Genomic DNA, 72089 nt, shown 5'->3' with positions numbered 1-72089 from the left:
AACATCACTTTGTGGCCCTGAATTAAATGGGAGAAAAGTGCTCTGCCTTCTTTCTCCTGTCTCTGTGTTCTGAGGGAGAAAAGCACACATTTCACACAGTTGCCTTTGTGAGTAATATATTGTATCATGGCCTTCCCACTGAGCGTATTTCCTATAGATAATGACACGAGCTAGCTAGGCTATGTGAAAAACCATGAGCGCAAACGTGTGAGCTAATTAAGATTATAGACGGAGAGCCGTCAGGGTACAGTACCGCTCGGCACGGCGCCGATGCCTCCATTGTCAGGGAAAAAGGGACCCATTTAAACAACAGGGTCCAAATTACCTGGAGAGCAATTTATACCAATTACACCATATCATAAAATAACCCAATTTAATAGTCAAGGAATCAACATGGGGTATTTGCCATGTGTTTGAGACAACAGCTAAAGGATTAATTTCTAGTCAATGAGCTGTCATTTTGTCTGGCTGATAAGGGGCCTCTCTCTGTCAGGGCTCACACTGTCAGATATGTGTGAGGCTCTGTCTAATTTAGCTGAACCGCTCCAAGATGCACATACAAGAATACAGCTAGTATGGCTGTATTATATGAGTTATTATGAGTTAGGTATATAGTGCCTAAGGAAGAAAGCAAATAGAGAAACATGGGATAGGAATACATGCTTGTTTTGTATACCTCGTGGTCCCCCTCCCCTTATACACACATACTACTTCATAACCATCCTCTAAAGGCGAGTGGTAGGCTGTACTCTCTGTAGGTGTGAGGCATGGATATAGTCTGTGTCACGTAAACACACTTTCTCACAACATAATTAGATAATGCAATACTATTTAGATAGGGTATACATATTATACTACATGCCCAAACAAAACCTGAAGTACATAATACGTTATGAATTAGTCTTCAATATAGTGTCACACAAGCATTAGATTGCGAAATCTAGCATCGTGTCCATGAGAGTATGGGCATTTCAATACGGCTGGAGAAAAAAAAAAGTAAAATCATTCTATCTGAGATTTCAAATAAAACTGGTCTATTGTGGATGCTATAATCCACTCTTAATCTGGATAAGGGATCCCAATGTGTTTTAGTCGCCGCTCATTTTTTCCCTTTGTGTTGGGCCGGCCTCCTTAACGTTTTAGCAAGGCCTTGACTGGCTGAACTTTGATCTGATGTCTTCATTGAGGGGAGCTCCGGGTTGCCCATTTCAGATGCAAATCCTCTGCAGGGCCTATTGGCACTTTGTAAAGAAGGAAAAGCAGGAAGAAATAGGGAAAGGAGGGGTCCCGGAGGGGCTCTGAGGGAATCCTGAGGGGTGGGCAGCGCCCCCCTCCCTCTAATCCACATAGCAATATGGATTAAGGTAGGGGATAACCTTTCTTAAAGCAGAAGAAAGACTATAGCTGGGACAAGCTGGGGTGGGTGGCTGGGATTCCCTCATAATACAACAGTGTGCAGTAAAAGCATGCTCTGTGTCAGGGGACTGTGAATGGGCCTCAATGCAGCCCATTCCCAGGCCTGGTGGGGAAGCTTGCAAAAGCCTACCTAGAGCCAACTAAGCGTGAGTAATCTGCCCGCGCTCAATGGTCGGGGTGAAGCCCATTCAGCGCTCAGGAGTTTTAAGAGTTGATAAATTTATTATCAATGGCGATTAGGCTGCGCGCCTGTCACCTTCTTAGAGGGACGGTCGAGGGGAGAAGAAAGGGGGAATGAAAGTGTCAGCAGTAGCGATGGCTCTCTCAGAGAGACCAGACTCCGATAGCCCAGGCCTCTAATTGCGATACTAATGTGCTAGAGACCTACGGTTTGAAATGAACCAAGGCAGAAAATTGATTTCATGCTGTGACAGTTTAAATATTGCCTCAAGTAGACAAATGACTTATTGAAAGGACAACGGCACCTTTTAATTTTATTTAGAAAGCCTTAACCGCCTGGTTACATAGGTGGGTAATTCATTTATGGAACCGGTCCTGCAATAATGGTACTTTATCATTCTGCTGATGTTGTCAGGCCCCTATGTCATCGAATAGACTCAGGTATTGACTTTTGACACAAGAGCCACATCCATTGTTCTTTGAACAAGCCGTAATGGCAACTAAGTGAACAGATTGTGCAGTGAAATAAATGCAACGAGTTAAATAAGCTTTGTGTCTGACCATCACACGCACTAGAACAACCACAAAGGGTGCAGTGGTTTGGGACAAATCACAAGTGCTCGCCACACACTCTCCAACACATGGATAAACAATTTTATTAGCTCCATTCAGAAGTTTTTTTTTTTTTTTTGCATTCAGAAACCGAGAAACAGAAAAAGGCGTGTCATGCAACAATGCGTTATGGTGCTTGCTCATATGCCTGTCCAATTGTGGTCAGCGAAGTGAGATTAAGTAGCAAAACAGAGCCAGGACCTTCAAGCATACGTAATTGTTTTTATAAAGTGGGCCATTACTGGTGCCTGCCATGCTGTCAGTCCTCAGTGCGGTGGACCTTTCCCCCTCTGTGCTCCTCACTACAAGTCACTATACCCCCCCCCCCCCCCCCCCCCCCCCCCCCCCCCCATTACACACAATTATACCACACTACACCTTCACCAACTGCAAACATTTCACACAAAAATATGACTCCTAGAGGATTTGAGCACAAGAAAGGGATTGCTCAGGGCTCCAGTGTTGTCAATTGCCTGCACCGCTTTGTGTCTGGGTCATAATGTGTAATTCAGCACGTGGATGAATGTGTGTACAGAGCTTTCAATCATCTTTATGAGGGGCTCTGTGTTTGACTGGGAGCGGCTGCTGAGGCAACACTCCATTTATCTTAATGGGAAATAAACACGCTAACAACTTTAGCCGCGTCCTCATTCAAACATCATTTCAAATCAATCATCTGGTATCAGCCCGGCTGATCTACGATGGCAAGCGTTCAACTGCTGCCACAGTAAAACAAACAGAATTCTGAGGGAACCACTGCAGTCAAGGACACCATAGCACAGAGAACTGCTGATTTGCTGCTTTGCATGAGTTCAGGAAATAGCCAGGAAAGTTAATTTTTTGGGGGGGCTCTTGATTAAAACAACACACAAGATATAAATAACACAAGAGTGTGAGAGAAATGTGAGACATTTTGACACTCAGTAAACATGAATTAGGGGGAAAAAACAGGACACGCGGGCAGCACATAGGCCTATTGTGTGGCCTAAAGTCATCAACGATCTCACAGATATAGAGAAAAAGACGAGGAACCAGAGAGAGAGAGAGAGAGAGAGAGAGAGAGAGAGAGAGAGAGAGAGAGAGAGAGAGAGAGAGAGAGAGAGAGAGAGAGAGAGAGAGAGAGGGAGAGAGAGAGAGAGAGAGAGAGAGAGAGAGAGAGAGAGAGAGAGAGAGAGAGAGAGAGAGAGGTGAGATGCTTCAAAGTCCCTTGGAGCGTCACCTTTCTAATGCAATAACAATAACAAAAACAAGCTATTGTCTCGCAAATAACACCTTAAATTAGTGCAGCCACATTGCCTGACACCAGCTCCCCCTCATTAGTCCAGCTAGGAGCCAGGACCAATCAGCAGCCAAGGCCACCAGTGCCCTGTCGCCTGTCATTAAGGTAATTCCTGTTTAAATGCTCATCTAACTCCCAGGGCTGGTCATTGTTTCGGTTTGTGGCCTCTGAGTGTGTGTGTGTGTGTGTGTGTGTGTGTGTGTGTGTGTGTGTGTGTGTGTGTGTGTGTGTGTGTGTGTGTGTGTGTGTGTGTGTGTGTGTGTGTGTGTGTGTGTGTGTGTGTGTGTGTGTGTGTACGCATGTGTGTGGGTGTGTGTGTGTGTACGCATGTGTGTGGATGTGTGTATAGGGGGGCTTACCTGTTGCTTCCCACCCCCCTGCCCTCACCCCCAATGCTGTCCTGCAGCCCTGAGATAAAGGCTCCCCTAGGAGATCACACTCTTCACAGTGGTCAGGTTTAATGTGACAAAAAGGGGGGGAGGGGGGGGGGGGGGTCCCAGGTGAGACCAACAAGCTCTCACAGTCTCACTGCAGAATTAGACGTTTATCTGACTGTTTTTGAAGTTGCTCCAAATGTCCAATTCAGACGGTTAAGAAGGGTTAAGGTTTAGGATAGGGTTAAAAACAAAAATAATACCAGTCCACCACTGGTATCGAACACACAACAACACAAAGGACGCATGCACTCACACAACTGCACACTCTTCAGAGTCTATCATATGAAACAAAATATAACATACGTATTTAAAAATGCGTATCAGGGAAAGAAACATACACATCTATACCACATCACCTCTCCCACACAAACAGTGCCAGACTTGCCCTACCCCATCTTTAACATAGGAACCAGGAGGTTAAGCTTTGACCCCACACCCACTATCAATCAAACCATCCACAATGACCCTCCATCTGTCTGCTGATGTGCACCAGCTTCCACCACCCTGTTCCTGCGTCCTGGCAAACACAGACACAATGTAACCCCCTCACTCCACTCCATACTCCGGGGTGTCATTAAAAGGAAGCCATAACACAGAGCACGATTAACGAGCTTTAGAACCCTCAGATCAGCCTGACTGATCCAGAGTGTTTACGTAAAGACCGTTTACGGGTCTAACTAGGTTATTTCCCTGGATAAGTGGTGGAGTATAACTATAGCTAGTTAAAGTTGGAATTAGACGAATAGCTATAACAAGCAGGTATGTTTCTATGCTTCGCCACGGTCACAAGTGCCGTACCAATTAGGTATCTGAGAACAGATAGGTCAACATGTCTGGAGCAAGGGGTTGGATAACTAACATCAATGTTGTGATCCATGCTAATATTTACCCTATTCCATAATGGAAGACAAATGGTGGTAGTAACACACTAATAAAAGAGAGAAAATGTTTTCAATAATGTCCTAACGTCCAAATGCCAAATATAATGTCCAAATATTTGCAATATGCCATACAGTCTTAAAACAGAATATCTAAGTATTCTATACTTTCTTTGGAGCCTTAACGAACAAACTAATTGTTACAAGATCTGTCAGTCATATACAGTACCAGTCAAAAGTTTGGACACACCTACTCATGGTTGATAGAATGCCAAGAGTGTGCAAAGCTGTCATCAAGGCAAAGGGTGTTTACTTAGAAGAATCTCAAATATAAAATATATTTGGATTTGTTTAACACTTTTTTTGGTTACTATGTGATTCCATATGTGTTATTTCATAGTTTTAATGTCTACAATATTATTCTACAGTGTAGGAAATAGTACAAATAAAGAAATACCCTTGAATGAGTAGGTGTGTCCAAACTTTGACTGGTAGTGTCACGCCCTGACCTTAGAGAGCCTTTTTTATTCTCTATTTGGTTAGGTCAGGGTGTGACTTGGGTGGGCAAATCTATGTTTCTATTTCTTTGTTGGCCTAGTATGGTTCCCAATCAGAGGCAGCTGTGTATCGTTGTCTCTGATTGAGGATCATACTTAGGCAGCCCTTTTTCCCACCTTAGATTGTGGGATCTTGATTTTGTATAGTTACTGTGTAGCCTGCAGAACATAACGTTTGTTTATATATATATTTTTTTGGTGTCCATCTAATAAAGTAAGATGTACCACACTGCACCTTGGTCTCCTCATTCCATCCATAAACGTGACAGGTAGTGCAGGTGAAGATCAACTCTCCCCTGCGTATTTTTTTGGACAGTGGAGCAAAAAACTATTTTAGGCTCTAAACTCTGGCATTGTGGATTTGAGATCAAATATTTTATATGAGGCGACAGTACAGAGGGTATTTTCATACATATGCCGCCTTTTGAGAGTATTTTCATACATATCTGTTTTACTGCTTAGAAATGAATGCTTTTAATGTATCTAATCCCTCCATTTGAAGGTACTTGGAGTGAGAAAAGAAAGTTACAAATGCATTTCGATCATGCTGTGGAAACATGCTAACCTCTCACCATTAACAATAAGGTTAGCATTTTTTTGGGGGGGGGTATGATATTTATGCCTCTGTAACTTTCTTACTCATCATTATTCACAATTAATTCATGCTTATCCGTCATCATGGTAGCATCAACATTAACTTGGACGTGTTTAGAAACATATTTAATTCTTATTTACAATAAAAGTGACTCCAAAATGACACAATCCATTATTTAGCATTCATGTTTATTGGGCACAACATAATCTGAAACACAACCGAAACAAACTGTAAATGCATCCAACAAGTTTGTGGAGTCACACGCTTGATGTATCCATTGTATGCTAGGAATATGGGACCCAATACTAAACTTTGGACTAACTGAAACACACTATAAGTGAATTTGTGCAAATAGTTATGACAAATGGCAGGACTAGATACATGAAGTACATTCATTTCTAAATGGTAAAACAGGTGTGTATGAAAATACCCTCAAATAAATGGCGACATTCTGTACTGTCCCCTGATATAAAACATTTGATCTCAAATCCAAAATACTGGAGTATCAAGCCAAATGGAACGTTATTTTCACTGTCCAAATAAATACAGAGGGGAGTGTATGTGCCACCAACAGGAATGCTCTCTTCCATCACTTTGAACATATTTGTCTTTCTCCCAAAACAGTGTAATTTCTGAAGATTGAAATCCCACCGTCTGCGTTCCGTCATCTCGTCTCCGACAACAATAGAGACCCTGAATGCTTTTAGCCATGATGGATAAATTGGTGGGTAGTAAAATATGATATCTAAGGTAGGTGATGGGGATGGGGCTCGTCTCCATCAGTCTCATAGCAGAGGGGTAATTACAGTCCGTTAGATTGTCTCTCTCACCACATGGGAGAAGCAACGTTGTTTGCCATAGGGCACATACAGGGCTCATCCAACAGGGGAAAACAGGGGGAGAGGGACAGTAATGGTCCAAAAATTAACATCTGTTACCGGCTCGCATTGTCACAGACATGACGGGTGATCACCGATGACCTTTACTGATTACTGACCAAAAAAAAGATAAAAGGTCATTAAGAGCCCTGATTGAACCATAAATTACAATGTATGTTCAAAAGACACATACAACTGCCTTAAATATTGCAGTTCATCTCTGCTGTTCATTTTCCTGCATTTTGGGAATTAGGGAAATACCTCGGGAGCCTTTTATTTGATTGTCAATCACTGATCCTGCCTTGTCTCCCTCCAGGGGTCAACACCACATCATACAACGATGGGACATCTTATAGACAGTTATGAACTGGGTGGTTCGAGCACTGAAGGCTCATTGGCTGACGGCTATGCTATATCAGACTCTATACCAGGAGTATGACAAAACATGTATTGTTACTGCTCTAATTACGTTGGTAACCAGTCTATAATAGCACTAAGGCGCCTCGGGGTTTGTGGTATATGGTCAATATACCACGGCTAAGGTCTGTATCCAGGCACTCCGTGTTGCGTCGTGCATGGATACAGCCCTTAGCCGTGGTATATTGGCCCTATAACCCACCCCCTCGGGCATTATTGCTTAATTCCACACTGAGATGACACTGTCTTCTAATGACTAAGATGCACATTTAGTTTGATATACAGTATGGATGGTAAATGATACAGCACTTACCTGTGTACCCATGTTTCTTTAATTGGTCTAAAAGTAGACAAAACGGTGGAACCGGTTTGTTTGTCACATGGTTTCATAACAAGGGTTCAGTTTGACCTGTACAACAAGTTTCGATGTCGACACTCTCAGAAACAAAAGTGCTCTCTAGAACCTAAAAGGGTTATTCTGCTGTCCCCATAGAACCCTTTTCAGTTCCATGTAGAACCCATGTAGAAAGAGTGTACAACAAGGGCACATTTGAAAAGGCGTTATGAAACAATCCATTCAGGGCCACTAAAAAAGCATCCCGTGCCCGCGGGCTTTGAGTTTGAGACCCCTGTCCTACAGTTTGTGTTGATGGCATACAGGTTTATGCGTGAGGGACTTGCTGCATGTAACCGGGAGCCCAGAGAGATAAAGGTGAGGACGAACGTGAACATGTTTCAGCACCATACTGCATGAGTCCCAGAGGTGCATCAGAGGTGAGAGAATGTGGTCTCAAACAGGGCATTCACGACAATCTTGTGACAGAACAGGGGTGTCAGTTAGGTCATCTGGCCTTCATTTCCTGGGGAACTAAACACGGTGACATAGCATCTCATCACATCCTTTTCAGTGGAAGTGGGGTCACACATATCAAATGGGCATGCCACTGACTATCAATCAGTGACAGTACATACAATGATATTCCACGCTGGATTGAGAGGTTTGAGTGATGGGTGGGACCCTCAAGCCCTCTCAGAATGTCTGTGTCACCCACACAACCGAGGAGAGCTAAAGGCAGAAAGACAAGAGATTCCCCTGCTCTTCAATTTGTCTTCGGAGGGATTGTCTTTTATTGATGGGCTTCTAGGTCAGCGACCCTTTGTGCTGTTCAAAGGATCTAAAAGGCCCCCAGATGGGCCTTCTCAAGATGGAGCCTATTGTGGTGAGCTTTCTATGGCGTCTAACAAATGAAATCTGCAGGAGCCATTAGTCGGCCCAGGATTGTTTTAGGGGTGGCCACTCCTCTCATGGAGGAGGGGGGGGGGGGTGGGGTAAAGATGACATTTTCCACCACAGATCAGTCATCTCAACCGTTGTGGCCTGGCTCCTTTCTCAAGAAAAAGGCTTTGCTCGTTTTGCTCTCAGATGCTTTGCATTGGTGAATAAACTCTTGGTTGGGCTTTACAAAAGAGTCCCAGAGGCCAGAGACTTTAGTGATTGAGACCTGTTTAGGTCAGCGTCTTCAGTCTCGACACCCACAGGTTTGGATTCCACAGCATCAATGGGAAATGATTGGCCCAACATTCTCTTTAAACCACCTGTCAGTTCTGTACCCTGGCAACCAATGACAGATATCTCATCATCATACATTACGCTTTCGAATGACAAAACAACTTTCTAAGTTACTGCAACGTTAAAACAACGATTTATTTGACTAAGTTCCTGTCCACATTTACAATACTAAGTATCAATCGAAGAACAGCTAAGAACAACAAGTCCTTTCTTAAACCTCTCAGATCCAGAGGGGAAAAGGGTTAGTGTGAAGTGCGAACACTTCAGGTGAACTGTGCAGTGTGCACTTCACTGAGGGGACTTGAGTCAGGTGTCTGCTTCCCTCCCCTGACAGCCTTCCATACACGAAGTAGTGTGAACACCACTGGAAGACTCACCTTAAACCCACATCATGATTAGACCAACCTGCCTACAGTCTGGGTACATCTCATCTCAGCCTCGACACACACAGAGCTGTGGCCAAGGGGGAGTAACACCTTGTACTACCCCCAGGAGGAGATAACACAGGAATTCACAAATCACAGGAATTCACAAAGCACATGAGATAGGCAAATTAGCTACAATCTGCTTAGTTAATCAGTCAGTCCATTAATTCGTCGTTCAAAGTCAAGAATTTTCTAAACTATTTGGCCCAAGATAATGTCTCACACAAATGAGGTATGGACCAACCAAGATAATATGTCTCACACAAATTATTTATGGTGAACAGTTCTGAATATGTCCAACATAATGTGTAACGGTTTTCCTCCTCCTCTTCATCAGAAGAGGAGGAGCAGGGATTGAACCAATATGCAGCGGAGTTTGAAGACATAATTTATTAAAGAATAACACGAAACGAAATACACTTGGATAAACTAACAAAATAACAAACGGTGTAGACAGACCTGGACGACGGACTCACATAACACGAAAACGCACGAACAGGGAATATAGCCTACACATAAAAATGACGATGAACAAAACAAACCGAACAGTCCCGTATGGTGCGACAAACACAGACACAGGAGACAACCACCCACAACGAACACTGTGAGACAACCTACCTAAATATGACTCTTAATTAGAGGAACGCCAAACACCTGCCTCTAATTAAGAGCCATACCAGGCAACCCATAAACCAACATAGAAACAGAAAACATAGAATGCCCACCCAAACTCACGTCCTGACCAACTAACACATAACACATACAACAAACTAACAGAAATAGGTCAGGAACGTGACATAACCCCCCCCCATAAGGTGCGAACTCCGGGCGCACCAGCACAAAGTCTAGGGGAGGGTCTGGGTGGGCATCTGACCACGGTGGTGGCTCAGGCGCCGGGCAAGGTCCCCACCCCACCATAGTCAATCCCAGCTTCCATTTTTCCCTATGAATGCCCACCCTCATCTTACCCCCACTAAATCCTCTTGGTAACATCGACACCAGGGGCAGCACCGGGACAGAGGGATAGCTCAGGACAGAGGGATAGCTCAGGACAGAGGGATAGATCAGGATAGTAAGGTAACTCAGGATAGAGAGGTAGCTCAGGATAGAGGGGCAACTCCGGACTGAAAGGCAGCTTCGGACAGAGAGACAGCTCTGGACTGAGGGGCAGTTCTGAATAAATAGCCGCGCTGGGCTAAGGGACAGCTCATGACTGGCTGACGGCTCTGGACGCTCATGGCTGGCTGACGGCTCTGGACGCTCATGGCTGGCTGACGGCTCTGGACGCTCATGGCTGGCTGACGGCTCTGGACGCTCATGGCTGGCTGACGGCCCTGGACGCTCATGGCTGGCTGACGACTCTGGACGCTCATGGCTCACTGACGGCTCTGGCAGATCCTGTCTGGTTGGCGGCTCTGGCAGATCCTGTCTGGTTGGCGGCTCTGGCAGATCCTGTCTGGTTGGCGGCTCTGGCAGATCCTGACTGACGACTGGCTCTAGCGGCTCCTGACTGACTATCGGCTCTGACGGCTCGGGACAGACGGGCGGCTCTAATGGCTCGGGACAGACGGATGGCTCAGACGGCGCTGGGGAGACGGATGGCTCAGACGGTGCTGGGGAGACGGATGGCTGAGACGGCGCTGGGGAGACGGATGGCTCAGATGGCGCTGCGGAGACGGATGGCTCAGCCTGCTCCTGTCTGGCGGAAGGCTCTGGCTGCTCCTGTCTGGCGGAAGGCTCTGTAGGCTCATGGCAGACAGGCAGCTTTGCAGGCTCATTGCAGACAGGCAGTTCATGCGCCGTTGGGCAGACGGCAGACTCTGGCCGGCTGAGACGCACTGTAGGCTTAGTGCGTAGTGCCGGAACTGGAGGCACCTGACTGGGGACACGCACTTCAAGCCTAGTGCGGGGAGCAGGGACAGGGCACACTGACCTCTCGAAGCGCACTATATGCCTGGTGCGTGGTACCGGACTGAGGGCACGCACCTCAGGACGAGTGCGGGGAGAAACAACAGTGTGCACAGGACTTAGGAAACGCACATGTGGCTTAGTGCGCGGTGCCGGAACTGGAGGCACTGGGCTGGAGACACGCACCATAGGGAGAGTGCGTGGAGGAGGAACAGGGCTCTGAAAACGCACTGGCAGCCTGGTGCATAATGTAGGCACTGGTGGTACTGGGCTGGGGCGGGGAGGTAGTGCCGGAAATACCGGACCGTGCAGGCGTACTGGCTCCCTTGAGCACCGAGCCTGCCCAACCTTACCTGGTTGAATGCTCCCCGTCGCCCGACCAGTGCGGGGAGGTGGAATAACCCGCACCGGGCTATGTAGGCGAACCGGGGACACCATGCGTAAGGCTGGTGCCATGTAAGCCGGCCCGAGGAGACGCACTGGAGACCAGACGCGTTGAGCCGGCCTCATGACACCTGGCTCAATGCCCAATCTAGCCCTACCAGTGCGGGGAGGTGGAATAACCCGCACTGGGCTATGCACTCGTACAGGAGACACCGTGCGCTCTACTGCGTAACACAACGCCTGCCCGTACTCCCGCTCTCCACGGTAAGCCTGGGAAGTGGGCGCAGGTCTCCTACCTGCCCTCGGCCCACTACCTCTTGGCCCACTACCTCTTAGCCCCCCCCCCCAATACGTTTTTGGGGTCTCCTCTCGGGCTTCCAGCCACGTCTCCTTGCTGCCTCCTCATATCTCCGCCTCTCTGCTTTCGCTGCCTCCAGCTCAGCTTTGGGGCGGCGATATTCCCCTGGTTGAGCCCAAGGACCTTCTCCATCCAGCTCGTCCTCCCAAGTCCAGTAGTCCTGTGTGTAATCCTGCTCGAACCTCCGCTGCTTGGTTCTGGAGATTTGGTGGGTGGTTCTGTATCGGTTTTCCTCTTCCTCTTCATTAGAAGAGGAGGAGCAGGGATTGAACCAAAATGCAGCGGAGTTTGAAGACATAATTTATTAAAGAATAACACGAAAACACGAACTTGACTAATAAACTAACAAAACAACAAACGGTGTAGACAGACCTGGATGACGGACTCACATAACACGAAAACGCACGAACAGGGAATATAGCCTACACATAAAAATGACGATGAACAAAACAAACCGAACAGTCCCGTATGGTGCGACAAACACAGACACAGGAGACAACCACCCACAACGAACACTGTGAGACAACCTACCTAAATATGACTCTTAATTAGAGGAACGCCAAACACCTGCCTCTAATTAAGAGCCATACCAGGCAACCCATAAACCAACATAGAAACAGAAAACATAGAATGCCCACCCAAACTCACGTCCTGACCAACTAACACATACAACAAACTAACAGAAATAGGTCAGGAACGTGACATAATGTCAGTCCTCACAGCAGCCACATAGGGTTTGTACAAGATTGTCTAAACAAAACTAATAAACAACAAATGGTCTCAACACCACGTCAATACTCAACGTAATTTACGCCAGACGTTCCTCCTGTAGCTAACCAAGTTCTTCCTGTCTCTTCCTGTCTCCAGACTCCCATCTACGATCCCTCTGCTCTGCTTCATTATCATATTTAATATGCGAAATGGGTCCGGGGCTTCCTGTAATCCGCTTTGCCTCCTCTCAGCTGCTTAGCCCGGACCCTCTCCTCTCATGTTTGACTAATTTAGAACTGTAATGGGAGCATGTCTCCCTTGCTTTTAGCAGGCAGCCTGCCTGCACCACTCTCGCTGGCCCTGGCCCTCTCCCTCTCTAGCACGTCAGTCAGCTCCTTCCATCTGGCTTTTGTGGGTCTAACAGCCTGATTACCACTGATCACTATCTATCACCGCCTCGGGCATCAGGGGAACACGGGCGATCCTACAGAGAGGTTGAAGACGGCCATCTCTACTCTGATTTCCATAAGTTCCTGTGATTCTGCTAGGAGATAGTCAGGTGACATGTATTTCGTGATCGTAGGCAGTGACACTCATTTGTAATGGTGCTATTTAAACAGCGATAAAGATCAGCACATGGTCAACTTAAGGATTTAGCGTTCTAGTCTAGTTCTTTCAATCTCAGCCTGGGGAACATCAAACACATGGGCTGATTATTCTTGACACACAAAGACGTAAATATAATCAAGATAGGACCCTGTTAACACCGCAGTTAGAATGCTAACTAAGTCTATCTGTTCAGTAAATGAGGAGCAAAGTCAACTATTTTACCCACTATATTATGTGTCACGTTTTGTTTCAAATTGTTCCATTTGCACCCCTTGTCTGAGAGTGTTTACCTTGTCCTGTGTGTCCACCAGTTGTAGAATATCCTGGGCTGCAGGCCAACGCTCACTCCCTGCTGGTCATTTGGGGGGACGGCGGGTCGATATTGTGTCCGCTCAGCGAGGGGATGGACGGGCCCGTTTCCCACAATCTGGGGTCACCCTGTGGTGGAGCAAGAAGCACGGTCACACAACTTTCTGTGAGGGAGAAAGGATCCGGTACACAGAGGAGAAAGGTTCGGCTCATAGTGGGTTTACTTGTGGTAGTGGTACTTACTGATTTATTCAATAAAGCATTAATTTTGTACGTATGTATATAGAACACAACAGTAGCAAATACACCGGATGTCACATTCTAAAGACATTGAGAAACAAAAAAAGTAATCAATTGTTTAATCACCTCTACTTCGCTTTATTCAGGCCTTCTTTAAAGTGTTTATTGGTAAACCAAATTCAAGTGGGTTATAAGTGAAGCTGACTTGACATCGACCTGTGGTTGTGGGGAGAAACCTACATATGAGTAACTGGACTGTAAATGTAAGCCAACCTAACCCCCACACATGCAGCTGTGGTGGATGGAGTCTGAACCTGTGAGTATGGGACACCAGTGGCTGGGAATGGCCAGCTAATTCAGAACACAATCCCATTTGATTTCCAGCAGCTCCTCAGCTGCCCCCCTCTGTGACACGTATCCCTCAGCCTACAGCAGGCGACAGTGAGCCAGCCGGCCACATATGGATCCTCCCTTGATATCATCCAGTCAGCGTCTAATCTTATTATGCAAAATTCTAATCCTCACCTGTGTCTAATGCCCCAAGGGTCACAATATTGCCATATCAAGGTTTTGGGAGGTCATGTTTCGTGATCGCTGATCTATTCTTCTAAGGAGACGTGGGACTTAAGGACTGTCCCCAGAGGCCAAGCAGCAATACACTGAAAGAGAGAGAGAGAGAGAGAAGGGGGAACCTGCAGCATGGGTTTGGAAGACGAGATTGACATGAGGTCCCTTGCTAGGATTATAGACTTGATTTGTAGCAGTGGGATTTTTCCAGCAGACAAGTTATTGGACGGGGGAATAAGGGGCCACCAGCGTGCTGAAATTGGATCAAGATTGGCATTCGCAGCGAGTCGGTCGCGCCGGCTAAAACAGCAGCTGCCTGTAGATTTTGACTCCTTTCAGGTGAAGCCACCTCCAGTCACTCGGAAAGAGAATGGATGGAAAGTGAGCAGGAGGGGGGAGGTTGCGCGGGAGGGGCAGGAGGACAGGGAGAGAGAGAGAGAGAGGGTGGGTGATCATTTTGATGTCTGTGAGATTTAGCAGCGACGTAATGGGATTAAGTGTAACACCTTTGCTGGAGGAAAAAAGCCACCTGGCGCTGTGACTGGATGAGAGTGAGGCCTAATCCGTTCCCATCTGTAGGATGCCATTCATAAAGCTCCCGGTGGTTTCCGCTCTGCTTGCTTTAGTTAATGCCATCAACAGGAGCAATGTGGAGAAAAGTCCAGAACTCAATACCCTGCCAAAAAAACAAGCTGATGCGGCGTCATCCTCCTACATATACTGGGGGGAGAGGTTACAGTGTATTATGGGAATGGGTTGTAATATAGCCTACATATTGGGATGGAATGCTCTATGTCAGAGGCTACTTTCTATGTCAGTAGATCTCCCAGTATGAGGATTCTCAGGATTCTCAGGATTCCCCTGACAAGGTGAGGTAAGTCATTTTGTGTGTGCCTCCTGGGCTACCTGATTTTAGGGTGGTACTAGTAACAGGGAGGTGAAAGGTTAGTTAGCGTATAATGAGCATTTCTGAACAGACTAGTGATCAGCTAGGGATGCCAGGGTGGGGGCTCCTGTGTCACTAACAAGCTGCAGTTATGTTCATGTGCAAGTCCTGACATGTTGCAGGCAAAACCCAAGGGCTAGTTGGCTTCTCTAACCAATATGGCTGTCGCTCACTCTGCCTCAGAGTACATAGGGGAGTTCAACCAAGTAATCCTACCCTCACCAGTACTCCCACAATGGTTGAGTAAATTTCTTTTATTAAAACCTCTGATCTTGTTGTTCAGTCCATATTATAATTTCATAATAATACAATATTAGTCTCTGCTCACAGCGGCTGTGGGTAGAGAATAATACAATATGAAAAAAATGCATCAGACTACCTACACCAGAAAGCAACCAACAGTGCAAGAAGTCCTTTATAAATGTTATTTTGGAAATGTCTTATTCAACGAGACACCAGTAACCCTATTCTCATTAGTCTATCCCTTTCACTTTCTCTTTCAAAACACACACAGACACACAAACACGTCTGCAATTGCAGTATTAGTTCCAGCTGAGTAGACAGGCTGATGGGATGGGCAGTAAACCTCTGGCTCTGAAACAGGCTCAGCAAAAAGCAAAGAGTCCGTCTCAAACTACTATACTGTAGCTGTCACAATACTGACTGGCCTTACTGACAAACCACAATACTACCCCGGTAATTAAAAAGGAATATCTTAACACCCCAAACACCAGCGTCGCCGTAGCGATTCTGATTAGCCATTAATTAAAATGTAATTCTGAAAGAAATAGTGCATTATTATTGTTCCTCTAACCTGAAGAAAACCCAATGGTTCCAACGGTGGGTTTTATACATCTCTGTATTGGCTTTGTCCTGCATTCAGCAGTAGTAGTCAAACAGAGTAGACTTTTCAATGTTCTATCCAGCCTTCTCTGTCTGTCCCCTCCTGGCAGCTAGGATAAAGCATGGGGCCAATGTCACATTGTGGAACGCCTCTGTTTACCGTTTGGTTTAAGAGGGGCTCTGTGTAAAGAGGGATGCCCACTGATCTCTATGGCAAACATGGGGGCGAGCATGGTGGGTTGAGGTACTGACAGCCCGTCACTCTCACAGTCTCTGTGTTGACACGTTGCTCCAGACAAACTCCAAATAACAAGCAGAGCGTTTACTAGAGTTGTTCTCTCTGAGGCACTGTTGTTTGCAAAGGTCTTGGTACCCTTGTCTGCATTATGCCATGATGAGGAGGTATTAGAAAGCACAACACAAGACTTTCGCTTCCAACTGAAAGGAGGGAGTAAACATATTGACAAACAATTTACTTGTCATTCAGATGATCTGCTAGATATGACTACTTCTCTAACACTGGTCTAACAACCATGGTACATAAGAAATGACAAAGGTTATTCATAAAGTATTTGTGCTAGAGGATAAGCGGTTTCTAATATCAATCTTACATACTGCATGTGATTTTCAAACAAAGTAACACCTGCAGTTTACTATGAAGCCCACCTGTTGTCCAGTCTCTGGGAGAGGCAATTCCATTTGTGGGCCAAGCCCAAACAGGGAAGCACTACTTCTACAGATCTGTGTGTTGGGATTTGATTTGATTTGATTTGATATGAATTAGATGGGGGGGGGGGGGGGTCCTTCCTTTGTTTGTCTGAGATTAAGTCGGAGTTCCAGAGGAAAAATGAGAGAAGAAAATCCACAGAGGTTGATTAGGAGAGAGTGGCTTTCTCTCCCTCCCCTTTGAGTTTGAGCCTCTCTTTCAGGCGCTCTTTTCAAAGATACCTGTGAACTTGGAAGGAGATCTGTGAAACTCTCTCCTCCGCTCAGTTCACACTTGACAGGGGGTTCAGGTTACGGCTGCCATTCACACCGAAAGCCACAGAGCTACAGGACTCCTTCACCTCCAGTATCGTGATAACAACTGTCTGCGAGAGTTGGAGAAGACTCGTCCTTTCTTTTGTCCAGACTTTCTCTTAGAAGCTTCGAAGGAAAAACATCTTGTAATATTATATTGGCCCACTTTTACGTTAGAGGGTTTGTTTACTAAAGTACAAATTTAATAGAAGTACCATTAGGTTTTGATCCGTACAAGCAACATTTCTTAGACTCTTTGGAATCTATTACATTTCAAAATCACAACAAAACAAAGCTCAAAATGCCATCATATCGATTGTTCACTCCAACTACTATTGAAAGTAATTGAATCAATACTCAACATACTGAACATATTTTCCAAATAATCAAGTGAATCTCCAAACTGAGATCTGTGTTTACACCAGGTTAAAAGTGACGTCCACACAAATCGCCCCGGGGATTCTAATGTCCATCACGGTACCATAATGTATTGTTGATCTTGTCTGCGCTATGTAGGGGGGACAGATAGAACTTCATTAGAGCTTTGACAAGCCCACTCTCTAAAAGTGATGAGATTATTCCTAATTGATGCCACAGTCGATTAGGGTTCGGTCTGTTGCTGGCCCACTGGCAGGTCTAGCCCTGGTTCAGACCACAGGACGTTGATGAAAAGCGTGGTTCGCCCAGCTCAAGCTGTTTCTGCTAAAAGAGGACAGATTTTAGGGAACAGCCTAATGACTCTGTTTGAAGTATAATGAACCCATGACCCCATCCCGTTGCTGTAACCTCTCCTATCTGCCAACTTGGGGGATGAGGGACAATAAGACAAAAAAGGTTGTCATTCACTAGAGGGGTCTTCTGCGGTGAAGTGTGGAGGCCCTTTGTAACTGCATTGTGAGTTGAGAAAAAAAAACTCATTTATTTACATGCAAAGTTAACAAGAGCGAAGAGGTTACCGAGCCATTTGTTTTTCACAATGGACGGGGGTGGGGTGCAAACAAACAGCAGATTCCTCTACTCAATAGAACTTCAGGGTCTACTATAGACAAATGAAAATGGTGCATGTGCGACTCACATAGCCATTATCATAAGACAGTTCATTAAATTGGTTGCTAGTTGAATTTGACACCAATGATTTTATCACATGGTATTGAAAGAACAGGGGAGCGTGTATGTTACAGAGCAAAATCAACTTCCCACTCATTGTCCACTAGAAAAGCCCTGCAGGGGTGTCCATTTAAATACACGGTTAAAATGTGGACACGTGTTCAGTGGATGTAGACGAAGAGAAAAGGGTGAAACGTCCTTGACGTCAACCAGTTCTTCAGGATTCAAAGAGAAACAACGGGACAAATCAGTCAATTTGTCCTCTTGACTTCTTATGCTGAGTGAACAGGTGTCACGGCACACAATGGCCTTTTCATCCGCTGCCTCTCTTCCAATGGAGAATTCCCCTCCACAGCGACAGCCACAGGCATACACCTCGTTATCTTAGAAGAGAACACAGACACTGTCAAACAGGTAAGAGCAGAGGGCTACACGGGATGAGACAGGTGGAGTATGACTTGATGAATGCATCCACTATGACTCCAATGGCAGGGGAGGGGAGAGCACGATTAAATAAGCAACACAAAGGAAGATGACCATGCCTTGACTCACTCACCGTCATCGGAAGTCATGTCGTCCAGACTGACACGGGCATCGACTGGCCAACTTTGATTCAGTTCACCGGCTGCATTGAGACGCAGAAGAAACATGAAAATGTCACGGAGGAAAATACGCATGGAAAAGCCATGAAGCCTTAAATGTCAACTGGAAATGCTGTAAGATCATTGGCTAGCCCAGTAGTTTGATGAGCAGCTTGTTTTAGCCAAACTGGCAAGTTACTCGATTATGGGAAGATTAAGTTCTCCTCCTTAACAGCACAGAGCTGGATGGAGAGATGCCAGGCAACCACGAGAGGGCGGTCAGGTTTGATGGGCCCCTTGCCGCCTTTGTCTGCCTCGGTCAAGCAACGCTTGCCTCTCTTCCCAGACTTGTTGATGAAGTGATCCGGTCCTACATGGACTTTCGAGACCGGGCTAGCTACACTAGCGCTGCATAGCGTGCTAGCCACATTGGCTAACTCGCCAAGGCATGCAGCTATTGCTAGCTACAGTTGAAGTCGGATGTTTACATACACCTTAGCTAAATACATTTAAACTCAGTTTTCACAATTCCTGACATTTAATCCTAGTAAAATTCACTGTTTTAGGTCAGTTAGGATCACCACTTTATTTTAAGAATGTGAAATGTCAGAATAATAGTAGAGAGAATGATTAATTTCATCTTTTATTTTTTTCATCACATTCCCAGTGGGTCAGATGTTTACATACACTCAATTAGTATTTGGTAGCATTGCCTTTAAATTGTTAAACTTGGGTCAAACGTTTTGGGTAGCCTTCCACAAGCTTCCCAAAATAAGTTGGGTGAATTTTGGCCCATTTCTCCTGACAGAGTTGGTGTAACCGAGTCAGGTTTGTAGGCCTACTTGCTCACACACGCTTTTTCAGTTCTACCCACAATTTCTTTTATGGGATTGAGGTCAGGACTTTGTGATGGCCTCTCCAAGACCTTGACTTTGTTGTCCTTAAGCCATTTTGCCACAACTTTGGAAGTATGCTTTGGGTCATTGTCCATTTGGAAGACCCATTTTCGACAAATCTTGAACTTTGGCTTGCAAGCCTCCCCCTTTTTCCTCCAAACATAGCGGTATGACGGCTGTGTGGTCCCATGGTGTTTATACTTGCGTACTATTGTTTGTACAGATGAACGTGGTACCTTCAGGCATTTGGAAATTGCTCCCAAGGATGAACCAGACTTGTGGAGGTCTACAATTTTTTTCTGAGGTCTTGGCTGATTTCTTTGGATTTTCCCATGATGTCAAGCAAAGAGGCACTGAGTTTGAAGGTAGGCTTTGAAATATATCCACAGGTACATCTCCAATTGACTCAAATGATGTCAATTAGCCTATCAGAGCTTCTAAAGCCATGACATAATTTTCTGGAATTCTCCAAGCTGTTTAAAGGCACAGTCAACTTAGTGTATGTAAAGTCCTGACCCACTGGAATTGTGATACAGTGAATTGTAAGTGAAATAATCTGTCTGTAAACAATTGTTGCATTAATTACTCGAGTCACGCACAAAGTAGATGTCCTAACCGACTTGCCAAAACTATAGTTTGTTAACAAGAAATTTGTGGAGTGGTTGAAATACTAGTTTTAATGACTCCAACCTAAGTGTATGTAAACTTCCGACTTCAACTGTATCTCTGCCTCCTCATGGTGGAATTGCTGCAGTAGCTCTCTTGTTTAGTATACGTAGCGTTAAGTTGCTTGGTTATTCTAAACGGTCCGTGCTGCGGTCAAAGAAGCTAGCTAGCCTAGCTTATGCTAAAATGCCTCCTGGCTAACATCAGCTAGCATGCATAACTTCCGGCGAGTGAAACTTAACAGATTTCCCTCGGTGTTATGGCATCCCCATTCCTATAAGGAAACCGTGTTTGCGTGAACCTACAATGAAGAAGCAGCCCTGATTACTTGGCTGGGGTAGCCCCCAGAGCGAGGGGCCTTGGCACGGGTCTGAGTGACCAGTGCGCCCCTCCGCCAAAACGTTACTGTGACAACAGTGCCCCCAGATTTAGCTAAACGGGGTACTACGTAAGCCATTTCCAGAGCTGCAGATGCTGCCTCCTCTGTTTACCCGTGTTCAAATCAAATGTATGTATCACATGCACCGAATACCACAGGTGTAGACCTTACCGTGAAATGCATACTTACAAGCTATTAACCAACAATGCAGTTCAAGAAATAGAGTTAATATTTACTAAATAAAATAAAGTAAAAAATCAAATAAAAAGTACAAATAAAGAGGCTATATACAGGGTCAATGTGCGGGGGTACAGGTTAGTCGATGTAATTTGTACATGTAGGTAGGGGTAAAGTGACTATGCAGAGATAATAAACAGTGAGTAGCAGCAGTGTAAAAAAAAAGGCGGTCGGGAGCTTGCACAGAGAGTAACCACAAGTCGCAAAGAAAACAGGAGCTGCCTCCACTATTCCAGCACCATTTCAACTTCAACACTTCAACATCATTAAATCACTTCTGCTTAGTCTAATACAGTGATAACTAAAAGATACCCCAAATAATTTAGTCCAATCAACGTAAGCTGAATATGATGGTTCTGATTTCTGTGTGTGTGCGTGCGCGTTCGTGCAAGTAGAGAAACATGTTGACTCACCCTAATTGTAGAGAAATGTCAATGCCATACTCTCTTTCACGTAGACGAAACAGTCTATCACTCTGTCATAGAATACACGTTTAAATTTTTTGTTGTCCTAGGCTACCTGGCTAAAATACTTGCTCGCAAGCCTAACTTTCATTCATGGGCAACGTTAGCTAGTTAACATGAGCTTTCTACATCTAGCTACATATTGAACCTCCATCCTCTCAGGCCAGGGGCACAACAATGTTTGAATTAATGGTTGGATCAGAATCGGCGTTATGATCATTGGCCAATACGGAGAATAAAGTAAAACCACAAATCCAAATCCTATCTCCATCCATGGCTAATTTAGGAAAGGCACTATTTTAGCTAGCTGGCTAGCTAGCCACCAGAGGACAACAACACAACGAGATGCACCAATTAAAGTTTTTCTGTCAAGGACGTATGCTATCAATGGGATCCAAGCTGGCTTCCTTTAACACTTTTTTTTGGTGCGCCAGGACCATTCACAGTTGTGATCCGTTTCAGGAAACTAGGTGTATGTCACTACTTCACACGAGAGCCATTTTAACTTTTTATCAAAATGCGTTTTTTGGCAGAAATGCTTTTGGAACATGTGAACTTTCATGTGCCTTAACAACAAATGTGTATTGAATCTGTAAATACGAGTATAATTGTTAAATTATGAGCCTAGTTGGTTTAGCCACAGAAAAAGTCAGCAACCTTCCCGCTAGCCATGATTGGCTAAGATAATCAGTGGGCTGAACATACCAAGAGATGAGTACGAATTAGTCTGCCATGTAGCACTCTTCTGTCTATTTGAGCTGGTTAGTATGTTTAGGTAATCCTGTCTAACGTGGCTTTAAAAAATATATATTGCTTAGTAGAACTGTATGTGTTGCTCTCCACTTTCTGAAGTTTTGAAATCAGTGGAATTAGATTATGATAGCTAAGGCGATGGAGAAAACACCTGTCGCCGGATTACATCTTCAAACTAAGGGCAACCATGGCATCCGTTTCAGGGAGAAGCGTCCAACCATGACGTACTGTATATGGGGAAGTCTAGCTAGTTACAGTTTCAGATATTATACGTTTCTAATTTTGACAAAGTTGTTTTCATTTCAAGTTAAAGTGTACTGTTAGCTAGCTAGCTAACGTTAGCTGGCTGGCTCGCAAGATAACGTTATGTGTATGATCTTATTATTAGTATCTCAGAGCCATTTGCTTGGCTAGTTATAGCCTAATGTTAGCTAGCTAACATTGAACCTGGTTTGTTAGCTACCTACAGATTCATGCAGGGTAGTAATGTCAAGAGTTGGGATTATGGTCCATTGTTTACCTAGCTAGCTAGCTACATGTCTCAACAAAAGATTCCACGATGCAAGTAACCATTTCGGGTGCATTTGTAAATTCAGTCTGGCCATCTACACCAATTTCAGAGCACTCTCGTCTGAGTGTGCCAGAGCACAGAATAACTGATGAATTTATGAACGCTCAACACTCATTGAATATGTCCGGTGTCAGTAAACGTCTGCAAAAAAAGCATAATTAAAGTGTTGACAGCAGCACAGTTACAGTCACTAATGCTCTGGATAACATGAAAACAGTTTAACCAGCTCTGCTCGGGCGAGTAAAATGGTCAGAGTGGGGTGTTCTCTCATTTGTGTCTGTTAGCCAGTTAACTTGAGTGCTTGTCTGCTGTTGTGAGGTCAGAACGCTCGGATCAACCCTACTCATCGGCCAGAGCGTCCAGCTTGCGCTCTGAACGCTCCGAAAGCGAAACGCTCTGAATTTACGAACGGACGGCACAGTTGCAGTCACCAACGCTTTGGTTAATATAAAAACAGCCTAACCAGCTCTGCTAGAGCGAGTAATGTTCAGTGAGCTGTTCTCTCATTTGTGTCTGGAAGTAGTTAGCAAGTTAGCCAGTTAGCTTAAGTTCTTGACTGCTGTTGTTAGTACAGAACCCTCAGATCAACCCTTAAAGAGATGGGTCGGGCTAAAGCTTAAGAGGATGTGAACGATGCTGAATGGGTGTGGACAAGGAAGAGCTCTCCAGTTGGTACCAAAACATTCAAAGGACATTTTCTCAAAAGTGAGGTTACAAATTTATCATTTTACAAAGCAGAATTCCTTTCCCCATTGTTCCTCAAATGCAGTGTATGGTATACCATTTTGTAGCTCTGGGTCTCTGCTTTTATCCAATGTTAAAAACTTAATTTCAAATTCTGCTAGATAAGACTGAATCAAGGAGTTCGGACACAGCTGACCTCGCTCAGTTTAGCTCAATGCTGATTGGCAAATTTGTTATACTTTTTTTGTCAAGGGAGGCCAGATGCTACGGGTGGAAACAATGTCATACTTGTTTGGACCAGACAGCATCGGATAGATGGCCTACACGTAGAGAGACTGAGGGGCGCTGTTTCGCTCGCTCAGATGCTTTCTCCTGTGAGATACATTCAGCTCCTTTGTGAACTGAAGGAAAATGATGAAACACAGAGAAACAAAAGATAAATTATTATATATATATATATATTGTTTATACATTTTGAGGGGAAGCCTGGCTTCCCTTGGCATCCATGAATGCACGCCACTGAAGGGCGCGCCCCTCCCACATAGGTGGCTCATTACTGAGATTCATTGCTGATTCCTGCCTGTAGCTCACTAGTCCCTATGAGGTGTCTGGTGATACAGGTTATGGGCTCTATAGGCAATTAGGTGTTGATAGCGGAGTCGAGAAAACGAGCACGGTTGGACACGACCAGGCTATTATCCCACACACAGTCTCTATGATTCATATTACCCCCGAAATGAGCTGTTTGTCTCCAGCTCAATGCTTTTCATTCCTGGGAGCTAGATTCAATGAAGAATTGCCCCTGCCGGTCACCACAGAATGGGTCCATTTTTCAGAGCCGTCTGTCCATTCCCAGCTGGGTAACAAGGCACTTTGTCGCCAGCACCTATGACTGCTCGGTAGGGTAACCTCCATGAAAATGCTATTTTCCCTGGTTCTATTTGTTGTGTGTGTTGTCCAGCACTGGGTGCCAGCCGGTTACCAGATTGCTTCTTACCGCCTCAACCAAGTGAGGCTCGTTGTGACAACAGTGCCCCCAGGTCGCAATGCCAATTGGGGTACTTCACTGATTGCCGGAGCCCGGGTACACAGAGTGGGCCAGGCTTTAGGCAACTCTTATCACAGCGTTCATGGGTGTCAAAAGTGTTGTGTCTCCTGCAAGTGAGTTTGATGAAAAGTGTCTTTTGTCCACATTCAGACACACGGTTATCAAGAGAAGTGAACATGGAAAAATAACCAATCTCTCCCAGTCCACAAGGTGACGCCCGCACCTTCAGATGGCACTTCATGGGCGTCTCACTGTCTGCTCCGACAAGCACAGTGTCGGTCTGGATCATGCGAACAGTGATGTCAGGGTACAGGCTACAATTTGTTCTGTGTCCCCCAAGCTTCGGCAGCGTCATCACATCAACTGTTCCCGAGGCCTCAGCGCCCATTTTGAGGGAGGAAATATCCTCCTGTCTTCAGAAGCAAGACATCAGAGTAGTTCCTATTGTGAAGATCTGGAACGGCAGACGAGATGCCGTCTATTACAGCCGGATTTCTGGTGGCGGCTGAGTCGAGGGGGAAAGCAATGTTACTCACATCGATGCTACTGTCTCGTATTCAGTCTCTAGGCTTCATAAGAAACCAGAAAAAGAGCTGTCTGACCATCTCAGAGCATTCCGTTTCTGGGTCTCGAGTTATCCCCATGAGGGTGTCCGGTTCTCGGCTCTATTTAGCCAAATTTCATCTGGGTCACAGCGCGTTTTCACCAGGTAGCCTTGGTTCGTGGAGATCGTTTGCCTTTAAGGCGGGGACCTGTGGCAATTTGGTTACTATGGGCTTAGCCCCTGAGAGGGACGTTCTGATTGCTAGAGGTTTACCTCTGAATGTTATTGCTAAATTCAGTCCGCAAGTGTGCCTTCCACGGGAGGTCTTTATGCGTATAAGTGGCAAGCGTTGGAGCTCTGGTGCCAAGATAAAGGACTGGTTCCTTTTCAATGCTCTGTGAGGGACCTCATTATGTTCATACAGGACCATTTCAAGCATTCTCCATGTTTGTACATAATTCTCACTAATTTTGTACATAATGTTGCTGCTACCGTCTCTTATGACAGAAAAGAGCTTCTGGACATCAGAACAGCAATTACTCACCTCAAACTTTTTCTTTAATTTAGTCCGACACGAAGGACATACTGCTTTGTCAAGACAAGGCCCAAATCCCCGTCATCAGCGTGAAGAAAAGACGGAGGAAAAGCGGCAAGAGGGAGGGGTGCCTTGTAAGAATTTCCCGACAAGTAGGTAAATCACTACTTCCCTCTGTATTATTGGCCAATATGCAATCATTGGAAAACAAACAGGACGATCTACGATCAAGACTATCCTACCAACGTGATAAGATGTAGACCACACTATCTACCAAGAGAGTTCACACCAAACATTTTCGTAGCTGTCTATTTACCACCACAAACCGATGCTGGCACTAAGACAGCACTCAACCAGCTGTATAAGGCCATAAGCAAACAAGAAAATGGTCATCCAGAAGCAGCGCTCCTAGTGGCCAGGGACTTTAATCCAGGCAAATTTAAATCCGTTTTACCTCATTTCCACCAGCATGTCACATGTGCAACCAGAGGAGAAAAAAACTCTAGACCACTTTTACTCCACACACAGAGAAGCATACAAAGCTCTCCCTCGCCCTCCATTTGGAAAATCTGACCATATGTACATTTCCCAACTAGAAGCCATGGATTACAGGCAACCTCCGCATCAAGCTAAAGGCTAGAGCTGCCGCTTTCAAGGAGCGGGACACTAATCCGGACGCTTATAATAAATCCTGCTATGCCGTCAGACAAACCATCACACAGGCAAAACATCAATACAGGGCTAAGATTGAATATTACTACACCGGCTCTGACGCTCGTCGGATGTGGCAGGGCTCAAAAACTATTACAGACTACCAAGGGTAACCCAGCCGCGAGCTGCCCAGGGACGCAAGCCTACCAGACAAGCTAAATGCATTTTATGCTTGCTTCGAGGCAAGCAACACTGAAGCACGCATGAGAGCACCAGCTGTTCCGGATGACTGTGTGATCACGCTCTCCGTAGCCGATGTGAGCAAGACCTTTAAACAGGTCAACATTCACAAAGCTGCGGGGCCAGATGGATTACCAGGACGTGTACTCAAAGCATGCAACTGGCAAGTGTCTTCACTGACATTTTCAACCTTCCCCTGCCAGAGTCTGTAATACCTACGTTTCAAACAGACCACCATAGTCCCTGTGCCCAAGAAAACAAAGGTAACCTGCCTAAATGATTCCCGCACCATAGGACTAACGTTGGTAGCCATGAAGTGCTTTGAAAGGCTGGTCATGGCTCACATCAACACCATCATGCCAGAAACCCTAGACCCACTACAATTCGCCCCAACAGATCCACAGATGACGTAATCTCAATCGCACTCCACACTGCCTTTTCACACCTGGACAAAAGGAACACCTATGTGAGAATGCTATTCATTGACTACAGCTCAAAGTTCAACACCACAGTGCCCACAAAGCTCATCAACAACACATCTAATCCTCAACACTGCGGCCTCTCAGGGGTGCATGCTTAGTCCCCTCCTGTACTCCCGACTGCATGGCCAAGCACGACTCCAACACCATCATTAAGTTTGCTGACGACACAGTGGTAGGCCTGATTACTGACAACGATGAGACAGTTTATAAGGAGGAGGTCAGAGACCAACGACCTCTCTCTCAAGGTGAGCAAGACAAAGGAGCTGATCGTGGACTATAGGAAAAGGAGGGCCGAACAGGCCCCCATTAACATCGATGGGACTGAAGTGGAGCGGGTCGAAAGTTTCTAGTTCCTTGGTGTCCACATCACCAACAAACAATCATGGTTCAAACACACCAAGACCGTTGTGAAGAGGGTACGACAACACCTTTCCCCAGAGACTGAAAAGATCGGTCCCCAGATCCTCAAAAAGTTCTACAGCTGCACCATTGAGAGCATTCTGACCGGTTGCATCACCGCCTGGTATGGCAACTGCACGGCATCTGACCATAAGGCACAACAGAGGGTAGTGCGTATGGCCCAGTACATCACTGTGGCCAAGCTTCCTGACATCCAGGACATACATACCTAGGCGGTGTCAGAGGAAGGCCCAAAACATTGTCAGAGATTCCAGTCACCCAAGTCATAGACTTTTCTCTCTGCTACCGCACGGCAAGCGGTACCGGAGCGCGAAGTCTAGGACCAAAAGGTTCCTCAATAGCTTCTACCCCCAAGCCATACGACTGCTGAACAACTAATCAAATGGCCACCCAAACTACTTACATTAAAAATAATGGGGGTGGTCAAACAAATACCTTCGACTAACCTGTACCCCCCCCCCCCCCCCCCCACATTGACTAGTTATTGTTATGTACATTTATTGTGTTACTTTGACAGTATTTTAAAAAAAAAAGTTTATTTAGTAAATATTTGATTAACTCTATTTCTTTTTTTCTTTTTTTTCTTTTCTTTTTTTAAATTGTTATCCCATTTTCTCCCCAATTTTTCGTGGTATCCAATCGCTAGTAATTACTACCTTGTCTCATCGCTACAACTCCCGTACGGGCTCGGGAGAGACGAAGGTCGAAAGCCATGCGTCCTCCGAAGCACAACCCAACCAGCCGTACTGCTTCTTAACACAGCGCGCCTCCAACCCGGAAGCCAGCCGCACCAATGTGTCGGAGGAAACACCGTGTACCTGGCCCCCTTGGTTGGCGCGCACTGCGCCCGGCCCGCCACAGGAGTCGCTGGAGCGCGATGAGACAAGGATATCCCTACCGGCCAAACCCTCCCTACCCCGGACGACGCTATGCCAATTGTGCGTCGCCCCACGCACCTCCCGGTCGCGGCCGGCTGCGACAGAGCCTGGGCGCGAACCCAGAGACTCTGGTGGCGCAGTTAGCACTGCGATGCAGTGCCCTAGACCACTGCGTCACCCGGGAGGCCTGATTAACTCTATTTCTTGAACTGCATTGTTAGTTAAGTAAGGGCTTGTAAGTAAGCATTTCATGGTAAGGTCTACACCTGTGATAAATAACATTTGATATAACAGCTAGGGTACCTAGTGGTGTATGCGCCCGCTCCACTAGGGGTCTAGCAGCGTTTTGGGGGTTGTTTAGACTGTTGGCTATAAGGAGATATTTGCGCTGCAGCAAGTTGGGCATCACCACACACACACCACACACAGGTTTTATCCCTGGGATGTCACTGCTCCCAGTGTAGCCCACAGCATGCTTACGGCTGGGTCAGTGGAAAGTCACTAGGCAGCTCGCCGTGCGCCCAATACCCAGACTGCAGCTTCTGGCGGGGTCAGGTCTGGGTGGTCTGCCACGAATCGTTTCATTTAGTATCCGTTGGGGTCCCACTGTGGCGTGATTATATTTCCCCATAGTATGTGGTACTGACATTGACTGACTGAAAGGGAATGTATCATTATGACTATAACTACTGTTCCCTGAAGGAGGGAAACGAGGTACAACACCTGTTTGGCCTCGCACTGCCTGTTCCTGGGCTCTGGAAGGAGCGGTATTAAATTGAAGGAATGAATCCGAGCCTCATGCTTATCACCTGTGGATGGCGGGACTTCCAGCGAGGCACGGATTTCATTGGCCTTGTCAGGCGAGATTGTATATCCTTCAACCGCAGTTGCGAGAGTGCGACTCCCCATAGTTATCATGACACTAGGCGAGACCCAAATGCAGACACAGGAGAGAGATGGTTGGAGTTTAAGATGTTTAATAAATCCAAAGGGATTAGGCAAGAGAATGGTCGTGGACAGGCAAAAGGAACATAACCAGATCAGAGTCCAGGAGGTACAGAGTGGCAGGCGGGCTCGAGGCCAGGGCAGGCAGAATGGACAGGCAGGCGGGTAATGAGTCCAGAACAGGCAAGGGTCAAAACAGGGACGACTAGAAAAAGGAGAAAAGTTAAAGCAGGAAAACCGGGAAAAAACACTGGTAGGCTTGGAACATACAAGACGAACTGGCACAGAGAGACAAGAAACACAGGGATAAATACACTGGGGAAAACAAGTGACACCTGGAGGTGGTGGAGACAATAACGAGGACAGGTGAAACAGATCAGGGTGTGACAGTAGTATGTTGTACCTCGTTTCCCCTCCTTCAGGGAACAGTCATAATAGTCATAACGTTACATTTAGATATGTACACTTAGATATATGTTGGCTACTCATCTGTATGTAGGCCATTCTTCCATCTGCCAGTGACATTCATTGGTCAAGAGAGTGGTACAGGAGAGATACAAGAGTGTCACAGAAACAGCACACAAATTAAAGGTATATGGGGGCGAGTTAAGAGGATGTGAGATCTTTGACTCTGATCACATACAATGGTAGTTTCTTGGGGGAGACAATTTATTTTTTGAATGAATATCTGTCTATGTAATAAGGTATCTGAAAGCATTAGGCTTCACTGGTCTTATCTGGTTAAGAGCTTCTATTTTCAGTCTTTCACTCATAGATTTGGACAGTTTCGTCACAGCCTACAGTCACTATGACATAGAGGGGACACTGCTGCATACTGTATATGAAATCTGTTAAGGCAACACTCAATAATTCAGGAGAAGGACAGACAGTAGCAGAACCACTTAAGTGAAATTAAAAGTGTAAATCATTTGGTGGGTGCTTATATACAGATGAAGTCAGAAGTTTACATACACTTAGGTTGGAGTCATTAAAACTTGTTTTTCAACCACTCCACAAATTTCTTGTTAACAAACTATAGTTTTGGCAAGTCGGTTAGGAACTCTATTTTGTGCATGACACAAGTAATTTTTGCAACAATTGTTTACAGACAGATTATTTCACTGTATCACAATTCCAGTGGGTCAGAAGTTTACATACACTAAGTTGACTGTGCCTTTAAACAGCTTGGAAAATTCCAGAAAATGATGTAATGACTTTAGAAGCTTCTGATAGACTAATTGACATAATTTGAGTCAATTGGAGGTGTACCTGTGGATGTATTCCAAGGCCTACCTTCAAACTCAATGCCTCTTTGCTTGACATCATGGGAAAATCCAAAGAAATCAGCCAAGACCTCAGAAAAAAAATTGTAGACCTCCACAAGTCTGGTTCATCCTTGGGAGCAATTTCCAAATGCCTGAAGGTACCACGTTCATCTGTACAAACAATAGTACGCAAGTTTAAACACCATGGGACCACGCAGCCGTCATACCGCTCAGGAAGGAAACGTGTTCTGTCTCCTAGAGATTAATGTACTTTGGTGTGAAAAGTGCAAATCAATCCCAGAACAGCAGCAAAGGACCTTGTGAAGATGCTGGAGGAAACAGGTACAAAAGTATCTATATCCACAGTATAACGAGTCCTATATCGACATAACCTGAAAGGCCGCTCAGCAAGGAAGAAGCCACTGCTCAAAAACCGCCATAAAAAAAACAGACAATGGTTTGCAACTGCACATGGAGACAAAGATATTACTTTTTGGAGAAATGTCCTCTGGTCTGATGAAACAAAAATAGAACTGTTTGGCCATAACGACCATTGTTATGTTTGGAGGAAAAAGGGGGAGGCTTGCAAGCCAAAGAACACCATCCCAACCGTGACGCACGGGAGTGGCAGCATCATGTTGTGGGGGTGCTTTGCTTTAGGAGGGACTGATGCACTTCACAAAATAGATGGCATCATGCGAAAGGAAAATGATGTGGATATATTGAAGCAACATCTCAAGACATCAGTCAGGAAGTTAAAGCTTGGTCGCAAATGGGTCTTCCAAATGGACAATGACAAAAAAGCATACTTCCAAAGTTGTGGCAAAATGGCTTAAGGACAACAAAGTCAAGGTATTGGAGTGGCCATCACAAAGTCCTGACCTCAATCCCATAAAAAAATTGTGGGTAGAACTGAAAATGTGTGTGTGAGCATTAGGCCTACAAACCTGACTCAGTTACACCAGCTCTGTCAGGGAGGAATGGGCCAAAATTCACCCACCTTACTGTGGGAAACTTGTGGAAGGCTACCCAAAACGTTTGACCCAAGTTAAACAATTTAAAGGCAATGCTACCAAATACTAATTGAGTGCATGTAAACTTCTGACCCACTGGGAATGTGATGAAATAAATAAAAGCTGAAATAAATAATTATCTCTACTATTATTCTGTCATTTCACATTCTTAAAATAAAGTGGTGATCCTAACTGACCTAAAACAGGGAATTTTTACTTGGATTAAATGTCAAGAATTGTGAAAAACTGAGTTTAAATGTATTTGACTAAGGTGTATATAAATTCCGACTTCAACTATAAGTGTGTATTATTACACATGTCAATTGGAATATAGGTTTTGCACATCCCGATTCTCCCTGACACACTCTCGGAGAGTGGGGTCACGGCTAGGGTCTGGCATTATCAACGGCGACCCTGGAACAATTAAGGTTAAGTGCCTTGCTCAAGGTCACATCACCAGATTTTTCACCTTGTCGGCTCGGGGATTCTGGCTCTAACCGCTAGGCTACCTCCTGCCCTGTTTGCAGAGTAGTGACTAGTGAGGCATTCTCAGGTGACACTCAGAACTTCCCTGACATGTTCTTAGGTAACATTAGGCCTTATTGCTGAAACATAATGATGCAAATATGTCTGTCTCAGTATGGATTGAAATGAGGGGAACATACAGTAAAATGAGTAAAAATGCTTTAAGATATGAACTTAAAAGGTATCCACTGACTAGAGGATATAGTGGATATTGTCTATGTATTGTACATCGAACTGAGTCAGACATTTGGCAGTAACATAGGCCTATTGTCAGTATAAGAACAAAGGAGAAAGACAACAAAAGTAATAGATATTAACACTTCCTTCCTTCTCTAGCAGTACAGTACCCCTTCACCAGTCTTTGTGAGGAAACGGTAATTAGCACATTTTGATGCCACTCTTTAAAGTTGGTCTTTAATTAGTCTGGAGACTAGCCTAGGTGGCCAAGCTCACAGCTATGTAGGGATATCATTTGATAGGTTTGGTGTAAAAAAATTCACCTGCTCTTCCCATGGGGGTTTTAAGAAGTTGTACAGTAAGACTGAGGAAAGGTGTCAGTCAATTCTCAGTTAAAGGTGTCTGTTAATTCATACTCTGATACACTGTACCATTTCACGGATGAGGCTCAAATTACAGATACACCCATTAAAATGTGGATTTTGTTCACGCCTGTCGTAGGTATTGCAATCTTGTGAGACCATAGTTTCTCAATGTGCTAGTGGTCAGGTGCAAATTATAGGCTTTACATTCGCTTGGGAACCAAAGTCACAGTGCTTCACAGTTAAGCTAACATTATTGGGCTAATAGATTTTCAAGTCCGAACTGAGCCTTCTAAATGTTTTGCAAATAAATCAAAAGCAGATCAACTACTCTGAATACTGTAGTTTTGTCAGAACACTGTAGTCTTGTAGGAGTTGAGGGAGTCAGTGGGACCATGGCCCAATGATAGGGTGACTGAGCCAGTTGATGCACCCTGCCCAGAAGGCCCAGACGACAGCCAGTCACTATTGAGAGAGCTCAAGGAGGCTCTGCCAGGTCACATGAACAATATTATTAAAGCGCTATTAGTTGTTTGGCTCAAGATGCTGGGCCATGGAGGTTTATGGACTGTGTTGGGGGGGGGGGTGGATTTGAAGAGAGAAACAAGCTTCTCACAGGCCTCTCCAATGGGCTGCTGCTGCAACGTGCCCTGAAACAGCCCGGGAAGACGGCCACGGTGTCTTTGGCGATGAGGCGGTGGAGGTGGAGGTGGTGCACATTAAGGATGAGATGATTTAGTGTTAGTCAGGGCCGGCTGCACAGCGCTCCCAGACAACCCAACAGTGTGTCAGAGACCCAGAGCAGTACGCGTCCACCCTGCTCACACACACACACACACACACACACACACACACACACACACACACACACACACACACACACACACACACACACACACACACACACACACACACACACACACACACACACACACACACACACACACACACACACACACACACACACACACACACACACAGACGTCTCCCTCCGCCACACAACACAATTACCTTCCCCAGTAATTACCATACATGTCTGCCTAAACACAGGGGAAATGCAACCCTGGTCTCAGCACGGAGCTGATTTGCCCACGCCAGTTGTTTATGATATAGACTATTTAACAGCAAACAAGGGACTTTTAACCAACGGGTTTTAACCATGACATTTTATTTTTCACACTAGTATCTAATAATCCGTGACTTTCATGGGGTATATACAATACCAGTCAAACGTTTGAACAAACCTAATCGTTCAAGGGTTTTTCTTTATTTTTACTATTTTCTACATTGTATAATAATAGTGAAGACATCAAAACTATGAAATAACACATATGGAATCATGTTGTAACCAAAAAAGTGTTAAACAAATCAAAATATATTTTATATTTGAGATTATTCAAAGTAGCCACCTTTTGCCTTGATGACAGCTTTGCACACTCTTGGCATTGTCTCAACCAGCTTCATGAAGTAGTCACCTGAAATGCATTTCAATGAACAAACATGCCCTTTTAAAAGTTAATTTGTGTAATTTCTTTCTTTCTTAATGTGTTTGAGCCAATCAGTTGTTGTGACAAGGTAGGGGGCTATACAGAAGATAGCCCAATTTGGTAAAAGACCAAGTCCATAATATGGGAAGAACAGCTCAAATAAGCAAAGAGAGACGACAGTCCAACATTACTTTAAGACATGAAGGTCAGTCAATACGGAACATTTCAAGAACATTTGAAAATTGCACTCCAAAAAGCATCAAGCACTATGATGGAACTGGCTCTCATGAGGACCGCCACAGGAAAGAGAGACTCAGAGTTACCTCTGCTGCAGAGTTCATTAGAGTTACCAGCCTCAGAAATTGCAGCCCAAATAAATGCTTCACAGACACATCAACAGCAACTGTTCAGAGGAGACTGTGTGAATCAGGCCTTCATGGTCGAATTGCTGCAAAGAAACCACTACTGGAGGACATCAATAAGAAGAAGAGACTTGCTTGGGCCAAGAAACACGAGCACTGGACATTAGACCAGTGGAAATGTGTCCTTTGGTCTGATGAGTCCAAATTTTAGATTTCTGGTTCTAACCACCGTGTCTTTGTGAGACGCAGAGTAGGTGAACGGATGATCTTCGCATGTGTAGTTCCCACCGTGTAGCAGGAAGGAGGTGGTGTGATGCTGTGGGAGAGCTTTGCTGGTGACACTGTCTGTGATTTATTTAGAATTCAAGGCACACTTAACCAGCATGGCTACCACAGCATCCTGCAGCAATATGCCATCCCATCTGGTTTGCGCTTAGTGGGACTATCATTTGTTTTTCAACAGGGCACTGACCCAACACACCTCCAGGCTGTGTAAGGGCCATTTGACCAAGAAGGAGAGTGATGGAGTGCTGCATCAGATGACCTGGCTTCCACAATCACCCAAACTCAACCCAATTGAGATGGTTTGGGATGAGTTGGATCTTATTGCTTATTTGAGTTGTTCTTCCCATAATATGGACTTGGTCTTTTAACAAATATCTTCTGTATACCACCCCTACCTTGTCACAACACAACTGATTGGCTCAAACACATTAAGAAGGAAATAAATTCCACAAATGAACTTTTAAAAGGGCATGTCTGTTCATTGAAATGCATTTCAGGTGACTACTTCATGAAGCTGGTTGAGACAATGCCAAGAGTGTGCAAAGCTGTCATCAAGGCAAAGGGTGGCTCCTTTGAATAATCTCAAATCACTTTTTTGGTTACAACATGATTCCATATGTGTTATTTCATAGTTTTGATGTCTTCACTATTATTCTACAATAGTAGAAATTAAGAAAAACCCTGGAATGAGTAGGAGTGTCCAAACCTTTGACTGGTACTGTATATCACCAGATCTAATACACATGGGGATAGTAATGAATGAATATCCATCCCCCTTCATTTCTAATGAGGATGAAGATAAAACAATCCAATCATGCTGAAGTTTAAAAGGGGATAGCAACAGTTCCTCAAGAAGACACTCCTTTAGAGTTCCATCCGTCTCTCTAATTAACAAGATGAGGACTGAGTTCCTCTGTGAAATCTGGATGAAACAGGCTTTTGAGCTGGCTTTAGTACAACCCAAGTGTTTGTTTTAATTAACATCCCCACTTGATCACAGTGGGAGGATGAGCCAGTCCATCTAAATGGCTGGGCAACATTAAACACCATGGTGATGTTTACTAGTGGAGATCTGACTGAACACTGCAGAGGTCTATAGTAGCCAGACAGATGGGAGCAGTGTACTGCTAGCCTGCTACCCCACCCGCCCTATTGGGTGCTTACAACAATCAGCCTGCCGACAGCCACGAGGGACAATCAACACCCTCACAGACCAGCGATCAAAGAAGGCTCAGATTTCATGTTCAAGAGAGGAACTCCGACTCTCTGTTTTATTAAAAATGTAAGTTGGATACATAGTACTCATGCTGTAATTAAAAACAAATGTTTTTATTTTACTAGGCAAGTCAGTTCAGAACAAATTCTTATTTACAATGACAGCCTAGGAACAGTGGGTTACCTGCCTTCAGGGGCGGAGGACAGATTTTTACCTTGTCAGTTTGGGGATTCGATCTATAAACTTTTCGGTTACTGGTTCAATGCTGCAACCACTAAGCTATCTGCCAACCCAAATGTGAAAAGAAGACAACACAACCTTTACTTCCTTCATACTCAATGGCATATTAACATATCCATTGATAGGTTATAAATGGACAACAAACTGTCACTGGAGATCTAAAATGTTTGATACAGATGCAGTAAAGAGGTCAATGGAACACAGGACGCTGTGACCCTGTCATTGGCGCACATTCAACAAATCTGACCTAACAAAGGTCATTTCCATCTAAAAGGACCCATGAGCACCAACATGTGAAGTTCATAAGAGCATGCCAAATTTGGTGTCAAATTAAAGACGAGTCCATTTTTATTTTTTTATTAAGGCATACATACATGTTTCCACCATTTTCCACCCAAAATATTTGGAATAAGAAAAGGCTTTGATTTCTGGTCAAACAGATGGAAAAGGGAGCTTAGAAAACATCGACCAGAAAAAGTCTTAAAGGGTATCAAAAATGCATAAAAACACAATAAAGTTGAAGTAAAGACCCCTGACAAATAATATCAACACATATTTAGTTTTTGAGAACATTTTCTGCCTTCTGTAAGTTTAAGTAACATTGCCTTGTGCCGTTACCAAAAACCCACATACTGTATCTTTCAGATATTTTCTAATTTCTGTCTGTCAACAGGAGGGAGGATAATGAAAGTTCACAGAAGTAACAAGTAAAGGTCCATGCTTAATTTGTTCCGGATTCTGACAGAATATGATCCTCCTGCACCTCTCAGTTTCGGACTGTATCGTTCCGGAACCTATTTGCTCGGATCTGGTACCTCTCCTGGCATGATTTTCATTCTTTGCAATGAAAAATAATCCAATAGTTTGAGTTTCCTCTTCTGTAATTCTCCTGCCCTCTAAAAAACTAAATGTGAAAACGTGCCTAATATTCTTAGAATTGATTCAAGTTTGGCCGGCCCGGGTATATCGGTTTGCGCAACATTGTAGCCTAGAGACAGACCAACACGTGGCAGTTGCTGTGGTGAGAGAGAAAAGCCTGCCTGAATCTCTCTCATAACTACAGTGAGATTTATTGAAATTAAATAATTCAGAGTACTACACCAGGAGTAGGCCTATAATTTAGCCAAAACAGGCCAAAACACCTGGGACACACAGGCTGGAAAGCAAATGGCTCCTTCTGAAAAGAGGACACTAATCTGTCTGTAGGCTACCAAAATATTGTATCTTCCAAATAGACCTATTGAGCGAACAGCATTGTTCTACAAAGTTAAACAAGAGAGAGATAGGCTTGTGAGTCAATCCTGGAAAGCTATTTTAGGACTATAGTTTCCTGCTCATATTGTAAAATATGTCTCCACACACCTAGGCTTTTGTTGGATTCAAGAAGAGGTCGTTTTTATTGATCTCAGATTCTCAGATTGTCAATGTCAAAGTAGCCTGTCATTTCGATCCTTTGTGTGGTATTAAAAAAGATTCAGTCATGTAGAATTGCATGAAATGCGTTTATTAAAGGCTACATTTTTCCCAGACCCTTGTCTACAAAGAATGCTCCCCATGTGTGCAACGCCTCTGCTCTACTCTATGCCACTACGCAAAAGTGATGATAATGCATGAAATACTTTATTATAAAGGCACATTCTTTTTCAGTACCTCAGAGCTCCCCTGGTCACCCCCCTCTTTTGTCCCGGCGCATCCAGATAAAAAAACGAAGCACTGGTAAAGGTAGACTTATCAACAGTATTTGTATTGATATCAATTTTGTTTATGAATTAAGTTATTAAAACAAAAAAATCCAAAATATTGATAACTGGATTTCTGCAATTGAATTGGCTACGGTGGGAAATCATAGTAGTCCCAAACCAGAGTTTGGTTCCAAGTATGGAGAGCACAGTACATTACAGTACAGCACAGTAAAGAAAAGTAGAGTACAGTTCAGTACAACACAGTAGAGATCAGTACATTTTGCATTGATATTTTAGTAATTTAGCAGGCGCTCTTATCCAGATCGTAAGTGTGTGCATGTATGTACACAGTAGAGCACTGAACTATACTCTACTGTACTCTACTGTACTCTACTGAGCTCTACTGTGCTAAACTCTGCTGAACTCTTCAGTACTGAACTCTACAGTTCTGTGCTGTACTGTACTCTACTGTACTCTACTGAGCTCTACTGTGCTGTACTGTACTCTACTGTACTCTACTGTACTCTGCTGAGCTCTACTGTGCTGTACTTTGATGTGAAACATAGAAGTCTATGATCGGTTCAGATATGGTCTGGCCCGGACCAACAAAATGTGGTCTTGTTTTGGGTCAGAGCTAATTCAAATAATAGCCAGTGAGTAGAATAATACCCAAATATGCAAAGGAGGATATAGCATATTTATACATTTGTGTACCTATTTAGGATACATGCATCACCATGAAGAGAATGACATTCATATGCATAATTATGCATTCCTGTGTAATACAGATCAGGGACCCATAAGAGAATGATGTTACCAGGTGTAAATTGACTTCACTCACTGTAGTTCAATAACCAAAAGATAAGTCAATGTGTCATGTCATAGCTGACACCGCAGTATTTTGCAAAACAAGAAACGTAAAAAAACGGGGAAATTTTATGTCAATATGCTGTTACCAAACTTTGCATTGACACAGTTCTTCCAGTAAATGTGTTTGTGTCAAATGTTTAGTGTAAATTGTTCAAAGTAGTCCTTGTGCATAGGGTTGTATGGTTTGTTAAACTTTGAAATCAATTTCCCCTAAGTGGATATTCGTCAAATCCGTAAGGATTTATGTATTGTAACAGGCCCACAATGTGATTACTAAAGTCCGATTTGGATATATTTGGCTGTTTTCGCTGCATAACATTTAGAAATTGTCCCTCTTCAAGTTTAGAAGAAGTGACCGCTAAATGCTAACTCCCTTTAGTATGAGCTGGTAGCATAGCTAGCATACAGAACTCGGTGGTGGTAGTCTAAGTAGTTTTCAACTGTAATTGCAGTTGATTGGTGACAATAACATGAAATTGTATTGGGGTTGACATCCATACGAGCATCTTCTACTCCAATTTTTACCTCAACACAGTGTAAAATACACATATAAACAATAGCCTAAATGTAGGATCATTTTGCTGCGTGGCAATGAGGAAAATCCAGACCCCCCCCCCCCCCCCCCCCCCCACGTTTCCATGGCATTCCATTGTTTTGGTTAAGTTCCATTGACCTCTTTACTGCATCTATTCAGGGGATGAGTGGAAAAATAATTATGGAAAAAGGGGGGTTTCCAGCGGGAATCTTTGGGGGTTGGTTATCGTATGACAGCATACAATGGCAGACAAAGTCAATACCATCTAAGAGGGCCAGACAGTGTTTTCTTCCTTCTACAGATGCTCTCTACATGTCAATACTATGGCTGGAGTGTGTTGGCTTCCAGAGCGGCACTGTGAGTGCCCCCCCCCCCCCCCCCCCCCCTAAAGGCGATGGGAGCTCTCCCTGCTAATGGTGCACACACACAGAGGGCCTGGATGTACATTTATTGAAGGTCCTAATGGAGAGCTGGCTAGGGAGACCTTTTTCCTGGGGGGGAGTGAGCAGCCTATCACTTCATGTAACGCTAGGCCATGTGTGACATGCCTGACCTACATTTCCTCGCTCTCCACACTTCCTCCTCCTCCTTCCAGAAGGAGGTGTTTTGTGAGGGACAGAGACGGCAGCAAACACAAGCACTGTCTGGAGACGGACACAATCTTTTGCCTGTTTTATTCATGTAGCGTATTGGGTGGGTGGATGGCGGGTCTTCGCGAACCCCCCCCCCCCCGGCCCTTTCTCATGCATTCGGAAAAGTGAGAACGATCACAAGAACATACTTCGTAAAACAGGCCAGTTGTTTTTATGGTCAAAACTACACTCTGACAAGCTCAGCTCGATATTTACAATAATTTGTAAGCCAGGTTTTAAGGAAATCTTGGAAATGGAAATGGGCTTGAAGTTATGCAAACTGGATTGCTTCATGCCTCATTTAGTGTGACCTTTTCAGACACCACATAGTCCCACTAGTTATATGTGGCCTTAGTGACTAATGTCATACTTCACTGTGAATCACTGAATATTAAGCAAGAGATGGTCCAAAGTGGAATTGCTATGGGATTAATTGAGCATGAACAAACCGGGAAGAATAAATAAAGCCATACAATTCCAACGTGTAATGAAATTAAATCATGCTTCATGTTCAAATTAATTATAGGAGAGCTATCAAAAGTAAGTGAGAAGAATGAGATAGTGGCTGTAAGAAGAGTATTAGAGAGTGGTGAGAGTACAGTATGCTAGTGTTAATGTAAGGTACATTATGTGAGAGTGACCGTTTCATAACGGAGTCCTCCTGGATTAGGGTGCTCTCTGAAATACTCTGTGAACTATGGTAGGAGGAGGACTTACCACATAACTGCAGATCATACACTCTCTTTGTTGGCCTCCCGAGTCTAAGGCACTGCATCTCAGTGCTAGAGGTGTCACTACAGACACCCTGGTTCGAATCCAGGCTGTATCACAAACGGCTGTGATTGGGAGTCCCATAGGGCGACGCACAATTGGCCAAGCGTCGCCCGGGTTTGGCCGGTGTAGGCCATCATTGTAAATAAGAATTTGTTCTTAACTGACTTGCCTAGTTAAATAAAGGTTGAAAGAAAATTACAATTTGTCTCCTTGTTGCTCAGGACCTTCCAAGCCTGGTTGACCTCAATGAACCTGTGTAAGTGCTCCTCTGCTTCAGTCACTGACACATCTGGGCCCTGCTTGTCTGGGTGATACTGTCAGCCAGGACAGAGTACAGGAAAAATACAGGTTAGACAGTCACAACGACAAGACTGACAACAGCCATCACAACAGAAACAATGACCAATATAACAGCAGTCATCAGTCTCAGGAACCTGTACTTTGTTTGAGATGGTAGAGGGGTGGGTGGGATGGGAGAGGTGTGGGGGTAAGAGGGGTGATGGTGGCTTATACACACTAGACAGAAGCTAGTTTAATTAGACCACAGTAGTCTGTGACAATTTGCCAGTGAAAAAAAAGCCCATGTCACAACCTGCACTGACAGCATTTTCTGGGTAATTTGCTGATGGACCAATGCTCTTCTTCTGGACAATTTACCAGACGAGGCTGAGTACAGCAAACAAGAATAGATTGAGGCAACACAGAAAGGGACAGAGGACAGATCTGTTATCCTAGACAGCTTTGGGGCGGAGAACAGGGCATAGGCCATCCCACAACACCTCCAGCCAAAAGCAGTAGCGATACCACCCTTGCTCTCTTTTGCGTTTTATTGTTGTTTCGTTAGGGGGGAGGAGGGGGTATAGCGATATCCGCATTATGTCATCCGTTGATTAACATCAATATGGAAGGATCCCATCCTCATGTAATTCTCAGATTGGCCCTGAGGTATGTCCCTGCTCTCTACTAGATACTGACGTCCCTGTTTGCGTGCATTTCCTTGCTCACGAAACCGCTCTAATTTCCTCCTGCAGGTCTATGAAGTCCAGGCTTTGGCCACCGATTAGTGATGGTCCTGATCTGGCCATGGGAGGTGGTGGTGATGGGGCCTTTGGAAAACTACTTAGATCTTTCCTGACAAACATTCGCCTGGATGGTGATTATAATCTGGCACTGGCGAGCAGACCATTGCGTGTGTGTGTGTTTGTGTTTTTGTATGGTCGCTGTAGTTCAGGAGCTGAACCTCTTCCAAAGTTGGGTAATGATGCATGGGGTGATACTGAACTACAATAACCAACGGTCCCGGGCAGGCCAATTACTGTCCACCGCAATTATATTTGTAATTTTAAGTAACACAAAAAAAGAATGGCTGAATTAATTAAAATGTAAAGGCGGTTGTGCTCCAAATATTTTTCTTTCTTGTGTTTTTGTTTTCGCTTTGTAATTGGACTATCTGAATAGGACCAGAGGGTTGAGAAAACAGCAACTTCACAACACGATAAAAAATAACTTCCCGATTGAGAGAATCATTAAGAATCATTAACAGCTCTTTGCACTGAAATCTGAAGCAGCATTTTGTTTTGTGACTGAGGGGACAGCATTCACCAGGGCCAACTGCTTTATTGTCTAGCTAGTCTATTTCATATAATTATTGACCAATGGCAGTGTTACAGTGTAAAAGGGCAAAGACTCAACAGAAGGCTGAGGGGAAGGTCATTTGCTAAAACATTCAATGGTCAGGCTCCTACGCTCCAGGCATGGTTCTGGATTTTTGATGGATGGGGCGAGGAACTGACTCAGTCAACATTCGGATTGAAAAAGACATTGCTCTCTTTCTAAAGAACATTACAAAATCTTCACACCATTGAAACAGCTTTTTGGCCCTCTCTAGTCTGGAGGAAATCAAAAGCAAACCTGGAGAAGCTGCTTGTTTCCACGGTGGTGACAGAGTCCCATGGGGTTTGTATGTGCAACTCCCCTTTGTGATCTGATTGTGACAGTGCTCTGCGCTGGATGCTTACAGGTGTGAAGTGTCTGGCCGTGGATCTTGGCCTTGAAAATAGCCTACCTCTCCATCTCCAGCCCTACTAGCCCATGCTGATAGTTAACACACATCTTCCTGAGTGCTTTTGTCAAACACAGGAACAGGAGGCCTCCTGTGCAACACTCAGGTTAAAGTGAAACTAATAGACCTACTGCTACCATTGAACAGAGAATGTTTTAACCCGCTATAGGGCTATTCCACACCCGGATAGCCTGAAATAATTTTTGGTATCTCAGATTGTTTCCTCATTGGGAGGAAGGGTGTTTGACGTGCTTTTTACATTTGTTTCACAAACTATTTTTTAGAAAGTGTCAATTTTAGGTATGTTAAGACCTACAGTATACATGCCACCTATAAGACCCTTTGATCCGTGACCCGTACATTATACAGACAACATCTTGGTGTCAATCTACTCCTTGTAGTGTGCTCTAAAATATGCAGTATGTCAAGATTCTGAATGAAAAATGTTCACTTTAATTTATTCAACGTACATAATATGAATACTAATATCTCTAAAGTACCCTTTTTTGATTTTGTTCATTTTAAGACATTGTTTGGAATAATATACTCAACAAGTACATCACATGTCAAGAGTTTTCTGCTAGTTTTGAAGATATAAACCATTTTATGCATAGAAATTGACGTTATAGGTCATTAACCAATCACATTCCTCCTTTGGTATTGCACATTCAGCAAATTACCAGCAGAGGGAGGTCCCTTTTAATCTATTTTCCCATTCACGTGTTGGTGGTGCTCATAAAATATATCATAACTTAAAAATTGCACCCACTCTGGAAATATCATGTACTTATAGGGCCCAATGTTAAATCTTAGCGCTAGAGGTAACACTATAAGGTCCGGGGATGTATCCGAAACATTTTTCCACATTTTGTTACGTTACAGCCTTGTTCTAAAATAGATTTTTTTTTAAATTTCCCACATCAATCTACACACAATACCCATAATGACAAAGGAAAAATGTTTTTTTTTACATTTTTGCAAATGTATTAATAACTGATATATCACATTAACTAAAGTATTCAGACCCTTTCCTCAGTACTTTGTTGAAGCACCTTTGGCAGTAATTACAGCCTCAAGTCTTCTGGGGTATGACGCTGCATGCTTGGTGCACCTGTACTTGGGGAGTTTCCCACATTCTTCTCTGCAGATCCTCTCAAGCTCTGTCAGGTTGGATGGGGAGCATCGCTGCACAGCTATTTTCAGGTTTCTCCATAGATGTTCGATCGGGTTCAAGTCCGGGCTCTGGCTGGGCCACTCAAGGACATTCAGAGACTTGTCCCGAAGCCACTCATGCGTTGTCTTGGCTGTGGGATTAGGGTCGTTGTCCTGTTGGAAGGTGAACCTTCACCCCAGTCTGAGGTCCTGAGGGCTCTGGAGCAGGTTTTCATCAAGGATCTCTCTGTACTTTGCTCTGGTCATCTTGCCCTCAATCCTGATTAGTCTCCCAGTCCCTGCCACTGAAAAACATACCCACAGCATGATGCTGCCACCACCATGCTTAACCGTAGGGATGGTGCCAGATTTCCTCCAGACGTGACGCTTGGCATTCACGCCAAAGAGTTCACTCTTGGTTTCATCAGACCAGAGAAACTCATGGTCTGAAAGTCTTAGATGCCTTTTGGCAAACTCCAAGCGGGCTGTTATGTACCTTTTACTGAAAAGTGGCTTTTGTCTGGCCACTCAACCATAACGGTCTGATTTGGTGGAGTGCTGCAGAGATGGTTCACAGAGGAACTCTGGAGTTCTGTCAGAGTGCCCATCGGGTTCTTGGTCACCTCCCTGACCAACGCCCTTCTCCCCTGATTGCTCAGTTTGGCCAGGCTGCCAACTCTAGGAAGAGTCTTGGGGGTTCCAAACGTCTTCCATTTAAAAAAGATGGAGACCATTGTGTTCTTGGGGACCTTCAATTTTGCAGACATTTTTTGGTACCCTTCCCCATATTTGTGCCTCGACACAATCCTGTCTCTGAGCTCTACGGACAATTCCTTCGACCTCATGGCTTGGTTTTTGCTCTGACATGCACTGTCAATTGTGGGACCTTTCGTAGACAGTTGGGTCCATTTCCAAATCATGTCCAATCAATTGAATTTACCACAGGTGGACTCCAATCAAGTTGTAGAAACATCTCCAGGATGATCAACGGAAACAAGATGCACCTGAGCTCAATTTCGAGTCTTTTAGCAACGGTTTTGATTACTTATGTAAATAAGGTATTTCTGTTTTCATGTTTTATAAATTTGGTAACATTTCTAAAAATCTGTTTTCAGTTTATAATTATGGGGTATTGTGTGTAGATTTCTGTGGATTTTTATTTATTTAATCAATTTTAGAATAAAGCTGTAACGTAACAAAATTTGAAAAAAGTCAAGGGGTCTGAATACTTTCCGAAGGCACTGTATGTGTAACGGCGTTCCTCTCTCTCTTCATAAGAAGAGGTGGAGTAGTGATCAAGCCAAGGCGCAGCGGGTTGTGAATACATGATGATTTATTAAATAAACAAAACAGACAAAGACGAAAACGAACTATACTTGATATAACTAACAAAATAACAAAACGATGTAGACAGACCTGAACAAACGAACTTACAAATACACGAAGCACGCTGACACAGGAACAGACTACATAAACGCACGAACAAACCGAAACATTCCCTTATGGTGTAACATCGACACAGACACAGGAGACAATCACCCACAACAAACAGTGAGAACACCCTACCTAAATATGACTCTTAATTAGAGGAGAACGCAAAACACCTGCCTCTAATTAAGAGCCATACCAGGCAACCAAAACCAACATAGAAACAGATAACATAGACTGCCCACCCAAAACACATGCCCTGACCTAAAACACATACAAAAACAACATAAAACAGGTCAGGACCGTTACAGAACCCCCCCCTCAAGGTGCGAACGCCGGGCGCACCAGCACAAAGTCCAGGGGAGGGTCTGGGTGGGCAGTTGACCACGGTGGTGGCTCCGGCTCTGGACGCTGTCCCCACACCACCATAGTCACCCCCCGCTTCTGTCTACCCCTCCCAATGACCACCCTAAAACTCACATCCCCTAAATAAACGGCCAGCACCAGGAGAAGGGGCAGCACCGGGACAAGGGGCAGCACCGGGACAAGGGGCAGCACCGGGACAAGGGGCAGCACCGGGACAAGGGGCAGCACCAGGATAAGGGGCAGCACCAGGATAAAGACCAGCACCGGGATAAGGGGCAGCACCGGGACAAGGGGCAGCACCGGGACAAGGGGCAGCACCGGGACAAGGGGCAGCACCGGGACAAGGGGCAGCACCGGGACAAGGGGCAGGTCCCGGCTGATATACTCTGGCAGATCCTGGCTGAGGGACTCTGGCAGGTCTATGCAGGCTGACGGCTCTCGACGCTCATGGCGGGCTGACGGCTCTCGACGCTCATGGCGGGCTGACGGCTCTCGACGCTCATGGCGGGCTGACGGCTCTCGACGCTCATGGCGGGCTGACGGCTCTCGACGCTCATGGCGGGCTGACGGCTCTCGACGCTCATGGCGGGCTGACGGCTCTCGACGCTCATGGCGGGCTGACGGCTCTCGACGCTCATGGCGGGCTGACGGCTCTCGACGCTCATGGCGGGCTGACGGCTCTCGACGCTCATGGCGGGCTGACGGCTCTCGACGCTCATGGCGGGCTGACGGCTCTCGACGCTCATGGCGGGCTGACGGCTCTCGACGCTCATGGCGGGCTGACGGCTCTCGACGGTCATGGCGGGCTGACGGCTCTCGACGCTCATGGCTCTCTGACGGCTCTGGCTGCTCATGGCTCGCTGGCGGCTCTGGCAGCTCATGGCTTGCTGGCGGCTCTGGCAGATCCTGTCTGGTTGGCGGCTCTGGCAGATCCTGTCTGGTTGGCGGCTCTGGCAGATCCTGTCTGGTTGGCGGCTCTGGCAGATCCTGTCTGGCGGGCGGCTCTAGCGGCTCCTGTCTGGCGGGCGGCTCTAGCGGCTCCTGTCTGGCGGACGGCTCTGTAGGCTCATGGCAGACGGGCGGCTTTGCAGGCTCATGGCAGACGGGCGGCTTTGCAGGCTCATGGCAGACGGATGGCTCAGACGGCGCTGGGAAGACGGATGGCTCAGATGGCGCTGGGGAGACGGATGGCTCAGATGGCGCTGGGGAGACGGATGGCTCAGATGGCGCTGGGGAGACGGATGGCTCTAGCCGGATACGGCGCACTGTAGACCTGGTGCGTGGTGCCGGAACTGGAGGCACCGGGCTAAGGATAAGCACCTTCCTACTAGTGCGGGGAGCAGGGACAGGGCACACTGTACTCTCAAAGCCTACTCTATCCCTGATGCGAGGTACCGGCACTGGTGACACCGGGCTGAGGACAAGCACATCAGGATTAGTAGGGGGAGAAGATACAGTGTGTTCAGGGCTCTGGAGACGCACAAGAGGCTTAGTGCGTGGTGCCGGAACTGGAGGCACTGAACTGGATACACGCACTACAGAGAGAGTGCGTGGAGGAGGAACTGGGCTCAGGAGACGCACTGGTAGCCTAGTGCGTAGTATAGGCACTGTAGGTACTAGGCTGGGGCGGGGAGGTGGCGCCGGAAATACCGGACCGTGGAGGCGTACTGGCACTCTTGAGCATTGAGCCTGCCCAACCTTACCTGGTTGAATGCTCCCGGTCGCCCGACCAGTGCGGGGAGGTGGAATAACCCGCACCGGCCTATGTAGGCGAACCGGGGAAACCATGCGTAAGGCCGGTGCCATGTATGCCGGCCCGAGGAGACGCACTGGAGACCAGACGTTGAGCCGGCCTCATGACACCTGGCTCAATACCCAATCTAGCCCTACCAGTGCGGGGAGGTGGAATAACCCGCACTGGGCTATGCACTCGTACAGGAGACACCGTGCGCTCTACTGCGTAACACGGCGCCTGCCCGTACTCCCGCTCTCCACGGTAAGCCTGGGAAGTGGGCGCAGGTCTCCTACCTGCCCTAGGCCCACTACCTCTTAGCCCCCCCCAAGAAATTTTTGGGAATTACTTACGGGCTTTTTGGGCTTCCATGCCAGACGCGTTCCCTCATAGCTCCGGTTCCTCTCTCCGGTAGCCTCTGCTCTCCTCAGTGCCTCCAGCTGTTCCCATGGGAGGCGATCCCTACCAGCCAGGATCTCCTCCCATGTGTAGCAACCCTTTCCGTCCAATATATCATCCCATGTCCATTGCTCCTTCTTTTCCTGTCCCTTACTCCAATTACTCCGCTGCTTGGCTCTGGAATGGTGGGTGATTCTGTAACGGCGTTCCTCTCTCTCTTCATAAGAAGAGGTGGAGTAGTGATCAAGCCAAGGCGCAGCGGGTTGTGAATACATGATGATTTATTAAATAAACAAAACAGACAAAGACGAAAACGAACTATACTTGATATAACTAACAAAATAACAAAACGATGTAGACAGACCTGAACAAACTAACTTACAAATACACGAAGCACGCTGACACAGGAACAGACTACATAAACGCACGAACAAACCGAAACATTCCCGTATGGTGTACACAGGAGACAATCACCCACAACAAACAGTGAGAACACCCTACCTAAATATGACTCTTAATTAGAGGAGAACGCAAAACACCTGCCTCTAATTAAGAGCCATACCAGGCAACCAAAACCAACATAGAAACAGATAACATAGACTGCCCACCCAAAACACATGCCCTGACCTAAAACACATTCAAAAACAACATAAAACAGGTCAGGACCGTTACAGTATGCCTAGCTTCTTGAAACGGGTCGCATATAGCCTACTTGGAGGGTCTTTTAAGCACATCCTAAATAATAACAGGAGCTGGCAAAAATAATGTACAATAACCTACATAGATAAACAGGTTATGTATACTTACTGTTTTGCTGCCCCCAAATTTGATCTTAAAATAAAACTTTGGTGATTAAGATGTATTTCAAAGCGGTCTCACGAGCCAAACCCTTTATCGATAGTCTTGACTACTTGTTCTTGTATTAGGCAGGACAAAAAAAGCTGCCTTCAGAGGAGGAGAGGCTATGCTTGGTTTTTAAATCAAATGAAACGAAATGGGAAAAAACATTTGTTTTTTATGTTTCTAAATACAAGGTCTACGGGCACAAAAACACATCTATCTTGATCCATGTGCAAATGAGCACTGTACGTCACTGCTGGATATACTGTGCTTCTGCTGTCAAAATCCATGTCGTACCGCTAAGACCAGCTTTAGGTTGTCCTTAAATATCCAAACCAACGCTACCTGATATTATTGGCACTTTGGTGCACATTTTGAAGGACACCTCAGATTTTGCCACCCCTCCCACCTCAGCACAAGTGAACTCATTTAAGACAGGTAAATTGCCATTCCTGACACTAGGGTTTGAAAATAGAAGAGCGGTGGCTTTAACAGGATGAAATTGCAAATGAGCGTGCATTTGACAATTGTGCTGGCTTAATGACAGCCGAAAATAGAGCGAAGAGTATATCGTTCAAAACAATATGTTTTAAAATGAACAAAATCAAAAAGGGTACTATAGAGATATAAATCTTTTTAATGTTGAAGAAATGAATGGGGAAATGTTTGTCTCAGAATCTAGACATACTCCATAGTTTAGAGCACACTATAAGGACTATAATAAACCCACTGCACATATCACTTCCTGTTTGAGGTGGAACGGTGTAGCTAGCATTGTTGTTTTGGAAAGTTTGTTGTTTTTGAAAGTCTACTGAAAAAGTTTGGCTATTAGCTAGCTACCTACTGTTTGAGTTTGGATCCCGCAACGCGGATGACATCAGTTGCTGGGACCGCTACTATCTGTCCAGTGATCCTGCCGGCCAAGGCTGGGTCTGAGGAGCTACTTGGCGTAGCAGCTAGCCAAGTCATGGGTTGCGTTCAAGCCCTCAACCCTGCAAGCTTGATAGGCAACTAGCTAGCAGGGTTGAGGGCTTGAACGCAACCCACAACGTAGTTAGCCATTGTGGCTGGGACCGCAGATTATCCCGAGCTTGTGGCTGTCTAGCTCCCTGCTGTTTGTTGTTGTTTCCAACCGTCCATGTGACCTGTCTTGTCTGGAACTGCGAGGAGTAACGGCGTAACCTACATTGCTACCGTTGAGGACAGTGGTGTCTCTTTATCACAGGTGAAGGATCTTTTAAACAAACAAAAATATTTCTACAAGCAGTCATTACAACAACAACAAAAATAACTTCAAGTGTTGTGTTCAAATACTGGTGGAGTCAACTAATAAAATAATGGATGACCTGGCCAGAGAGGTCCAGGACCTGAAGAACAGTTTGCAGTTCTCCCAAAGTCAGTTCAATGAGTTTAAACAGGAGAACAGCAAGATAACAGCAATCTGTAAGTCATTGAGGTAAATAAAATAAAGGTAAATAAAATAAATTGAGAGAGGATATCAGTTCTGTATGTGAATCCATGGTAACAATGACAGAGAAATCTGATTATCTCGAGGGACAATTAAGGCTGAACAACATGGTTGTGGACTGAATTGCAGAATATCCACGAGACCTGGATGGAGTCTGAGGACAAAGTTAGGGAAATTATCTTGGAGAATGTGAAGATGGACCACCGGAAGATTAAGGTGGAGCGTGCCCACAGGACTGGAAAACCCACCACCGACCCAGATGACAGGCCCAGGCCGATAGTGGTCAAGTTCCTGAGGTTCAAGGACAAGATAGCTGTTCTGGAAAGAGCCAAGAACTTGAGAGGAATGTACATCTACCACAACGAGGACTATCGAAGCTGTGAGCCAGAAGAGAAAATAACTTATCCCACCCATGAAAGCTGCCAGAGCTTGTGGGGACATTGCTTACATCCGCTATGACAGGCTCATTGCCCACCCTTCCTCCCAAAAGACTGGAAGGGATGAGAGCCAAGCCTACTTAGCTTCAGCCCCACAGCACACACACATACTTACAAACATCAACTGATTAATGGACTGCTGAATGTATATTTTTTTCTCTTGCTTTGTTTGCTCTTTCACATATTATGTCTATCTCTTATAAACAACCCAGGAAAGGGCTGAAAATAGTCCATATTAATATATGTAGGCTTAGAAATAAGGTTAATGAAATCAATATATTGCTAACATCTGATAACATTCATATACTAGCCATTTCTGAGACTTGGATAATTCATTTGATGATACACCAGTAGCAATACAAGGATTTAAAAGTCAGTATCTAAATGATATGTGTGAAATGCTTGATAGTGTATGTGATGTAAACAGGTAGGTTTACTTTCTTGCGGACCTGAATATTGACTCGTTTTCATCAAGCTGTCCGCTCAAGAGGGAGCTTCTCAGTGAAACCAGTGCCTGTAATTTGGTTCAGGTTATTAATCAACCAAACCAGGCTGTTTTACAAACACTACAGGAACAAGAACATCCACATGTATAGATCAAATGTTTTACTAATACTGTAGAACTTTGTTCTAAAGCTGTTTCCGTAACCATTGGATGCAGTGATCACAATATAGTGGCTATATAGAAGAAAGCCAAAGTTCCAAAAGCTGAGCCTAAAATAGTGCACGAGAAATCATACAAAAAAATTCACTGTGACTCTTGTGGATGATGTTAAAAATATTTGTTGGTATGATACGATTAATCAGGAGCATCCAGATGCTGCACTTGAATAATTTCTGAAATTGCTTCTTCCAATTATAGATCAACATGCACCTGTTAAGAAACTGACTGTTAGAACTGTTAAGGCTTTTTGGATTGATGAGAAATTGAAAAACCGTGTGGTTGAAAACGATGGGGCAAAATGAGTGGCTAATAAGTCTGGCTGCACATCTGACTTACTGCAAATTGAGAAAATGTATGACTATATAACAAAAATAAGATAAAGAATGATGTTCGCCAGGAGAACCCAGTGCGGCCTGTTCCAGCTCCCCGCACGTGCCGGGCTAAAGTGGGCATGCAACCAAGAGGAGCGGTGCAAGTGCTAAGCACCAGACCTCCACTGCTCCCCTACAGCCCGGTTCGTCCTGCCTGCGCTCTGGAGGTGCCGGGCTAGAGTGGGTGGGGTGGGCATTCTAGTTTCTTTATTTCAATGTTTTCTATTTCTTTGTGTTTGGCCGGGTGTGGTTCTCAATCAGAGGCAGCTGTCTATCGTTGTCTCTGATTGAGAACCATACTTAGGCTGCCCTTTTTCCCACCTGTGCTTGTGGGAAGTTGTCTATGTTGTTGGCACTATTGCCTTTAGCTTCACGGTTGTTTTCTCGTTTGCTGTTTTGTTGGCGTCATTTTTTTAAATAAAAGAAAATGTACACTCACCACGCTGCACCTTGGTCCTGTTCATTCAACAGCCGTGACACCTATCAGTCATTCGGCTACCCAAGAGTGGTAAAGAGGCCTTTACTGGTTCTAACAGCAGTCCTATCAGCTTGCTGCCAGCTCTTAGCAAACAGTTAGATTTTTTTTTCTTCTCTGTAAACAAATGTGACCCATTTCAGGAAACTAGGCGTATGTTGCAAGTCATGACTTCACAGAAGAACATCAGCCAGGAAGCATAGGAACTGAGAAGTTGTCTGTGGTCACCACCTGCAGAACCATTCCTTTTTTGGGGGTGTCTTGCTAATTGCCTATAATTTCCACCTTTTGTCTATTCCATTTGCACAACAGCACGTGAAATTTATTGTCAATCAGTGTTGCTTCCTAAGTGGACAGTTTGATTTCACAGAAGTGTGATTGACTTGGAGTTACATTGTGTTGTTTAAGTGTTCCCTTTATTTTTTTGAGCAGTGTATATATTTTTTGTGATACACATGTAAAAAGTATGTCAAACATCCTTTCCAGAGAAATCTGAGATATCTGCGATTCCTGGCGTGGAATTGCCCTTTAGCCTGGTGATTTCGACTATTTGCCAATGCTATTTTCTGATTGTCAGATTTCAACAAATATTTTAATCTACTGCATAAAAGAAAACAATATTTTACAGCAGCGAACCTATTTCCTCTTATTCTCACTCACTTCTGAGTCCTTATGCAGCTCAGGTATTTGTCATAAATACATAACCCAATGAAAAAAACCCAGCTCTAATAAAATGGCCCACCCTCTTTCCCCTTGGAGTTACGTGCTTTAATTGCTGTCTCTGCACGCACTGTAAAATATTAATTTACTGGGGCCAATGGAGCTTAGAGGCAGAAACACAATATAAACGTCTGGCAATTCAGAGCACTAGGCGCTTCTGACCATTCATCTCCCTCTCTCTCACTGCCTCTGCTCTGCTGTATCAAGCTTGCCTGTTTCTACCACGAGGCTGATGCGTCTACTGTGCAGGCATTCAGGGGATGGGAGAGGAGAGCAGAGGAATAGGGGGCAGAGCAAAGGCCACCATCATCACACTACTGCCCCCTAATGTCTGAGGGAGGCTGGACTGTACTAAGGGGGGATGTGGAAAGCTTTGTGTTCAAACTGCCTCCAGCCAAGTCGAGGTTGTTTGATTAAAAGTTACGCTGGGTTGAAATAATCTTTTTGATTTGATTTGTTGTTGACATCAATGGTAGTTTCTTGAGGTTTGTTGTGTGTTTTTACAAATTGATAAGAACAGAGCCGATGGTTTATGTGAAATCCTATAGCACCTTGAATCCAGAAAGTCTGACAAAATAATACACAGTAATTAGTTAATGGTGGCATCTGTGCCCTAGGCCTATCCTACTGACCTAACAAACATTCCTTATTACTAGACCTAATCTACTCTTGTTCAAAGCCCTGTGAAGCTACTTTCAGACAAACATTATTCTATAAATCAACACCATAAGAGTCTTCCGAGTTATAACCTAGTGATTAGAATACAATTATTGATTTGGCAGTTAATAGGTGATTGCAGTAATTAAAATGAGTTTTGGATTATACAAATCCAGCTTATGCTGTACTCTTCTGTCAAGTACTAAAGGTCCAATGCAGTTCAATATCAAATCATTTCTGGGTAACAATTAAGTACCTTACTGTGATTGTTTCCCATTAAAATGTTCAAAAAGATACAAAAATAGCTTCTTAACTAAATGCAATTTCTCAAGCAAGAATTTTGATTGGACTAATTGGAGGAGCCTAATGGGATGGATGTGTCCTGTAACCTGAACACCAAGGATAGGGGGGGTTGAAATCATTTTCACTATTCGAACAGTATCATACATTTATGTCGGATATCCCAATATTCGAAACACATGAGGTTATTTTTTTAACTTACGTTTTTAACCTGAGCAGTGCTGCGTGAGAGAGGCTGGAGCTTTATTGCTACAGCTGCAGAGAGGTGTGTGATCAGATGGGAGAGAGCAGACAGAGGGAGAGAGAGAAGCAGCCAAAGCAACCTAGCTACAGCCAAGACTAGCTAATCATCCCGTATAACAGTGCCTGTCTTGATTGGAGTAGATATCTAGCTATATCTAGCTGCGCTTTCCCCTCATCTACCTGTTTGTTGCTCGTTGAAGCCTACTCCTTCTCATTTTGCTAACTTTTAATTCTGTCATTTCATTACGTCTTGCATTGCAATAGTGATCTTCCACTCCACTTGCTACACATTGAGCCTCTGTGCCACTTTGATTGGCCAACATAAACAACAAGCTACACACCTGAAGGCTACCGCTACAAGTCTTTTTGTGGGGCGCACATCATAAAAACTATATTTTGTTTGTTGTTTTATTAAATGAATAATTTGAAATGTCATGGTATATCCTTGTATGTAACAATGTCAGATGGATATTTTAATTGAAATTCGAAAAACAGTCTACACTGTCTGTTGTTTTTATGAAATCGTTTTCATTCAATCATTTTTAATCATGTCAACAACAACATCTTTAACCATTGTAAGTTCTGATAGCTAAGGATTCCGAGATGCGGTTAGCTTTTTCGGCTGGGACCGCAAGTTTGAGTCCCGGATTACTGAAAAAAAAAACACAATAGTTAGTGGTTAGCTATCATGTCAACAGAGCAAGATAACGCTAGCGGTGCTAGAGTCAAAACACCAGTGGTATTTGTGTCTCCTGTACATCTGGGCTCAAATGCGCTAGATGATATCAAATCAAATTGTATTTGTCACATACACATGGTTGTTAGCAGATGTTGACGCGAGTGTAGCAAAATGTTTGTGCTTCTAGTTCCGACAGTGTAGTAATATCTAAAAAGTAATCTAACAAATTCACAACTACCTTAAACAGACAAATGTAAAGGGATGGGAAAATAATATGTACATTTAAATATGTGGATGAGCGATGGCCGTGCGGCATAGGCAAGACGCAATAGATGGTATGAAATACAGCATATACATATGAGATGAGTAATGTAGAATATGTAAACATTTAATAAAGTGGCATTATTTAAAGTGGCTAGTGATACCTTTATTAAATCAATTTATTAAAGTGGCCAGTGATTTGGGTCTGTATGTTGGCAGCAGCCTCTCTGTGTTAGTGATGGCTGTTTAACAGTCTGATGGCCTTGGTATAGAAGCTGTTTTTCAGTCTCTCAGTCCCAGCTTTGATGCACCTGTACTGAACTCGCCTTCTGGATGATAGCGGGGTGAACAGGCAGTGGCTCGGGTGGTTGTTGTCTTTGATTATCTTTTTTGCCTTCCTGTGACATTGAATGTTGTAGGTGTCCTGGAAGGCAGGTAGTTTGTCCGCAGTGATGCGTTGTACCCTCTGGAGAGCCTTGTGGGTGAGGGCAGTACAGTTGTCATACCAGGCGGTGATACAGCCCGACAGGATGCTCTCGATTGTGCATCTGTAAAAGTTTGTGAGGGTTTTAGGTGACAAGCCAAATTTGTTGCGCCTTCTGTTGCGCCTTCTTCACCATGTTGACTGTGTGGGTGGACCATTTCAGTCTGTTTGTGATGTGACACGCCCTGACCTTGGTATTCTTTGTTTTCTTTATTATTTTGGTTAGGTCAGGGTGTGACAGGGGTGGTTTGTTTAGTTTTGTCTTGTCTAGGGTTTTTTGTATGTCTATGGGTTTTTGACTAGTCTAGGTAGTTATATGTCTATGGTTGCCTAGATTGGTTCTCAATTAGAGGCAGCTGTTTATCGTTGTCTCTGATTGGGAACCATATTTAGGCAGCCATATTCCTTGAGTATTTCATGGGTGATTGTCTATGTATTAGTTGCTTGTGTCTGCACTTATTGTATATAGCTTGACGTTTGTTTTATTGTTTTGTAAGTTTATTCAGTGTTCTTTGTTTATAAAAGTAAAGATGTATTCATATCACGCTGCGGATTGGTCCTCTCTTTCTCCCAACGACGAACGTGACATGATGTGTATGCCGAGGAACTTAAAACTTCTTATTTATGTCCAATTAGCTACTTTGGTTAGCGCGTTTGGTAAACAATTCCAAAGTCACAAAGCGCGTTCACTAAAACATGACGAAATGTCCAAATGTTCCGTAACAGTCAGTAGAAACATGTCAAACGATGTATTGAATCAATCTTTAGAATGTTGTTAACATACATCTTGAATAACGTTCCAAATGGAGAATTACATTGACTTCAGATGAGAGATGGAACGGAGCTGCCTCTCACGTGAACGTGCGTGGTCAAAGCATGGTCACCTCATGGCAGTGGTTACTCATTCCTGTCTCCTTCGGCCCCCCTTCACAGTAGAGTCATCAGACAAAGTTCTATTGACAGTTGACATCTAGTGGAAGCCGTGGGAAGTGAAAACTCATCCATATCTCGCTGTAATTTCAATGGGAGCTTGGTTGAAAATCTACCAGCCTCAGAAAAAATCCAAACAGAAAGTGGAACTTCTCAGGTTTTTGCCTGCCATATGAGTTCTGTTATACTCACAGACATAATTCAAACAGTTTCAGAAACTTCAGAGTGTTTTCTATCCAATACTAATAATAATATGCATATATTAGCAACTATGACTGAGGAGCAGGCCGTTTACTCTGGGCACCTCTGTGCACCTTTCATCCAAGCTACTCTATACTGCCCCTGCAGCCATAAGAAGTTAAAACTTTCCACCTTTTCTACTACTGTCCCGTTGATGTGGAAGAGTGGTGCTCCCTCTGCTGTTTCCTGAAGTCCACGGTCATCTCCTTTGTTTTGTTGACGTTGAGTGAGAGGTTGTTTTCCTGACACTACACTCCGAGTGCCCTCACCTCCTCCCTGTAGGCTGTCTCACCGTTGTTGGTAATCAAGCCCACTACTGTTGTGTCGTCTGCAAACTTACATTTACATTTACATTTAAGTCATTTGATGATTTGATGATCTTGATGAACTTGATGATCGAGTTGGAGGCGTGCATGGCCAAGCAGTCATGGGTGAACAGGGAGTACAGGAGAGGGCTGAGCATGCACCGTTGTGGGGCCCCAGTAATGAGGATCAGCGAAGTCGAGATGTTGTTTTCTACCTTCACCACCTGGGTGCGGCCCATCATAAAGTCCAGGACCCAATTGCACAGGGCGGGGCTGTGACCGTACTGACCTGCTCCAATCCACTGGACAGATGGTCAGCTCAATGTTGCGGCCAGTGGGAGACTGGACAATGGCAAGGCAAAGGAGGTCGGGTGGGAGGCAGTCTGGTTCGCCTCCATATATCCTAGAAGATAAGACCCAGCTATTAAACAGCTATGCCCCGCTGGAGGTGGAGATACCGGTCCCGGGAGTCAGCTCTGATCCTGGGAGTACACCAACAGCCAGCAGTCGTCCAGGGGCCTCCTCCACTGCTGAGCCGGTCACTGACCAAAGGAAACAAGGTCTTGGGCCCTCCTCCATCTACCCGAGGATTCCATACGCCATCCGCTGCTGCTGGTGGGTCAGGCTGGCATGAGTCGAAGCACACCTTCTCCCCCCTGCCCGAGGCAGGCCTGTTCGGTTCCTCCTCTTCCTTTCCCATCAGATTCCATCACGACCGCTATTGTCGTGGGCAGCTCGATGATGAGAGATTTTGGCCTGCCTTCGGTCTGTGGACAGACCAAGGTCCACTGTCAACCAGGCGCCTGTGTCCAAGACATCAACTTCCTCCTGCCCACAGTTCTAGCCAACTGCTCTAATATTGGCACCATTGTCTCTCACGTTGGATTTTTTATTTTTACCTTTATTTAACCAGGTAGGCAAGTTGAGAACAAGTTCTATTTAATTGAACAACATTCACTTTCTGAGGAACTGAGGGGGAACTGAAGAAGGAATACAACATTCTCTTGAACACCCTTGTTTGCACAGGGAAGAGAACAGTCATCTCTGGCCCCCTGCCGTGATATAGAAGGGGTTCGAGACATTACAGCCGCCTTGCTGCCCGAAACGAGTTCCTGAAGAAACTCTGCAAAGACAGGAATGTCTCCTTTTGTGACAATTTTGACTTGGAGTGGGAGCAATCAACACTCTTTAAAAGAGATGGGATTCACCCTAACCGCAGGGGTACCAGGATTATCTCCATCAACATAGTGAACTGCTTAAGAGACTGACAGTCTGGGTTTGGTAGCGTTCCAGTCTTCCCTGTCATAATAAGCAACAGAGGACATGGAAATCGTATTATATCCCAGAGAAATAGAAGTGCAGTAAATGTAAGTAACCTAATCTATGTTACTTTAACTGTTAGCTCTGAGGATATTGTCTGCAGTAATCACACGCACATAGAATTGAATTCCACGGTTTGCACTGGAACAGTCTGCCTTAGGAAGAAGCCCATTGTGGGCAGCACACTCAGTACCATTGACTCAAATGTAAATGTCACTGAGAATACTACTAAAAACAAAGAAGAAACCCAGAAAATGACCAAAAAAATAGCCCATATCATATGTAGCCTGAGAAACAAGGTTCATGAAATTGACAACTTATTACCGTCAGAAAACATGAAATATTCTGGCCATCTCTGAAACACACTTAGATCATTCCTTTGATGATGTAGTAGTAGCTATACATTGTTATAGAATATATAGGATAGATAAAAATGCAAATGGAGGAGGTGTTGCCATGTATGTCCAGAGTCATATTCCTCTTACGCTGAGAGAGGATCTCATGTCAGATGATGTGGGTTAGGGTTAGTAATATGGTTACAGGTTCATCTGCCTCACCTAAAGCCTATTCTCATAGGAAGTTGCTATAGATCAAGTGCGAAAAGACACTATTTGGACTATATGTGTGAAATGTTGGAAAATTTATGTGACATCAACAGAGAAGTATATTTTCTTGGTGACCTAAATATTGACTGGTAGTCACCAACCTGCCCACTCAAAAAGATGCTCCAAGCTGTAACCAGCGCCTGCAATCTGGATCAAGTCAACCTACCAGGGCAATTACAAACAGAACAGGAACTAAATCATCCATGTGTATTGATCACATCTGTCACGGCTGTCGTAAGAACGGGACCAAGGCACAGCGGATGTTGAGTTTAATTTAAAGAGAAACTTAAACAAAGCAAAATATTTCAATAAACAAACAACTAAACGTGACTACGTGGTGCACATGCAAAAACACAAAACAATATCCCACAAACACAGGTGGGAAAAAATAGCTACTTAGCTACAGCGGAGTCAATCACCACCTTCCGGAGACACCTGAAACCCCACCTCTTCAAGGAATACCTAGGATAGGATAAAGCAATCCTTCTGCCCCCCCCCCCCCCTTAAAAGATTTAGATGCACTATTGTAAAGTGGCTGTTCCACTGGATGTCATTAGGTGAATGCACCAATTTGTAAGTCGCTCTGGATAAGAGCGTCTGCTAAATGACTTAAATGTAAATGTTAAATGTAAATATGATCCCCAATTAGAGACAACGATTACCAGCTGCCTCTAATTGGGAATCATACAAAACACCAACATAGAAAATATAAACTAGAACACAACATAGAAATGATAAACTAGAATACCCCTAGTCATGCCCTGACCTACTACATCATAGAGAAACAAGGGCTCTCTATGGTCAGGGCGTGACAACATCTTTACTAATATTGCAGATATCTGCTCTAAAGCGGTATCCACACCCATCGGATGTAGTGATCATAATATACAGTAATTCCCATATCTAGAAAAAACAAAGTTCCAAATACGATCATGCAAGAGGTTTTGCAAGGATTCTTATGTCGAAGATGTAGGGCTGTCCCCACTAAAATAAATCTTGGTCGAACCGAGAGTCGTCCTGTTCTTTCGACCAATTGATTGGTTGAAATGTTTAACCTTATTTTTCCATATATAGACACACCCTATGTATGCACTGAGCTTGTCTGAATCTTTAAGCACACAGTTTGATTAAATAAATAAGACACACAAATAAAGAAAGAGCCCGATGGCCATGGTGGTACCACTGTGTTAAAAAGAATGACAGGGAGTGACACATTGTCTTGCTCTCCTCTCTTCTGCTGCGAAAAGGCACCACAGCACAGCAAGTGCTTATTACGCTGTCCATGCTGAAGCTGCAAAATCATCTCTGCTATTTAGTTTCTTACTTGTTTCTGAATGAAAAGTTCTGTTACCAAAATCATTTGTTTAGGAAAAACATTCCCTATTCCCTCAACCCTTGCTCTCTTTACATGTAAGCATCGCATGCATGTGACCAATAAGGCCTGACCTATAGCCTATCATAATCACATCAATAAAAAGGTTATAACAAACTCCAAACACAGTAACACGTGACAGCAAAATGGATGCGTAGGACGTGAAAAATAAACTTGAAAACGGGCAAATGTTTACCGGTTGCTCAGGAGGGAAAGGGGAAGTCAGATATATGGAAGACATTTGACTTAGTTGCGGAAACTACTGAATACCAAGAAAAATGAGGGTATAGGAGCGTGAATACTATGTGTGCCAAACAGTTTCTGTTAGATTACTTTTTCTTTTTTAAATATGACCATTTGGAACAAAGTAAACTACACAAAATAAGGAAGTGTACCAGAGAGTCTGTTCTAACGAAAAATAATAAATATATAAAGCCTTTATTACAGCAGTATAAAAACAGTTGCATGCATTCGTGAACTGTGGTTTATTTATTGTTTAGGTTAATTATTCAAAATTAAAAATCAAACTAAAATGCTTGATTGCATTTCAAAGTATGAATGTCTCGTATGTTGTATGATGGCATGAACGAATCAATGATGGATTGATACAGTAGCCTATATATTGAAATATAGGCCTAAATAAATTACGGTATTAAGACTAAACAGGACGCGCCCTTAGGCCTACGGCTCGGTTTTTGTTATACAAGGCTACTATACAAAGACCACTAATGATAACGACATGACTTATTATAATGATCATAATAATAATTGTAATAATAACAATAAGAAGCCGGTTAAGAAAAAGGTGGGTATAGGAGCAAGAGATGTGTGTCACGCCCTGGCCTTAGTTATCTTTGTTCTCTTTATTATTTTGGTTAGGTCAGGGTGTGACGAGGGTAGTTTGTATGTTTTTGTCTCGTCTAGGGTGTTTGTACTGTCTAGGGGTTTGTTGTAGATTTATGGGGTTGTGTTCATTATAGGTGTTTATGTAAGTCTATGGTTGCCTTGATTGGTTCTCAATTAGAGGCAGGTGTTTATCGTTGTCTCTGATTGGGAACCATATTTAGGCAGCCATGTTCTTTGGGTATTTTGTGGGTGATTGTCTATGTCTATGTTGCATGTTAGCACATTGTTTCTATAGCTTCACGTTTGTCGTTTTGTTTAGTTTGTATAGTGTTCTTCATTTTTCGTCTGCAATAAAAGAAGATGTATTGTTATCACGCTGCGCCTTGGTCCTCCTCTCTTCCACCATACGACGATCGTGACAATGTGTGCATATTATGTGTGACAAACAGCTGTTGTTAGATCACAATATGATCTTTCTTCCTGTTTGGAACAGTGTAAACAAAACTAAATAAATTATAAGTAATACCAGTCTGTTCAACCCCCCCAAAAATGTTAAGCCTTTATTACAGCAAAGATTAAAAACAGACCAATCTGTGAAATTGCTTTATCCGACATTTTGCCGTTGCAGGGGGCTTGGTGCTCACGGAATCAGTAGGCTATTAAACAAACACTTAAACGGGCAACAGTAGGAAGCTCTGTCTTATTTCTGTAGATATATATGGATTTACAGTTGAAGTCGGAAGTTTACATACACTTAGGTTGGAGTCCTTAAAACTTGTTTTTCAACCACTCCACAAATTTCTTGTTAACAAACTATAGTTTTGGCAAGTCGGTTAGGACATCTAGTTTGTGCATGACACAAGTCATTTTTGCAACAATTGTTTACAGACAGATTATTTCACTTATAATTCACTGTATCACAATTCCAGTGGGTCAGAAGTTTACATACACTAAGCCGACTGTGCCTTTAAACAGCTTGGAATATTCCAGAAAATGATGTCATGGCTTTAGAAGCTCTGATAGGCTAATTGACATCATTTGAGTCAATTGGAGGTGTACCTGTGGATGTATTTCAAGGCCTACCTTCAAACTCAGTGCCTATTTGCTTGACATCATGGGAAAATCAAAAGAAATCAGCCAAGACCTCAGAAAATGTTTTTGTAGACATCCACATGTCTGGTTAATCCTTGGGAGCAATTCCCAAACGTCTGAAGGTACAACGTTCATCTGTACAAACAATAGTACGCAAGTATAAACACCATGGGACCACGCAGCCGTCATACCGCTCAGGAAGGAGACACGTTCTATCTCCTAGAGATGAACGTACTTTGGTGCGAAAAGTGCAGATCAATCACAGAACAACAGCAAAGGGCCTTGTGAAGATGCTGGAGGAAACAGGTACAAAAGTATCTATATCCACAGAAAAACTGTATATCGACATAACTTGAAGAAGCCACTGCTCCAAAACCGCCGTAAAAAATCCGTTTTGCAACTGCACATGGGGACAAAGATTGTACTTTTTGGAGAAATGTCCTCTGGTCTGATGAAACAAAAATAGAACTGTTTGGCCATAATGACCATCGATATGTTTGGAGTAAAAAGGGGGAGGCTTGCAAGCCGAAGAACACCATCCCAACCATGAAGAACGGGGGTGGCAACATCATGTTGTGGGGGTGCTTTGCTGCAGGAGGGACTGGTGCACTTCACAAAATAGATGGCATTATGAGGTAGGGAAACTATGTGGATATATTGAAGCAACATCTCAAGACATCAGTCAGGAAGTTAAAGCTTGGTCGCAAATGGGTCTTCCAAATGGACAATGACCGCAAGCATACTTCCAAAGTTGTAGCAAAATGGCTTAAGGACAACAAAGTCAAGGTATTGGAGTGGCCATCACAAAGCCCTGACCTCAATTCTATAGAACATTTGTGGGCAGAACTGAAAAAGCGTGTGCAAGCAAGGAAGCCTACAAACCTGACTCAGTTACACCAGCTTCTGTCAGGAGGAATGGGCCAAAATTCACTCAACTTATTGTGGGAAGCTTGTGGAAGGCTACCCAAAACATTTGATCCAAGCTAAACAATTTAAAGGCAATGTTACCAAATACTAATTGAATGTATGTAAACTTCTGACCCACTAGGAATGTGCTGAAAGAAATAAAAGCTGAAATAAATAATTCTCTCTACTATTATTCTGACATTTCACTCTTAAAATAAAGTGGTGATCCTAACTGACCTAAAACAGAGAATTGTTACTCGGATTAAATGTCAGGAATTGTGAAAATCTGAGTTTAAATGTATTTTGGCTGAGGTGTATGTCAACTTCCGACTTCAACTGTACGTAAATTGCAGTTGGTCCAGAACAAAGCAGCACGTATTGCACTTAGATGTACATGGAGGGAAAGTGGCAATAACATGCATGTCAGTCTCTCCTGCCTCAAAGTTGAGAAGTGACTGACTGCATCACTACTGGTCTTGGTGCGAAGTATTGATGTGTTGAAGGTACAGAACAGTCTGTTTAAGCAATTGGCACACAGTTCAGACACTTAAGTAGTACTTTCAAGTATTTTTACTTTAACTACTTTACACCACTGATTAGAACTAGATATACGAATAATGTTCTCCACTACAGTACCAGTCAAAAGTTTGGATACACCTACTCATTCCAGGGTTGATTATTTGTACTATTTTCTAACATTGCAGAATAATATTGAAGACATCAAAACTATTAAATAACACATATGGAATCATGTAGCAACCAAAAAAGTGTTAAACAAATCAAAATATGTTATATTTGAGATTCTTCAAAGTAGCCACCCTTTGCCTTGATGACAGCTTTGCACACTCATGCATTCTCTCAGACAGCTTCATGAGGTAGTCACCTGGAATGGATTTCAATTAACAGGTGTGCTTCGTTAAAAGTTGATTTGTGGAATTTCTTTCCTTCTTAATGCGTTTGAGCCAATCAGTTGTGTTGTGACAAGGTAGGGGTGGTATACAGAAGATAGCCCTATTTGGTAAAATACAAGGTCCAAATTACGGCAAGAACAGCTCAAATAAGCAAAGAGAAACGACAGTCCATCATTACTTTAAGATATGGTCAGTCAATCTGGAACATTTCAAGAACTTTGAAAGTGCAGTCACAAAAACCATCAAGCACTATGATGGAACTGGCTCTCAGGAGGACCACTACAGGAAAGGAACACCCAGAGTTACCTCTGCTGCAGCGGATAGTTAATTCGAGTTAACTGCACTTCAGATTGCAGCCCAAATAAATGCTTCAGAGTTCAAGTAACAGACACATCTCAACATCAACTGTTCAGAGGAGACTGTGTGAATCAGGCCTTCATGGTTGAATTGCTGCAAAGAAACCACTACTAAAGGACACCAATAAGATGAGACTTGCTTGGACCAAGAAACACGAGCAATGGACATTAGACCGGTGGAAATCTGTCCTTTGGTCTGGAGTCCAAATTTCAGTTTTTTGGTTCCAACCGCCGTGTCTTTGTTAGACACAGAGTAGGTGAACGGATGATCTCTGCATATGTGGTTCCCACCATGAAGCATGTACATGTAGATAGAGTTATTAAGTGACCATGCATAGATAACAACATAACAACAGAGTTGCAGCAGTGTAAAAGGGGGGGGGGGGGGGGCAATGCAAATAGTCTGGGTAGCCATTTGATTAGATATTCAGGGGTCTTATGGTTTGGGAGTAGCTGTTCAGAAGCCGCTTGGACCTAGACTTGGTGCTACGGTACCGCTTGCCATGCGGTAGCAGAGAGAACAGTCTATAACTAGCGTGGCTGGAGTCTTTGACAATTTCTAGGAACTTCCTCTGACACCGCCTGGTATAGAGGTCCTGGATGGCAGGAAGCTTGGCCCCAGTGATGTACTGGGCCATACACACTACCCTTTGTAGTGCCTTGCGGTCAGAGGCCGGGCAGTTTCCATACCAGGCAGTGATGCAAGCAGTCAGGATGCTCTCGATGGTGCAGCTGTAAAACCTTTTGAGAATCTGAGGACCCATGCCAAATCTTTTCAGTTTCCTGTGGGGAAATAGGTTTGTCGTGCCCTCTTCACAACTGTCTTGGTGTGCTTGGACCATCTTAGTTTGTTGGTGATGTGGACACCAAGGAACTTGAAGCTCTCAACCTGCTCTACTACAGCCCAGTCGATGAGAAAGGGGGTGTTCTCGGTCCTCCTTTTCCTGTAGTCCACAATAATCTCCTTTGTCTTTATCACGTTGAGGGAGAGGTTGTTGTCCTGGCAGCACACGTCCAGGTCTCTGACCTCCTCTCTATAGGCTGTCTCGTCGTTGTCGGGGATCAGGCATTGTTGTGTCAACGGCAAACTTAATGATGGTGTTGGAGTCGTGCCTTGCCATGCAGTCATGAGTGAACAGGGAGTACATGAGGGGCCCCCGTATTGAGGATCAGCGTGGCGGATGTGTTGTTACCTACCCTTACCACCTGGGGGTGGTCCGTCAGGAAGTCCAGGATCCAATTGCAGAGCGAGGTGTTTTCTCTGGATAAGAGCGTCTGCTAAATGACTTAAATGTAAATGTAAATGTAAATGTGTTTAGTCCCAGGGTCCTAAGCTTAGTGATGAGCTTAGAGAGCACTATGGTGTTGAACGCTGAGCTGTAGTCAATGAATAACATTCTCACATACAGTAGGTGTTCCTTTTGTCCAGGTGGGAAAGGGCAGTGTGGAGTGCAATAGTGATTGCATCATCTATGGATCTGTTAGGGCGGTATGCAAATTGGAATGGGTATAGGGTTTCTGGGATAATGGTGTTGATGTGAGCCACGACCAGCCTTTCAAAGCACTTCATTCACTACATGGCTACAGGCGTGAGTGCTACAGGTCGGTAGTCATTTTGGCACGTTACCATGGTGGTCTGCATGAAACATGTTGGTATTACAGACTCAGACAGGGAGAGTTTGAAAATGTCAGTGAAGACACTTGCCAGTTGGTCAGCGCATGCTCAGAGTATACGTCCTGGTAATCTGCCCTGCGGCCTTGTGAATGTTGACCTGTTTAAAGGTCTTACTGACACCGGCTGTTGAGAGCGTGATCACACAGTCGTCCGGAACAACCGACGCTCTCATGTATATTTCAGTGTTACTTGCCTCGAAGCGAGCAGAATTTAGCCCGTCTGGTCGGTTCGTGTCACTGGGCAGCTCTCGGTAATAGTTTGCAAGCCCTGCCACATCCAACAAGCGTCGGAGCCGGTGTAGTACGAGCTTAGTCCTGTATTGATGCTTTGCATGTTTTATGGTTCGTCAGAGGGCATAGCGGGATTTCTTATAAACCTCTGGGTTAAAGTCCCACTCCTTGAAAGCGGCAGCTCTACCCTTTAGCTCAGTGCGGATGTTGCCTGTAATCAATGGCTTCTGGCTGGGGTATGTACGTACCGTTACAGTGGGGAGGACATCATCAATGCACTTATTGATGAAGCTAGTGACAGATGTGATGTACTCAATGCCATCGGAAGTATCCAGAAACAAATTCCTGTCTGTGCTAGCAAAACAGTCCTGTAGCATAGCATCTGCTTCATCTGACCACTTTTTTATTGACCGAGTCCCTGGTGCTTCCTGTTTGAATTTTTGCGTGTAAGCAGGAATCAGGAGGATAAAATTATGGTCAGATTTGCCAAAAGGAGGGCGAGGGAGAGTTTGTACGCGTGGAGTAAAGGTGGTCTGGAATTTTTTTCCCTCTGGTTGCACATATAACATGCTGGTGGAAATTTGGTAAAAAGTTTCCCTGCGTTAAAGTCCCCAGCCACTAGGAGCACCGCCTCTGGATGAGCGTTTTCCTGTTTGCTTATGGCGGTATACAACTCATTGAGTGCGGTCTTAGTGCCAGCATCGCCTGTGGAGGTATGTAGACATCTACGAAAAATACAGATAAAAACTCTTTAGGTAGATTGTGTGGTCTACAGCTTATCATGAGATACCGTGCACCAGCTGTTGTTTACAAATATTTGTAAATATTGTATACATACTTGTCTTACCAGAGGCTGCTGTTCTATCCTTACTAGAGGCTGCTGTTCTATACAGTGTAAAACCACCAGCTGTATGTTGTTCATGTTGTTGTTCAGCCATGACGTAGTGAAACATAAGATATTACAGTTTAATGTCCAATGGTAGTTTAATCTTGCTCGTAGGTCATCAATTTTATTTTCCAATGATTGCATGTTTGCCAATAGAACGGATGGCAAGTGGGGGTTTACTCGCTCGCCTACGAATTCTCAGAAGGCAGCCCAGCCTCAGCCCCTTTTTTCTCTGTCTTCTCTTCACGAAAATTACGGGATTTGGGTCTGTTCTCGGGAAAGCAGTGTAAAGGCAGTCAATGTTGTTCTCCCCCTTAGACGAGAAGGAGCATGGATATGACCAAGATGCGGATTGAGGGAAATAAGCCATCTTTTAATGAAAAAACAGCAAACAAGACACTACAAACTACAAAACAACAAACGTGACTAACCTTCAACTGTCCTGTGAGGACACAGGAACAAACACCCACAAAACACCAGTGAAACCCTGGCTGCCTTTGTATGACTCTCAATTAGAGACAAACAATACACACCTGTCTCTAATTGAGAATCATACCAGGCCGAACACAAAACCCCACATAGAAATACAAACATAGACAAACCCACCCAACTCACGCCCTGACCAACTAAAATGAATACAAAACAAAGGAAAACAGGTCAGGAACGTGACAGAACCCCCCCCTTAAGGTGCGAACTCCGGGCGCACCAGCACAAAGTCTAGGGGAGGGTCTGGGTGGGCGTCTGTCCACGGTGGCGGCTCTGGCGGTGGACGAGGTCCCCACCCCACCATAATCAATCCCCGCTTCTTTATCCCCCTCCCAATGACCACCCTCCCACTAACCCCACCTAAATGAAGGGGCAGCACCGGGATAAGGGGCAGCACCGGGATAAGGGGCAGCACCGGGATAAGGGGCAGCACCGGGATAAGGGGCAGCACCGGGACAAGGGGCAGCACCGGGACAAGGGGCAGCACCGGGACAAGGGGCAGCACCGGGACAAGGGGCAGCACCGGGACAAGGGGCAGCACCGGGATAAGGGGCGGCAGGTCCTGGCTGAGGGACTCCGGCAGGTCCTGGCTGAGGGACTCCGGCAGGTCCGGGCTGAGGGACTCCGGCAGGTCCGGGCTGAGGGACTCCGGCAGGTCCGGGCTGAGGGACTCCGGCAGGTCCGGGCTGAGGGACTCCGGCAGGTCCGGGCTGAGTGGCAGCTCCGGACTGTAGGGCAGCTCCGGACTGTAGGGCAGCTCCGGACTGTAGGGCAGCTCCTGACTGTAGGGCAGCTCCTGACTGTAGGGCAGCTCCTGACTGGCGGGCAGCTCCTGACTGGCGGGCAGCTCCTGACTGGCGGGCAGCTCCTGACTGGCGGGCAGCTCCTGACTGGCGGGCGTCTCTGGCAGCTCCTGACTGGCGGGCGTCTCTGGCAGCTCCTGACTGGCGGGCGTCTCTGGCAGCTCCTGACTGGCGGGCGTCTCTGGCAGCTCCTGACTGGCGGACGGCTCTGGCAGCTCCTGACTGGCGGACGGCTCTAGCGGCTCCTGACTGACGGACGGCTCTACTGGCTCGGGACAGACGGGCGGCTCTAACGGCTCGTGGCAGACAGATGGCTCAGACGGCGCTGGGCAGACAGATGGCTCAGACGGCGCTGGGCAGACAGATGGCTCAGACGGCGCTGGGCAGACAGATGGCTCAAACGGCGCTGGGCAGACAGATGGCTCAGACGGCGCTGGGCAGACAGATGGCTCAGACGGAGCTGGGCAGACGGGCCGTTCAGGCACCGCTGGGCAGACGGCAGACTCTGGCCGGCTGAGACGCACTATAGGCCTGGTGCGTGGTACCGGAACTGGAGGTACCGGGCTGAGGGCACGCACCTCAGGGCGAGTGCGGGGAACAGGAACAGGGCACACTGGACTCTCGTGGCGCACTCTAGGCCTGGTGCGTGGTACCGGAACTGGAGGTACCGGGCTGAGGGCACGCACCTCAGGGCGAGTGCGGGGAGAAGGAACAGTGCGTCCAGGGCTCTGGAGACGCACAGGAGGCTTGGTGCGTGGTGCCGGAACTGGAGGCACCGGGCTGGAGACACGCACCATAGGGAGAGTACGTGGAGGAGGAACAGGGCTCTGGAGATGGACTGGAAGCCTGGTGCGTGGTGTAGGCACTGGTGGTACTGAGCTGGGGTGGGAAGGTGGCGCCGGATATACCGGACCGTGAAGGAGGACACGTGCTCTTGAGCACCGAGCCTCCCCAACCCTACCAGGTTGAATGATCCCCGTAGCCCTGCCAGTGCGGCGAGGTGGAATAGCCCGCACTGGGCTATGCAGGCGAACCGGGGACACCACCTGTAAGGCTGGTGCCATGTACGCCGGCCCGAGGAGACGTACTGGAGGCCAGATACGTTGGGCCGGCTTCATGGCATCCGGCTCGATACCCAACCTAGCCCTCCCAGTGCGGCAAGGTGGAATAGCCCGCACTGGGCTAAGCACGCGTACTGGGGACACCGTGCGCTTCACCGCATAACACGGTGTCTGACCAGTACGACGCCCTCTCACTCCACGGCAAGCCCGGGGAGTTGGCTCAGGTATCCTACCCGGCTTCGCCACACTCCCCTTTAGCCCCCCCCCCCAAGAAATTCTTGGGTGAGCCTCTCGGGCTTCCAGCCTCTCATACGTGCTGCCTCCTCATACCAGCGCTCCTGGGCTGTGGCTGCCTCCTTCTCCTCCCGAGAGCGGCGATTCTCTCCCACCTTAGCCCAGGGTCCTTCTCCATTGAAAATTTGCTCCCAACTCCATTCCTCTTCTCTCCATTGCCTTAGTTCTTTTTCTCTCTCCTCAATCCGCTTGGTCCTGTTGTGGTGGGTGTTTCTGTAAAGGCAGTCAATGTTGTTCTCCCCCTTAGACGAGAAGGAGCATGGATAGGACCAAGATGCGGATTGAGGGAAATAAGCCATCTTTTAATGAAAAAACAGCAAACAAGACACTACAAACTACAAAACAACAAACGTGACTAACCTTCAACTGTCCTGTGAGGACACAGGAACAAACACCCACAAAACACCAGTGAAACCCTGGCTGCCTTTGTATGACTCTCAATTAGAGACAAACAATACACACCTGTCTCTAATTGAGAATCATACCAGGCCGAACACAAAACCCCACATAGAAATACAAACATAGACAAACCCACCCAACTCACGCCCTGACCAACTAAAATGAATACAAAACAAAGGAAAACAGGTCAGGAACGTGACAAGCAGTACATCCTTCACGTCGGACTCGTTAAAGGAAAAAGCTTTTGCCAGTTCGTGGTGGCTAGTCACTGTTCTGATGTACAGAAGTTATTTTCGGTCATAAGAGACGGTAGCAGAAACATTATGTACGAAAAAAGTAAAAAAATAGGTTACAAATGTCACAAAAAACTAACTAAATAACAACAGCTGGTAAGGAGCTCGTAAAACATCAGCCATCCTCTCCGGTGCCATTCTATTTCAAGCTAGTTCACTACTAGCAACGCTGGTGTATTTACACTACACTTGCCCCCTATTGTATTGGTTTGCACAAAAACAGTGTGGGAAGCCAGAAGTTAAATAACATTTCATTTCAACGTACTGTGCCGGTGGGCTGACGGTTGATCATTAAAACGGGGGGAAATTGAGACAAAATATCCAAAGGAACGTATTATTAAACACACTTTCCAAACTTGGGTCTGTTGTCGACCCACTTCCTCTCTGCTTACCTCATGTCAAAATAAAAGTACCCCACAAGTTATTCCTTTTTTATCCACATATGGCGAACGTGCAGGACTTTTATTTTGACATGGTAAGCAGATTCCCCCATTTTAATGACCAACCCTCCTGCCCACTGGCACAGTAAGTTGAAATTGAATTTAGTTTTTGTGCAACAATAGAAAGCAACGCTCTATTGTAAATAACAGCTAGCCTGACAACTGAAGACCTATCTTGAAGACACTCCCAGACATCATGACCTATTCATTTGTCTGAGGGCGCTTTCACATATCCCCTTATGATCCGGATTCTGAAATGTTTGATACCCTGATCCGCTCTATAAAACATGTTGTTGGCAACCTTGTTATTTACGAAGTTTTTGGAACAGATTCCTGTTGGAATGTTCCACAAATTATACCCACCCCATCAGATGGACTGGCTTCAAGTATAGATTACCAGCCTTTCTGAGATCTGCCTTCACTTTTCATGCTGAGAAAAAACTATTTATAGTGGAATGTGTGATCAGCGAAGTAGTTGTATTACCAGAATAGTGTGTAATAATCGTTTTGTCACTTATGAATGACAGCTGCTAGCTAGCCACAATTAGGCTAACAACGTCCACGTGTTTGTCGCAGGCTGACCAAGTCATACATTAGTTTTCTTAAACATGACACCAGAATAGGAATTTGCTAAACTGCATGAGATATCGTAGTTGAAAAAATGGTTTACGCAAAAGCACTACAAATGTATTAAACTGGCAAGCTGAAACCAGCACATCACACAAATATCTGGCACGTTTAAGTTCCAGCTGTGTCACGTGATGCCCCGGTGTAAGCATGTGGATCAGTTTTCACAGCACCGCGGAAACATGTCTTATAGCTTTTTAGGTGTAAAATATGATATATTATAAATATAGAAACGGAATATAATATTTGTACAACTACTAATTTATCATCAGTTTTAGCCATTCACTGTAAGAGAACGGGATATTTCCTTTTTCTACCCGAATAGTAAATATTGTAACACAGACGTAAGAACGCGAATGAGAGTATCTCCATGGAAACTAGTAACAACGCAGGGCACAAACCAAGCAAATCTGGGGTAAAAAAAATCCGTCATCGGGTTATCCTCTTTCCATTGTGTTGTAAAAAAACAGAAATTACTTTGCATGCAATTTAAGTGCATGTCTCTGCAAATGACATTTGTTTTGAGATCGAGGCATATGCAAAGAAGTGTGTATGCTCATGTATCATTCAACAGAGAAATATTCCCTTGTCTCTCGCTCTCTCTCACTCCTTTTCAAAAGATCTTTCCT

At 44.8% G+C, this 72089-nt stretch overlaps 1 protein-coding gene across 1 annotated transcript; it reads right to left on the bottom strand.

The window, feature by feature from the left end:
- Positions 1–13556: 13556 nt before the first annotated feature.
- On the bottom strand, positions 13557–57558 carry LOC129867687 (dnaJ homolog subfamily C member 24-like). Its single transcript, XM_055941250.1, has 6 exons — positions 57406–57558; positions 40853–40959; positions 40589–40620; positions 18803–18871; positions 18516–18629; positions 13557–13687 (listed from the first exon to the last, which is right to left on the bottom strand). The coding sequence occupies exons 1-6, from the start codon at positions 57556–57558 to the stop codon at positions 13557–13559; spliced, it is 606 nt and encodes a 201-aa protein (XP_055797225.1).
- Between the last annotated feature and the right edge of the window lie 14531 nt (positions 57559–72089).

Source organism: Salvelinus fontinalis, chromosome 12 (genome assembly GCF_029448725.1).
Source record: "Salvelinus fontinalis isolate EN_2023a chromosome 12, ASM2944872v1, whole genome shotgun sequence".
Classification (NCBI taxonomy): Eukaryota; Metazoa; Chordata; class Actinopteri; order Salmoniformes; family Salmonidae; genus Salvelinus; species Salvelinus fontinalis.
The sequence above is the reverse complement of the archived record's forward strand: the minus strand, read 5'-3'. Positions and strand labels throughout refer to the sequence as shown.

What these genes read in the sequence shown, in the direction of transcription:
- LOC129867687 (XM_055941250.1), bottom strand. Translation starts at nt 57,558, where the DNA reads ATGGGAAAGGAAGAGGAGGAACCGAACAGGCCTGCCTCGGGCAGGGGG. An exon ending in GTATGATCTGCAGTTATGTG is followed by an intron (nt 18,872 to 40,588) that starts GTAAGTCCTCCT and finishes GTCTCAATGCAG; the next exon opens with CCGGTGAACTGAATCAAAGT. An exon ending in CGACATGACTTCCGATGACG is followed by an intron (nt 18,630 to 18,802) that starts GTGAGTGAGTCA and finishes TTCTCTTCTAAG; the next exon opens with ATAACGAGGTGTATGCCTGT.